Raw genomic sequence first — 60,948 nt, 5'->3', positions numbered from 1 at the left:
CTTTCTTCCATGGTACAAAAAGAACCATACCTTCCGTAGCAAAATCATCACCATCTCATGCTGCAAAGAATACCCCTGTGTCATTGGCTGCTATGGGCATAAAAGGAAAGAAACTCCTGGTATGGCCACCGTCCTCCCCTCACCTCAACTCTATTGAGAACTTTTGGAGTATCCTCAAGCAAAAGATCTATGAGGGTGAGAGGCAGTTCACAAAGCAGCAGCTCTGAGAGGCTATTCTGACATCCTGCAAAGAAATTCAAGCACAAATTCTCCAAAAACTCACAAGTTCAATGGATGCAAGAATTGTGAAGGCGATAACAAAGAAGTGGCCCTATGTTAACATGTAACTTTGCCTGTTAAGATGGGGTTTTTTTTAATTAAAATGGCTTTTTTTAAATTAAAATGGCTTAATGCTGCAAATTCAACAAATGACCATTTTCAGTTATTTATAACCTATAAAATGTTTTTGAAATTCTGTTGTGCATAATAATTTGGAACAGTGCATTTTGAGTCTTTATTTTTGAAAAAAATACTGTTATCATTGGGAGGTTTGTTCAATAAAATTATATTTATACTCTAACGGTTGATGACTTGAAAATTATAGGTACTGTCATTTGCATTGACCATTTAAGAAAATCAGAGAAAAATATAATTTGTATAATAATTATAATTTGGAATGCTGTGTGTGTGTGTGTGTGTGTGTGTGTGTGTGTGTGTGTGTATATTATATATATATTTATATAAAATACACACACCTGTATGTATGAGAGAGAGAAAGGTACACAAGGTTTCCAGATAAACAGGATGTTTCAGACAGAGAGAGGTCCTTCATCAGTTGTGCAATCAAAGTATCAAATCAAAAGAATTAGTTGGAGGAGGAACCAGAATCTCAAATCATTTATTGGCGAAGAACGTTTTGACATATATGGAATTTGACTTGGTGGAATTGATGCATGGCAATCAGAATAAAAACAGAATACAATAGGTAGAAAAATAGAAAACAGAACAGATATATAAAGGTATACAATGTATACATTAAAGGAATAGTGCAAGAAATATAATTTCTATATATATACACACACACACACACACACACATACATTATATATATATATATATATATATATATATATATATATATATATATATTATTTATTTATTTATTCCCCCCCCCAAGGAATTGTTTTTTACTAAACTCAAGCTAAGGGTAAGTAATATGCTAATATGAAAAGCCACGTCCCCACCGACGCCAGTGAATCCAGTTCCGAACTCCTGTCCGTGTTTATTACGTGGCTATTTGGAACGTTCCTAACTCCAATGGAATTTCCTGCCGTCTCTCGTGAGCCAGTGCGTGCAGGGGCAGCTGGATGTCTTAATGGACCGCTATCTCATTTCATTACGCGGCAGCTCCCTAGATTGTGAAAACGTAAGAAGAGTACAGCTTACTTGGTTTTCATGATCTCGTCTTTAAGTGATTTTGTTTATTCAACTCTGAGTTAGGCATTAAGGAAGAACGTCGTTGTCTGCGTTACTTTTTGGGGGAAACAACACATCACTATCTGTAGCTAGCTAGCCTCTCATGGGTTTAACCCTCCGGTAACGTTAGTTATGGTTAGAGACCCGCACCCAGCCACGTAATACGTCGTCTGTTGAAATAACACTTTTTGCATATCGTCTCATAAAAATCTCCTGTTGAGTCACCAGTTACTGATATAACCTAGCTACGATTGGCCGCCCCGGGTAGCTAGTTCCCTGTAGGATCACTAACGCTCACTAGCTAAGCTATCTTACACGAACCGACGCACAAAATTCACAAAAACGTGTGAAGTTCTGTCTGCCACGGCGTGATCTGGAGATGGAGTCGCTGGGATATAGCTGTCTCTAGCTAGCTTCCTCTCTGTTTGAAAGGGACCGAAGTAGCAACAGCAACACCGAACGAGAGAGAAGGTAATCTTTGGCCGTCGTGTCGTTTTAAAACGCTTAACCAGCTGACCTAGCTAACACGCTTCTCGGAGGGTAGGTCGGTTATAACGTAGCTAAACGGATACAATTCGTTTTAGTAGCGTTATGGATTACGGTTTGGGTGCATTTTCGGATACGGTTGTGCTGTTTCTTTGGTACTGACTGGTGCTTTTATCGTTTCTGTTGAACTGTTTGAGCTCATCTGAGTATAGAAGAATAGCTTGTTTTTTTAAACTTGTTAAATCTTAAATATAAGTTGGTCAGAAGGTCTAAAAATAATATCGTACTCTTCAGATACAGTTGTTAACCTAGATTGCTTAGAGTATAGCGGTCATGATTAGATCATTATTTGGACGTGTAGTTCAGTGTTAAATTGAGCCAGCAGCCACGTTGCTGATTCCTCGATTCTGCATTTTACTAGATGAAGGACTTGATCGGAAACGTATTGCAGTAGTGATTACATCTGTGTTTTGCAAGCAGATTGGATTATTTATGAGCGCCCGTTTATTACACGATGCATCCTCAGCACCTCTCCAAAAATAAAGCCATGATACCACAGTTTAACTGAGTAAGCTGCACATATCGATGGTTTTTTTTTTTTTTTTTTTGGGAATGTGAAATCAGTCATAACAGAACACGTATCGTATTTCTATGATTGTGTAGCTACAGTCTTTGTTGCACATCACCTCTGTCTGTAATGTACTGTGCAGTCTTCACCTTCTCGGTTAGGAAATCTACCATGCCCCAATGACCTCAGTCAAAGTCATTTGGCTGTGGAAAGTAGGGGCGGCAAAAATGCTCTCGGTTGACTCTGGTAGGTGCGCCGGCGTATGGAAATGTTGATCTTAGGTAAATTTTAATCCTGTGATCCATGGTAGTCATAGCAACGATGACCCATAGAGTTAGATGTGATATTTTTAAGTGACATTTAGGATGTTTCACATTCTTCTTTTGAAAGCCCTTCACCACTTTGAGCATAGTGGGTGGCTGAATTCAGGTTAATTATATTCGGTTCCTTTTTTATGAAACCCAATAATTGTAACAGTGTCTAATGGCCAAAGACTCTTGGAGCTAAATTTTTGGATCTCATAATCTGGGGTTCCTGGTACCTTTGTACTGTGAGTTTGAAGGAAGAGGAGGAAAATAAATAAATTTAAAAAAAAATAAAAAAAAATATTATATATATATATATATATATATATATATATATATATATATATATATATATATAGCTCGGGTTGATGAGTTTGATGTCACGATGTGACCTTGACTGGTGATGAAATGTTTGCCACCAAAATATCAAGCTCAGAGAACCCCATAACATCAATCTAATCATACTTATTAATTACTATACATTTGCATGGGTTGCTATAACCGTCTTTTGCACTGAAACTATGCAGGTCCTATGCATTAGGAATAGGGACATCTGAACTTGCTAGTTCAAGTCATCATTTTATATCAAGGTACAGAGTTAAATAGTGTTTACTGAGTCTTAAGGGGTGTGCTGCCACATCCTTTGCTAGAATAAGCCAGCTGTCATTTCTGAGTGCATCTCACCGCACATGAAATTGCTCATCCCTCACCTCATTAAACAAATCTGGACTAACGTGTTGCGTTAAGTCTACATTTGCCTTTCTAGTTTTAGACAGCATGTCTCCTGACCAGTCAGTGGTATTTTTGTGGAGTGTGCTGATTAGAAATTAATTAATTGCATCTGTTAATTGCAATTATTAATCAAGGTTGTAGTATTTGTCAAAAATACTTGTGCTTATTATTAATCCTCTTTTGCAGTTATCATGATGCCATATGTTGGCTGTAAATGTGGAGACTTCTCAGGGCATTTCTGCCTTTATTTTGAAACCTGGGAAAAATGAAAGTGTGTGGCCTGGTGTAGTAGATCTACTGCTAAACATAGGCAGCACTTTTTGTTTTGTGTTGCTTTTTTTTTTCTCAATTGTGTCCTAGTGTGCTATTGGATTAAAGCTAGTACATGGTTTCCTGAAGTATATCCACATGCTCTTCTCTTATTGGCGATCCTTTTGGACATTTATGAAGATTTACTATTCGTGGGCCCATTAGCATTGCTTCAAAGCAGAGCTAAAAGTGCTAAGCAGTGCTTTTGCTTCAGCATCCCACTTTTCATTGTTGCGTGATTTGTTTTGACTAAGAAGAAAAATAGATACACGTGAGTGCTTTTGAGCATATGTGTATACCTGCATGCATTTGTTCATTCACATACATATGTTCAAGAAAAACATCTTTCCCTGTTGATCATACACCGCTGAGAACATGCTGAAAACATACAGGCTATGTGTAGGTTCAATCATGAAAGGAAAATCAAATGGGGGCATGCAAGTGCCATGCTACTTTTTCCTATTGCCTTCAGAGTGTCTGAATCAAACTCAACGGGTGACAGTAGACTGCAGTTTAAAAGTCAAGGTTGTTGACTCTTAACGGTGGAGTAGTGTTCAGCCTTTGTGTGATTCTGATGATCTGATGCAGCAAGTCATTCTTCAGGGTGGACCACCTGAAGTTTCTCCTGATCTGGATGTAGGCCCGCAGCCTTGAGAGGCAGGAAACGCCCTGCCCTACTTTCCTGTCTCTCCTTCGAGGCTGCAGTGCAGACACAGGGCTCTCTGTGCTGCTGCGGTCACACGCGCCTGTATCACAAAGGAAACCCAGAACAGAAGAGGAGGAACTAATGCCCTTATCGCCTTAGTGAAGCCCTTGCGTTCAGTATTGAGAGCGTAAAGCCCAGTCCTAATTTTCAGTGAGGTTCGACTGAGTGGACAGTGAGCAGAGTAGAGGCGAGCTTGCTTTTTGTTCTTTGTTTGTTTGCGTTTTATTTCCCTTCAGTCTGATCCTGCTTTTGTTTGTTTTGCAAAACAAGCTAATACAATGCACCAGACTAGCATTTCACAATGTTCACAAAGATGTTCATAAAGTTGGAATGCACATGCATATCCTAGGTCAGGTTGGTCTAATAATACCACTACTAATAGTCATTTTCAGCATTTGGAGCAGCTACAGCATCCACACTTTTTTCCACATGCGGTTTTCCGCCATGACAAGTTTAAGGTGTAACTGGTATAAGCCTTAAGCACTCGCATGCTGTTTTATTGTGGCCAGTTAGGGTGTTGGTGGGTTTCCTCATAATGATGACACGTTGACATTCCATCCTGGAGTTAATGGTGTGCCCATCCATCATGAATGCCCTGCCAAAGGCAGCTTTGCCGTGCCTTTTTTCCTTCCTTGTGTGTGCTATGACCACTATAAACTGGGCACTTCGGGTGTCAAAAGATGGGTACCTCTTCTGAATCCCCCCCCCCCCCAATTACTTGAGCTCTTAAATTTTTGTTTGGATTCCAAAATGCAGCAGCAGTCCTCCAAATGCAGCTACAGTTGACATGTTTTTTTATAGATGGAGTTAGCAAATTTCATTGAATTATTGTGAGATTTTCAGTGAAGGATAGCCTTGAAAAAGGCTTTTCAGTTAGGAACGCTACTATGTCTGTTTCACTTGTAACCACCATTTAATGTTGGCTGACTAAGGTTTTATGTACATAGGCAGCAACTTTTTTTATAAAAATTTCCGCAGCCCCTTGTTTAGAATGCTCACGTAATGAAAATCGTATTGGTCAGATTTACTGTCATTTTGGCAGTGGACTTGCATTACATAACCCTTCAAAATATCACCCGAAGGCACACGGAGGCATGTACACAGAAGCAAGTCCCTACAACCATACCAATAAGCAGTGCTGATTTTGTGTGTGTGTGTATATTTATATTTATATATATATATATATATATATAAAAATATAAAATGCATATGAATGGGTTGTTTGTTTGTTTTTTTTTTAATTTTACTTTTTTACTTTTTCGTGTCCCCATCTCCTGTTGTGCTTCACTGAAGGGTTAGGCAGGCTGGACTGCACACTACTGTATTCCTGTTTGCTTCAAATAGCCAGTTTTTCTCCTCTGAAAGTACTTCGAGACTATATTTTGTGGACATTGTCATATATTGTTTGGGAGTCATGGTATGCAATATTTACAGTTTCATGTTTATAATTTCTACTGTGTTGTGTTCACACTATAGATTAAAGGATGTTACATGCCAAAAAGAAAATGGCAAAAATGTCTTAGATGCATGCAGTAAGATGTTGAATTTTGAAATTACTTTGTTGCGATCCTAAATTCTCACACGAAAAATGTACGCAAAATACAAAAAGCTTCCTTAGCTGGGTGATAATGTCAGAGGAGTTGGAATGGGTGGAATAAGCGTGTGGAGGCCTCCCACCTTGAAAGCAGGGCAGATGGAATTGACTTTAAAAGCCATTTCTGATGTTTGTGATGTAGAGCTGCCCTGAATCAGATATAGTTAAGTTGGCATTGATGAGGCTGCCGATACCCTGCTGAACCTACTGTCAACCAGTGCTCTGTAGCACACCTGGCAGAGCAGGTTGAGCAAGGTTACTGGTTCGATTTCTATGGTGCACACACACAGTGGCATACTGATTAAATATGGAAGTCGATCTGCATAATGGAGTTAGATTGTTTTGGTTTCAGCTATATGTGTATCGTTGCTATAGATGAGCATTAGTTCACCTCTACTCTGCCACATACTAAACAACATTCTCAGTGGGTTCCTGGGAGAATAGGAATTGGAGAGCTGTAATTAGTCCCTGTAGATGTGATGAGGTGCAAACACTCGGTGGTACCATTTAAAGGGGCCGAGGGTAGGCTAGTCTCCCAGTGTTTGTAAACAAATGGAACAATACAGTTCAGTAGTTTTCCATTATTCATTTGCCCCTTTTCATTTAAACCATTTCCTAACCTCTTCCCTGTCTCTCAGCGATTTGTCATGGATAAATTCATGTGAGGGGGTTGTTGGATTCTAACTTACTTGGATGTCTTCTTTTTATATGTGTGACTTGGTAATTTTTCAGTTTGATCAATTATAAAGAATTCTGTTTAATCAGTAATCAATAATAAAATAATATTTTCATAATCAAGCCCTGTTGTCTTTCAGGGAATATGATCTCAACACAAGGATGAGCACTGCAGTAGTAATATGATTATTTATAGTTCTGTTTGGTCTATCTCCTGGCCCTAACAGACTGTCTTTAGTAAGTGGCCCTTGATTAATGACAGCGTTCTCCCTGACCCAGCCACTTTCTGTTGATTTGCTGAGCCAATTTAAAACCGTCAACACGAGAGGAAAGATCCTTGACTTTCTTGCACTTCAGTGAAGTCTAGTAATCAAAGAGTCTGCTGGGAGCTGGACCTCAGAGTGGGCATTAACAGCAGGAATGCCCTCTTATGGCTGCCCACCCAACACTGCTCACATTGATCTCTTATTGGCCAATCCAGGGCTGTGTTAATTGGAAGGAGGTGCAGCTTCTTCCAGATTGTCGTTACCTTGACATCGAGCACACAGAGTATAAACAAATTAACAAAATCCTTTTGACCTTTTCAGGGGCACATGCCTCTAATGTTGGCAAGAAGTGCGTTTGTGCTCTTGCGTTTGTGCACGCGCTTACGTGAGTGTAGGCAGCAATAAAGACCTTGCCTTGGTGATATGTGGAGCTCAGGGAGGTTGGTGGTGCTTTGCAGCAGAAGCAAAGAGACTGTCTGCAAAAATCCAGCATTTTACCCCAGAGCTCTTGTGCCCTTTTCTCAGCTTTATCCTTGATTGTATTGTATAGTCTACCACTAAATATTAAACTTGTATTACATCTTGAGCGTACATTTTTTGTGCTCCTGTAGCTCACCTTAATTGATCTTGTGAATACTGCGATTGATCATGTTGCACTTGCTCATCTGGGGAGTCTATGACTGGTCCAGATAATGGCAGCAAAAAAAGTTGATAGGATATATGTTCAAGGGTTCGTTGTTGTTGCTTCCTTTTGCAGTATCAGTACATCAGGGAACTATATTGTTAAATACTGCGCAGCTTCATTCAAATGCATCTGTTTAAATCCTTCTTTTGTCATTTTGTGATTTATAATTTCAGACTTGTATAACAACATTTGACAAGCTGTATATCTGCTGCTGTCGAAGGCAAACAACTATTTGCTGACAACATATGTAGTTGTCAGTGAACATGACACCAAGCATGTCCTTGACCATCACTTAATCGTACCCGACTGGAGATTAGTCCCATAACCACCTTTTCTGCAGAAAGCCATACCACTGCCAACATTGTTCGTGTGCTATGTGATGGAAATATTTTGCTTGGTATATTTTTGGAAAGGACTGGGCTACATAATGGGGATTGAAGCAGGGTGGAGTGAATCCTTGAACAGGCGTGAGCTGATGAAAGACAAAGCAGTATCTCACTGTCACCGCAACACATGTTCTACACGCCATCAATGCTGCACTGAAACGTTGGTGCGTTTACTGATATTTTTTGTCTGGAGAAAATGACATGTTCATCTTATCTGTTTTCCCCATACTTAAGCCGTGCAGCGGAGCTCTTTTAGCTGCGTCGGATGGCCACATCTAACCAAAGCCATAAAAGATGGGACTCTTGGCAAGCTGGAGGTGAAACCTGAAACTAATGTGTGAAACCTGTTGTGCAATTGTACCTTTCTCAGCTCTGGATACCGTGTTGGATGTGGCATCACATCTGGTGATATTGGCAGTAGATGTCTCTTATAGGAAAAACAATGTAAGAAAATTGAATAATTTGCTGATTTGTCCACTCACTTTAAAGTATACACTGCCTGTGATTTATGCCCATGAACATCACATAATATCTATCTATTAAAGGACCACAGTACCATTTCAGGTAGCCATGCATACTTAATAGGTAGATGGTGGGCTACACAGCATATCGACAAGATATCCCCTACACTCCTCTTCCTAGCACCTAGCACTTTCTCTTTCTCTCTGCTAATCACCATGGCAATAACTGTCACTTCACTTCTTATTTAGGTTAGCTATAACCAAGCTGATGCGTTTGTGATGAGGAGTGGTGAGCTTTTAAAGACTTTGAAAGACACAGCCCAGTTCTGTTCTTACATCGTCTGAGTGGCACCAAATTCCCATCTGTCAAGAGTCTAAAGGAGTGGGCTGCCCAGAGGAGCTTGTTGGGCAGAGGTTCCTGTTACAGTCATTATGTGGGTTTAGTTTGAGCTTTTCCCCTTTCAGTTTCCCGATTTTTGTTTTCCCTCTTCTTTTTGCTTTGCTTCTCCAATGTTTCCAGTTAGGAAATGTCTTCACTAGACTTCATTGCTTATCATTTTTTCTACTGTCTCCTCTGCAAGCCTTCAATAAGAAATCATAAAATAAACAAAAAAGAAAAAGGCGTTGAGGTGTGTTTCCATCTAGTGGTACTTTGCCACTCCACTTTGGGGAATGGCTATCCAGGGTTTTGTTCTCACCAGAGTGTGGTTGTGTACATAATCTGCAGCTCTAAGGAGTGGCCCATTCAATTGCTAATCATTCACTATGCAAACATTTGCAGTCTCTTAAATTTTTTTTTTTTTTTTTTTTTTATTGCACATAGAGTAGTCTTCTTTGTAAGGATCTTGGCAAAGGGTCTAATGAGTTTATAATTGCTCCTGTTAAGTTTTTCTTTCCGTGAAATATGTGCATGTAGGTCATACAGAGAACAGGCTGTCAGATTTTTTAGGATCATATTAGCCCTCTGAGTTTTTTTGTTGTAGTGACTTTTAGGTTGGCTACATACGTTTTAACCTCCAAAGGTTTTATATTTTATGCCATTGTATGGATTCAACCAATAATTCATTTTCCACACAGAAAGACTGGTTTCATCTCAGTGCCTGCTCATGCGCTATACTATATAAACCTTTGCTCAAAAACAGTGTTGTCTGTAACGTAACCCATCAGTGATTTTTGAGTGTTTCACATGGTGATCTCTAGTCCGAATAAGAGTCTGAATCAGGTCACGTGAACGACAACAATTTATGACCATGTTGGTTGTATAAACCAACATGCATTCTCAATTGCAAAGAAAATTAACAGTGCCTGATGCACAATGTTACATTTATGCTGGAAAATGGCAGTAGGACAGTGGATGTGGCATGTGGAGAAACTAGAACCTTGTTACTGCTTAAAATGATCCAGAATTTAGTATAAAAAGTATTTATTAGCTATCAATCTAGCTGGCTATCCTAAATTTCTGTAAAAAAAAATTTTTAATTAATTATTTTTTTTGCCACCTATAGGCTAACGAGCTATTGCTTAGCTAGCGAGTGAGCATATTTGCTGTCCATACCAACAACCTTCCAGTATATGTTTTAAAATGTCTTGTAAAAGTTTCCATGGTTTGCCAGTGTCCTATATGTTGTTGCTGCACGTAGCACCTGACTATGTCTATGACCTTTGTCTTTATACCCGAAGGTGAAAATTAAGGGCTTGTTCTGTACCCATGCTAAATTTAACATCTGCGTGAGACCTGCAAGACGACCCCTTCCCCCGTTAATTCACGAAGCAAAATAAATACTGTGCATGACCTTCTTGACACTGGTAGCCCAGATGATTTGCTTACTCAGGTTGCCATCACTGGTTCATGCTTCACCTGAACCGAATGAAAACAATGTGGTGTCTTTCTGCTTATGGTTGGCTGCATAATCCGTATTGAATTTATTTTTATAAAATGTCCATCTTAATTTCTGCAGAAATCTGTGTGATGGCTTGACGCTGGAAGACTCTCACCCAGCTTAATGAGGTGATAGCTTTGAGAGTAGTGCCAGAGGAGAAAGCAGGATGACTGAATAGGTGTTGCAGGATGCTATGCTGACACTCCACAGTGGCCAGATCAGATCATGCAGGGCTCGTTAGGAACGAGAGGAGAAGGTTTATGTTTTCACTTGCTTTTCTGAGAGAGTCCCCCCCCCCCGCCTCCACACACACACACACACACACACACACACGCACGTGGTACAGAAGCAGAATAAGCATAATGTTACCTGTGATCTGAGATGGGGAAGTGGGAGTTTCGTTGGTTTGGTTTTTCCTTAAGCCAAGTTCAGTGTGGTAATTCGAGTCAAAAGCCAAAACCTTTCAATCAATGGCCCCCAGACGTGGGAAGACAAATATAGCCATTCAGTTGGGAAAGGTCAGTAAAGGTCAGTGTCACAAGGGACTGTGCTTTTTGTTTTGTTTAGTTTTTTCTCTCGTAGGCTCAGTCATGTTTAACATTTTTCTGCATGGACTCTTCCGGGTCGCATAAATCCAGGTTTTTCTTACATTCATTTCATAGCTCTTTCCATTTCTTTTGCTTTTCCCCCCCATGTAACATGCATTCCCATTTCTGAAGGGAGGGTTTATTTTTCACTGAAAAAAATAAATAAATTTGGCACTACTATCAAAACCAAATAAAGATGCAACATGCACGTTCATTTAATCTGCCCAAGGGAAAGAATAGCAGTTTAACTTGTCTTTGTTACATCTTAGCTTATTTGTTTATTACTTTGGCATTATGATTGTACGTCACCTGCTGCAGAGTTCTGTAGGGTCGAAATGCACGTTGCCTTGTCACAGTGTAAATGGGCTTTGGTTTTGATCTTCAGCGTCGGTGGTGCCCATCAGAGAATCCCCTTTTTCACTTTCAACTGTTCCTAAACACCCGCTATTTTCACAGCAGTCCTTCCTGTCCTGGCCAAGGCTCTGGCAACCTTTTTCACTTTGCATTTCTTCTACGTACACAGAAAAGACGTTTGCATATGAAGAAGGGCACTAGAATAAAGAACTTGGAGAGCCAATAGCTTAGGTGCGTCATTGAGATATCTACACAAAACAGGCTGCAGGTGATTCTCTGAATATCAAGTGGTACAGCTTTCAGCTGTAAGATACATTTGTGTCTTCTACTTCACGATGAATAATGGTCCAATGTTCAGACTAGAATGCCTGCAGGAGAAGCTCTCAGGACATGACCAGGCATTTTCTTGTTTCTGCCTTAGCTTTGTGTGGTATTATTCTTATGGACTTTGGTTTCTCTTTGAAGGCTCTATGTTCTTGTTTTTCACCCATTCTTTGTCAGAGGGGAGAAAATTCATTAAGGCCCATACAAGACAGATTTGTTTGCTTACCCTGCCAGAGCCTGTAGTTAATGTCTCAGTTACAGGAAAATGGCCTAAAGCAGCAGTAATCACAAAAGACTTGAACATCCTGATGAAATGTCACCAGTTTGGATTTTTTAAAACATAGTTGCCTCACCCAACCCCCTTGGGCAGCAGCTTGCTTTTGTATTTGTTTGGCTTGCCTATGAAATTTGAAGTAATAATTAATACAACTCGTAACTGTTAGTTGTTAGCGCTGATCATCTACTCTTATGCTTCTAGGTGTTCATTTTCAAACCGGTCTTTGTTTTGGGTTGATCTTTCAGAATTAGGCCGTGTTTACTTGGTAGTGGCTGTGCACGTCAAGTGTAAATATGGGTTAAGCAGGCGTTTAAAAGCACGCACACACACACACACACACACACACACACACACACACACCTACCCACCTATTCCCACTGAACCTTTCCAGAATTGCGGGTCAAAGAAGCAGATTGGCATAATTACCATTACCATCCCAGCAAGGTTACAACTATTTTCAAAATGTGTCTCATATAAGAATGTGGTGGGTAACCATAAGGTGGACTGTCATTGGTTGGGCAAAGAGTGTGTTGAACAGGAAGCTATGATACCTGACTTGCCCCGTGCAAGAGACTCTGAATTCCGTAGTGGTTTCTAGTGACGGCCATAAAACATACACACACACACAGAAGACATCATAAGACTCTCAATTAATTATGAAAGAAGAAATTGATTTGTATCATATGAATATTCATTGACATTCTTCAATTCCAGGTCTTGATTGGTTTGTGTCTTTTGAATAGCTTCTGAGAGCTCTGTGCTTGGGGTTTAGTGTAGTGCGCTTGTTTATAGTGTCATTTAAAGGTCACTCTTCATAACTCATTGATTCTTTAACTGACTCTTTAACTGACCTTGCACCTCTTGGGATTTTCCACTTGGTTTTGGTTCAAACTGGACTTGGCCCATATGCCTCCATAGGCTTTTTTTGTGTGTGTTGTAGAAAGAGCTAAAATGGGTTTAGTAGAAAGTAAGTTTTAGGTTTCAGTGATGGGCTGAAAGATGGCAGCTGGCAGGGTCTGAGGCAGGAGGACTCTGCCTGCTGTGTTGAGGACAGGTAGGGGCAGAGTCTGCTTGGGCCAGTGAAATGTCACCACTCTCGTTGTTTTTCATGTCAATAGCATCCCCCCGCCAAGTCCATTTACAAAGACTACTTGTGGTATCTGTGTAGTGGAATGGTGGGGTTGGAGACCCAATTTGGTTGCTAAGAATGCTGGTAGACCATGACTGCTAATATCCTAGACTCTGGGCAGGGCTGGTCCATTATGCCAGCAACCGTGTTAATCTATGACTGTGCCTACAGGAGCTTGTTAATAAGATCTGTACACATGGACTTTTGTGTACTTTGTCTGTGTATTACAATTTGAATAAAGTAACTTTGCCTAGGAAATAGGCACAGGCACTATTTTAGGAACATCAAATTTGGTGCCTTTTCATTTTGGTTTGCCACATTTGGGCAAACGGGCCTGAGAGTTTTAGCTAGGAGTGACGGAGCATAGCGTTCTTTTTCTTACTTTGCACATTATTTGGACTCTGCTGAAACAGGCACCTGCAATAAATAAGCTTATGAAACACACTCGGCTCTATTATCTAGGCCAGCTCTTGTCATGGACACACACAGAGCATGGGCAGAAAAACCTCTTTATGTAATACCACTTTTCTATATATTTTTGCATTCGCTTAATGCGTGATGTTTAGTCTGGTTTGAGTGGGGGGGGGGGGGGTTCCTGTTTTTTTTTTGACCCCCCCCCCTCCGCTGCCGCCCTGTGCAAAGCTATGTAATCTCCTTAACAGATGACCAGCCAGATGCTGAGCCAATCATATCTTTTGTAAACTGTTATTGGACCCGCCCTTGAGGTGTGTTGCCGAGCTGCGGTTGGTCTTGAGAGCTGCCGCTCGGCAGGCGTGCAACGAAAGCTAGCTGCAGTGCCGGAGAGGGAGGGAGAGAGAGGCGTTTTGTAACACTGCACCTGAATTACTTGGAGGCTCCCACACCCCACCTCAGAACCTCACTGCAGCAGCAGTGCTATTTTTAGCCCTCTTTCAAGAGCAGAAATTATGGTGGGAATAACCTGACTCATGCTCAGCTCTGTGTATCACATGAACTCATAAACACTTGCCTGCTATCGTAACGTGTGAAGGACACTACGGCCTCTGTCTTTGTTGGGCAAATGCAACACCCAGCAGAGTCACTGCTACATGTAGCAAAGACATGAGGATGCATCCAAAATGCATTTGCAGCTATTTTATTTGCAGACTCCACCCATCCATGCATGCTGTGGACACAAAGGGTTGGGAGAAATGGTGTGTTCTCTAATTAATGCCTCTTCATTCAAATCAGCCAAGCATACCTTGTAAGTGATTGAACAATTGTAGATCACGAAAAGCACACCTTTTGTCTTATGTTCGTTTGTAAAAATGCTAGGAAACGTTGTTGGGTCTACCCCCCCCCCCCCCCCATTAGGACCCAATGCGCATAGTGCAGATTTCAAAACATTTGAACTATCATAAAGAATGCCAGTTCTGTAACTGTTAGTAATAATCTGCCATTCAGTATTATAGTTATGAACAATTATTCTGACTTACTGTCATTTCTGCTCATTGTCCAGTGTGCAGTATATTAGCTTTTGGCATTGATGGAAGCACCAAACTGTATTGTGTGTAAGAACCACAAATCAGACTGTAAAAATCTAAATGATGCATTGCAGTTACTTTTGGTCTGCATTGTTTTTGTTTTTTGTTTTTAATATTATCCATTTGTGTTGCACAGTTGCCCTGTGGCCCAACTGACAGTAACAATTGTCCTCGCACACTTGCGTGGACATGTGCAGGAGAACACACACACCAGATATGGTGTCGGGCCACACCACACACTAGGACACTGTCTTACTGGACCACGTGAAGTGGCAGTTCTAGAAAGAGATTTGCCACATCTCTCTTTCTCTCTCTCTCTCTCTCTCCTTCCAGACTGGCCAGTGTGGGAATGAAGGAGGTGAATTTGTTCCATCGACGCTTCTCTCTCTGTCCCACGGCCACGTCCCCGCCCAAGATCGACCCGCGCACGCTCAGCCGTAACCTGTCCTACGGAGGGGACAATGAGCTGTACTCACTCAGTCCAGGTACCCATCACCGCTGGCCTCGTGCTCGCCGGCGGGCACGCCACACAGACATCCTGCCACCGCAGGGAAGCACCCCTTTCCCCCTTCCACACTGCCCCAGTCGGTCAGCCTGGTTGCGGAAGCGTTGCGGCTATTTCTCCTGACCGTTACAGCCGGCTCAGTAGAGCAGATCTCAGTAAATGTCACCCGTATAAATAATTCTCTTTACATAAACGTAGCCTCACCTTGTGATTCTGCGCCGCCCTGGTGGATACATGAAGCAGATGTGTTTGCGCGTGTGGGCGGATGCATGTGTGTACGTGCGTGCCCGTGTTCCACAGGGAATGAGTCGGAGAGTAACGGTGTTCCCGGGCAGACGGACGAGGTGAGCCCCGCCCAGTCTCCCAGCACCACCGTGAGTCACTGCCACACCTCAGCACAGCACAGGTTCTGCAGTACAAGCACTCTGGGTCTCGAGAACATGCCCTACTAGTCACTGCCTGCCTCGTTTACTTCCTTTTACTTCCTTGTGTGGTCATTTTGAAAGTATTTCTTTCATCAGTGTAGTCTTGACAGTTAGGCTTAATAGTAAGGCCAACGTTGGATTTCCTGTTGCAAACTAACTTTTTTTTTTTTTCTTTTTAATCAGAAATTATCTTCGGTTGGTCTGCTAAGCAAATATTCCCTTAAAAGGAATCCTAATGCCTAATACTGTATATACATTACATACAAATCCAAAATATAGTACGCTTATACATGTCATATGCAAACGTGCAGAGTGAAAATGGGTTACAGCATTAAGGTTGTTGTTCTGGACACAGCTCCCAGCGTCCTCTAGTTATGAAGCTGGTTTTGGGCTAATTTTGGGAGGCAGCCATCTTCCTTGTCTCACATTCTGACCAACGCAGCTCACGGAGCAGAACTACTGCTATTGTGGCCACTCTGAAAGGAACGTTCTGTAGGTGCAGGATGGCTTCAGTTACAGGGTAACATGGAAAATGAATAGGGTGGTGAGTCTAAACTTAGAGCTAAGTGGCAGTGGTGTAATGATGTTGGCCTGTAGAAGAATCCTTTTTTGGTGGGGTGCATTATTAAAGAGTAAAACTTGTGTGAACATTAGTGCTTTTTGGTTTTGCCTGAAGTGATCCTAGATTTGGCTTGCTTGTCATTGATTTAATTTTTTTTGCTATCTGCCTCTCTTTCTCTCTTTGTTTCTGTCCATCTTTCTCTGTGTCTGTGTACCTGCCTCTCATTCTGTGTGCTCTCTCTCTCTCTCGGTATGTATCTGACACTTTTCTCTCTCTTCCTCTTGTTTAGTCGGAGTCAAAGATGTTCATAGGCCTGGAGAAAGAGAGTTCCTCACCCACTGAAAAGCTGGCAAGAAAGGAATCTCTAAAGGTCGAATGAACCCTTCCTTTACACAACATTCTTAAATAAAGTTTGAGCATGCTTGTATGTAATTGAGTTCTAAAAAATGAGACTTCAGATGTGACCTCTTGGCCTGTGTGAATATTTCAGAGCACCATGCATACATCTCTGGCACCACCTTGTGGTTTGATAATGAATGAATGAATCCATAGACATCCATAGCTACAATAATTAATTTATTGATTGATTTGATTTATGTGTTTAATTCAAATCACTATGTACAATCCATTACCATAATGGCTTGAGTGATGTACAGTTTTCACTTTTGTCTTCAGGTACAGAAAATGAATTATCGTCAGGAAAAAAAGAGGGCGACCAAAGAGTTATTCAGCGCTCTTAAAGACCCCAGTGTGGTCATAATGTCTAACTGGTTAAAGGTACAATGTCACAGTTGTTAAAACACACACGTCATTTAAGTTCAAAATGTCAAAAATGAATCAAAACAATTATGCATCTGTCCTTCAGATCCGGGGAACTCTGAAGAGCTGGACCAAGCTGTGGTGTGCTCTGAAGCCCGGAGTCCTCCTGATCTATAAAAGCCAGAGCTTGGAGCACTGGGTGGGGACCGTGTTGCTCAACGCCTGCAAGTTGATTGAACGGCCATCAAAGAAAGATGGCTTCTGTTTCAAACTCTACCACCCCTTAGAAAAGTCCATCTGGGCCATGAAGGTTAGACATGGCTTTCTCTGTCTGTCCTTAATAATGTATATTACTAAACCATCGACCCCATCCGTTTGTTTCCATATTCATCGCACTGTTTCATGGTTGCCTTAATTTAGAGCAAGACTGCTCAGTGGTCCACCACAGTTAAATAAAATAAATGGTGTTTGCATGCCTCATTAAATTTGATAGTTTGTACTGGTGTGCTAATCAGAAGATTGGTTAATTAATTGGTTGATTAATTAATCCCAGGGCCCTAAAGGAGAGACAGTTGGCTCCATCACGCAACCTCTTCCTAGTAATTACCTGATCTTTAGAGCTGCATCTGAGACTGACGGTGAGTTCCTGTGTAGCAGTGTTTTACATCATCCTGTATATGTTTAGCTTTTTTTGCATCACTTATTGGAGGTATGTAGTTGCCATAGTCAAAAAAGACAGTAATCATGTTTGAGATGTGAATGCAGTATCAATTTGTTCTACTGGCCAATCAAATCTCTGGAAAGTTTGCATTAAAAAAAATTTCTCCAGAGAAAATGCTGCAGATTGGTGCAAGCGGTTCAGCATCCTTCTCTCTGAAGTCTAGGTGTCTTTACTGCAAGACATTAGTAGTACCCTGACATTCCCTAATTGTCATGGACCCATGTCCATGTGTCTGGAGCATGTTGACAGTGAATGTGCCCAGAACCAGCGCCTTCTATGCTGGCTTCCTCTAATTTCCAAAAAGACATAAATAACTAGCAAACAAACAAACAAAAATGTCACGGCAACGTTCACATTGAAGTGACCTCAAACCCACGAGGCACTCAGATAAAACATAGCCATATAGGAAAGCATGGCAGAATTGTAAATGACTTGGCCTGCCGGCTTGCGTGCGCAGGCCACTGCTGGATGGACGCGCTGGAGCTGGCCCTCAGCTGCTCCAGCTTCTATAAGCTCACGGCCAAGAGCAGCAGAGACGGAGACCTGAGCAGCTCCTCCGACTCCTCTAATATACTTCACCTCCTGCAGTCTACTGCCCTCACTGACCAGGAACTGCTCCAGTGAGTGTTCAACACGCGCGCGTGCGCACACACACACACACACACACACACACATGCAGGAGCAGCAGCATTTTAGTCTCGAGTAGACTAAATGATTCTCAATTTTTCAGAAGAGGATCAGGCTTGAACATGGCTCTGAATGAACTGTTCAGCACACTGATCTTTGTGTGGCTTGTGTTAGCACAGGGTCTCTTGCATTGCATTGTCAGAACTGTATCCTAATAAACTGTGACCAAAATATCTGTTCACATTTGCCTTACTTTCATCAGACTAATGAAATGTCTGGCTGGAAATGGTTCCAAATGGGCTTGATGTGAGGCATGCAACTTGTGTGAACAAAGGTTAAGTTAAACTGAACAAGATGTTCTACTGTTTTCTTTTTTTTTTTTTTTCCTGTGCTGATCCATTCTACTGTAAGCCTTTTAGAACTTTCGGCTCTTTTGTTTCTTCAGTAATAGGAGGAGAAGGTGAGGTTTTCTTGTGGCAGACATTGGTCATTCTGGATACGTGTGTGTGTGAGAACAAGGGAACAAAGCAAACGTTCATCATTGTTCAGTTTAGTCCTGGATTAGTCCCAGTTTTAGTCCCGGGCCTCTGTGTTTTCCTCCCTCACTCAGTGACGCATGCTGTCAGGTAATGCAGCCTATTATCCACTGCTTAGTTTGAACGTGCTGCACTGATGCAGAAAAGAACAACAGCAGATGAATGGTCACTTTTTAGAACGCTTTCCAAGCTAATCTGATGCGTGCTCTGAAGCGGGGTTCCAAAATCCCATCCTGGGCATTTACCATCCTGCAGTTTTTCTTCCAGCTTGCACACCTGATCTGGTTAGTTAAGTCCCTCAGTGGCATCTTTAATATTAGAGTCAGGGGTGGTAGAGTTGGAACTAGACTTTCGCAGGGTACATTTGAGCACCCATAGACTGAGAATTAGAAGTGGAACACTGTTATTAATCATTATAACTGTTTTAAGGATGAAGCACAAATATTTATTGCTGGTTTTGAATTCCAGTAATCTCTGGGTAACTAGGTAGAAGTTATTTTTATTCGACTTTTGTGTTGTTCGTACACAGCTGGATGGGTCTTGCCTGTTTGGCATGTAGCATTTGTGACCTAGTATGTGTTGTGCTGTTCGCTACTTCCCTGTCCTGAGAGTCCTTTGTTGCCTGAGCATAAAACAGTAAAAGAGTGGTGTCCTGGACCAGAAATCGTATATAATGTATTATTATTGTGTCTGTATGCATCATCGTGATTTGTCTTTGTGAATGTGTGCGCGCGCGCATGTTTACGTGTGGCCATGTGTGTGATTGCTGGTCACAGTCTGCCACAAACCACTCATCCTCCGGTTGGCAGCTCTCCTAGGCCACCTCTTCTCCACCCCTCCCCAAGTGTCCTGTGGTCACGCTGCACCTCATAGCCAATCTGTTTTGCCCTGTTGTGTCATGTGACAAGCAGAGGAACAGGAATAGACGAGGAGAATACAAACTCAATACCTCCCCGAGAGAGCCGTCATCAGACGAACACACACCAATCACGTGTGCAGACGCACATTTAACAGACAAGGCTGTAGAACAGGAAAAACCGCTTTCGGGAAGTGGCTGTCCTCACTTTTTGGAGCTATACATTATTAGAGATCTGAAAGTCTGTGGATAGTGAGCAGTCAGTAGTGCCTTGTAAAAAGTCTTTGACATCTAGTAGCTGCTTTTCCCTAAGGTAAGTAGTTCCATTTAGATCCAAAGCTGTTTTTGCCTCAAAAGTTTTGTTAAAGGGAGATATTCTAGTGGGCATTTGTCTAGCTTGTCACTGTTTTTGTGCTGCCTTGCGCGCTCTCTCTCTGTATCTGTGTGTTAGAGTAAGAGGCAATCTGTGAGTGTGGGTGTGAGAGTACACATGTGCACTTGTGAGTTGTAGTGCATAGCGTGTGAGAGAGTGTCATACTAATGGCCAGATGAGAGCTGTGCAGCTCACAGGAGTGGTGTAGTGTGTAGCAGTGGCTGTTGGGCTGATGGCAGTATCATGGTTATGTCTAGCCCGGCATGGGGGACACCTCCTAACTAGTGACGTCACCGTTGGCCATGACTTTTATGTTGCCCGTGGAGACGAAGAACGGCGTGGTTGCTTTAGCAACGAGGTTGACGAGACTTTCAGAGCAGTGTTATGAACACAGTAATAATAATAATGGCACCGAGGCCTGTTGGATAGCAGCTGTTTAAAACCTGGCTAAGAATTCTTTCAGGGAGGTAGTAGCAAAACCACCATAATACGAACAGGTGCCTTTAACTTTTGACATGAGACATGTGCTACAATGTCTGACTAAACCAACGAGCAAAAAATGTTGTGTTCACAGTAATTTAGTTTACGTAATTAAATGTAACTGTAATTAGCGAGTTTCATACTCAGGTCATAATGTTTTTGTGTGTATATATTTTTAGGTTGAACGACTCAATGCTGGAAAACAGTCACATGGAGAACGACGGCTACTCTGACAAATCTGAGCGAGAGGCCCATGAGGACTCAGACACCGCAGCCAATGACACCGGTGGACGGCTGACCGAGGAGAGTGATATGGACCAATCAGATGACCTTTCTCCTTTCCTCCAGGCAACTGCCTATGTAGAACAGGACGAGGAGGAGATGGGAGAGGTGAAAGCTGCAGATGAATTGCTTAATCAATTAATGTGCAGAACCACACACCCATTTTGGTTAGTAATGCAGAGTCAGCTCTGCTACCTCCTGCTGGGGGTGGCGGTGTTGGGGCAGCCTGTGTGGCCAGCGCAGTGACCGGCCCGGTGGCGTTCCTACAGGCCGGCGAGGCATCCCAGGTGGAGACCGTGTCCGAGGAGAACAAGGGCCTGATCTGGACGTTGCTGAAGCAGCTGCGGCCGGGCATGGACCTGTCCAAAGTGGTCCTGCCCACTTTCATCCTGGAGCCGCGATCCTTCCTGGACAAGCTCTCGGACTACTACTACCACGCCAACCTACTGTCCCAGTGAGCCAGCTCAGCCCTTATCTCACCCTTATCAACCCACCTCCCTGCCTTGCCAGTGTCTGCTGGGAGGCGTAGAACAGCACGGCACAATGCCTTTCACTTTACATGTGCTTGAAAATCTCCCATTTTTGTGGTTCTCTCTGTCTTTTAGTCTTTGTCTTTGGTCTTGAATGATTTTGCATTCTCTAGTCTGTCTTTAGTCGTTGTCCAGCCATGACTGTCCCATGAGGTAAAGTGGTCAGAATTGGCCTGATATTTTAAAGCATGTTTTTCTCGTAATCAGGGCAGTGACGGAGGAAAGTCCCTACTGCAGGATGAAGCAAGTCTTGCGCTGGTACCTGTCAGGCTTTTACAAGAAACCCAAGGTCAGTTCACAACCATGTGGTCCCTTTCTCACCCAGACCTTTCCCTCTTTGAGACTTTTGCTCTTTATCTAGTGTTTATTTTTTTATTTTATTTTTTTAATTAATAATTATTTTTACAATTATTATTAATTTTATTATTATGAATATAGTACACTTTACAGGCAGATATCAACTTTTACAATCCGTCTCACACCGATGAAAAGCAGAAGCTAATTTGTACACAGTGTACTCTCTATCAGAAACCACAGCCCCCTGGGGGACCTTACTGGGTGCAGGGGAAGGCGAGGAGGTTCAGACCAGGACAGAGCACCACCCATCACTGGACACACACACACACACACAGAGCACCACCCATCACTGGACACACACACACACACACAGAGCACCACCCATCACTGGACATACACACACACACACACACAGAGCACCACCCATCACTGGACATACACACACACACACACACACAGAGCACCACCCATCACTGGACATACACACACACAGAGCACCACCCATCACTGGACATACATACACACACACACAGAGCACCACCCATCACTGGACATACATACACACACACACAGAGCACCACCCATCACTGGACATACATACACACACACACAGAGCACCACCCATCACTGGACATACACACACACACACACAGAGCACCACCCATCACTGGACATACACACACACACACAGAGCACCACCCATCACTGGACATACACACACACACACACACAGAGCACCACCCATCACTGGACATACATACACACACACACACAGAGCACCACCCATCACTGGACATACATACACACACACACACAGAGCACCACCCATCACTGGACATACATACACACACACACACAGAGCACCACCCATCACTGGACATACACACACACACACACACAGAGCACCACCCATCACTGGACATACACACACACACACACACACACAGAGCACCACCCATCACTGGACATACACACACACACACACACACACAGAGCACCACCCATCACTGGACATACACACACACACACACACACACACAGAGCACCACCCATCACTGGACATACACACACACACACACACAGAGCACCACCCATCACTGGACATACACACACACACACACACAGAGCACCACCCATCACTGGACATACACACACACACACAGAGCACCACCCATCACTGGACATACACACACACACACACACACACACACAGAGCACCACCCATCACTGGACATACACACACACACACAGAGCACCACCCATCACTGGACATACACACACACACACACACACACACACAGAGCACCACCCATCACTGGACATACACACACACACACACACAGAGCACCACCCATCACTGGACACACACACACACACAGAGCACCACCCATCACTGGACACACACACACACACAGAGCACCACCCATCACTGGACATACACACACACACACACACAGAGCACCACCCATCACTGGACATACACACACACACACACACACAGAGCACCACCCATCACTGGACATACACACACACACACACACACACAGAGCACCACCCATCACTGGACATACACACACACACACACACACAGAGCACCACCCATCACTGGACATACACACACACACACACACACACAGAGCACCACCCATCACTGGACATACACACACACACACACACACAGAGCACCACCCATCACTGGACATACACACACACACACACACAGAGCACCACCCATCACTGGACATACACACACACACACAGAGCACCACCCATCACTGGACATACACACACACACACACACACAGAGCACCACCCATCACTGGACATACACACACACACACACACACAGAGCACCACCCATCACTGGACATACACACACACACACACACACACAGAGCACCACCCATCACTGGACATACACACACACACACACACAGAGCACCACCCATCACTGGACATACACACACACACACACACACAGAGCACCACCCATCACTGGACACACACACACACACAGAGCACCACCCATCACTGGACATACACACACACACACACACAGAGCACCACCCATCACTGGACATACACACACACACACACACAGAGCACCACCCATCACTGGACATACACACACACACACACACACACAGAGCACCACCCATCACTGGACATACACACACACACACACACAGAGCACCACCCATCACTGGACATACACACACACACACACACACACACAGAGCACCACCCATCACTGGACATACACACACACACACACAGAGCACCACCCATCACTGGACATACACACACACACACACACAGAGCACCACCCATCACTGGACATACACACACACACACACACACACAGAGCACCACCCATCACTGGACATACACACACACACACACACACACACACACAGAGCACCACCCATCACTGGACATACACACACACACACACACACAGAGCACCACCCATCACTGGACATACACACACACACACACAGAGCACCACCCATCACTGGACATACACACACACACACACACACACACACAGAGCACCACCCATCACTGGACATACACACACACACACACACAGAGCACCACCCATCACTGGACATACACACACACACACACACACACACAGAGCACCACCCATCACTGGACATACACACACACACACACACACACACACAGAGCACCACCCATCACTGGACATACACACACACACACACACACACACACAGAGCACCACCCATCACTGGACATACACACACACACACACACACAGAGCACCACCCATCACTGGACATACACACACACACACACACACAGAGCACCACCCATCACTGGACATACACACACACACACACACACACAGAGCACCACCCATCACTGGACATACACACACACACACACACAGAGCACCACCCATCACTGGACATACACACACACACACAGAGCACCACCCATCACTGGACATACACACACACACACACACACAGAGCACCACCCATCACTGGACATACACACACACACACACACACAGAGCACCACCCATCACTGGACATACACACACACACACACACACAGAGCACCACCCATCACTGGACATACACACACACACACACACACAGAGCACCACCCATCACTGGACATACACACACACACACACACACACAGAGCACCACCCATCACTGGACATACACACACACACACACACACACACACACACACACAGAGAGCACCACCCATCACTGGACATACACACACACACACACACACACACACACAGAGCACCACCCATCACTGGACATACACACACACACACACACACACACACACACACACAGAGCACCACCCATCACTGGACATACACACACACACACACACACACACACACACAGAGCACCACCCATCACTGGACATACACACACACACACAGAGCACCACCCATCACTGGACATACACACACACACACAGAGCACCACCCATCACTGGACATACACACACACACACACACACACACACACACACACAGAGCACCACCCATCACTGGACATACACACACACACACACACACACACACACAGAGCACCACCCATCACTGGACATACACACACACACACACACACACACAGAGCACCACCCATCACTGGACATACACACACACACACAGAGCACCACCCATCACTGGACATACACACACACACACACACACACACACAGAGCACCACCCATCACTGGACATACACACACACACACACACACACACACACACACAGAGCACCACCCATCACTGGACATACACACACACACACACACACACACACACACACACACACAGAGCACCACCCATCACTGGACATACACACACACACACACACACACACACACACACAGAGCACCACCCATCACTGGACATACACACACACACACAGAGCACCACCCATCACTGGACATACACACACACACACAGAGCACCACCCATCACTGGACATACACACACAGAGCACCACCCATCACTGGACATACACACACACACACAGAGCACCACCCATCACTGGACATACACACACACACACACACACACAGAGCACCACCCATCACTGGACATACACACACACACACACACACACAGAGCACCACCCATCACTGGACATACACACACACAGAGCACCACCCATCACTGGACATACACACACACACACACACACACACACACACAGAGCACCACCCATCACTGGACATACACACACACACACACACACACACACAGAGCACCACCCATCACTGGACATACACACACACACACACACACACACACACACAGAGCACCACCCATCACTGGACATACACACACACACACACACACAGAGCACCACCCATCACTGGACATACACACACACACACACACACAGAGCACCACCCATCACTGGACATACACACACACACACACACACAGAGCACCACCCATCACTGGACATACACACACACACACAGAGCACCACCCATCACTGGACATACACACACACACACACACACACACACACACACACACACACACACACACACACACACACACACACACACACACAGAGCACCACCCATCACTGGACATACACACACACACACACACACACACACACACACACACACACACACACACACACACACACACACACACACACACACAGAGCACCACCCATCACTGGACATACACACACACACACACACACACACACACACACACACACACACACACACACACACACACACACACACACACACACACAGAGCACCACCCATCACTGGACATACACACACACAGAGCACCACCCATCACTGGACATACACACACACACACACACACAGAGCACCACCCATCACTGGACATACACACACACACACACACACAGAGCACCACCCATCACTGGACATACACACACACAGAGCACCACCCATCACTGGACATACACACACACACACACACACACAGAGCACCACCCATCACTGGACACACACACACACACAGAGCACCACCCATCACTGGACATACACACACACACACACACAGAGCACCACCCATCACTGGACATACACACACACACACACACAGAGCACCACCCATCACTGGACATACACACACACACACACACACACAGAGCACCACCCATCACTGGACATACACACACACACACACACAGAGCACCACCCATCACTGGACATACACACACACACACACACACACAGAGCACCACCCATCACTGGACATACACACACACACACACACAGAGCACCACCCATCACTGGACATACACACACACACACACACACACACACACAGAGCACCACCCATCACTGGACATACACACACACACACACACACACACAGAGCACCACCCATCACTGGACATACACACACACACACAGAGCACCACCCATCACTGGACATACACACACACACACACACACACACACAGAGCACCACCCATCACTGGACATACACACACACACACACACACACACACACACACAGAGCACCACCCATCACTGGACATACACACACACACACACACACACACACACACACACACACAGAGCACCACCCATCACTGGACATACACACACACACACACACACACACACACAGAGCACCACCCATCACTGGACATACACACACACACACAGAGCACCACCCATCACTGGACATACACACACACACACAGAGCACCACCCATCACTGGACATACACACACACACACAGAGCACCACCCATCACTGGACATACACACACACACACAGAGCACCACCCATCACTGGACATACACACACACACACAGAGCACCACCCATCACTGGACATACACACACACACACACACACACAGAGCACCACCCATCACTGGACATACACACACACACACACACACACAGAGCACCACCCATCACTGGACATACACACACACAGAGCACCACCCATCACTGGACATACACACACACACACACACACACACACACACAGAGCACCACCCATCACTGGACATACACACACACACACACACACACACACAGAGCACCACCCATCACTGGACATACACACACACACACACACACACACACACACAGAGCACCACCCATCACTGGACATACACACACACACACACACACAGAGCACCACCCATCACTGGACATACACACACACACACACACACAGAGCACCACCCATCACTGGACATACACACACACACACAGAGCACCACCCATCACTGGACATACACACACACACACACACACACACACACACACACACACAGAGCACCACCCATCACTGGACATACACACACACACACACACACACACACACACACACACACACACACACACACACAGAGCACCACCCATCACTGGACATACACACACACAGAGCACCACCCATCACTGGACATACACACACACACACACACACACACAGAGCACCACCCATCACTGGACATACACACACACACACACACACACACACAGAGCACCACCCATCACTGGACACACACACACACACACACACACACACACAGAGCACCACCCATCACTGGACACACACACACACAGAGCACCACCCATCGCTGGACATACACACACACACACACACACACACACACACACACACACACACAGAGCACCACCCATCGCTGGACATACACACACACAGAGCACCACCCATCACTGGACATACACACACACACACACACACACAGAGCACCACCCATCACTGGACATACACACACACACACACACACACACACACAGAGCACCACCCATCACTGGACACACACACACACACACACACACACACAGAGCACCACCCATCACTGGACACACACACACACAGAGCACCACCCATCACTGGACACACACACACACACACAGAGCACCACCCATCACTGGACACACACACACACACACAGAGCACCACCCATCACTGGACACACACACACACACACACAGAGCACCACCCATCACTGGACATACAGAGCACCAACCGTCACTGGACATACACACACACACACACACACACAGAGCACCACCCATCACTGGACATACACACACACACACACAGAGCACCACCCATCACTGGACATACACACACACACACACACACACACAGAGCACCACCCATCACTGGACATACACACACACACACACACACAGAGCACCACCCATCACTGGACATACACACACACACACACAGAGCACCACCCATCACTGGACATACACACACACACACACACACAGAGCACCACCCATCACTGGACATACACACACACACACACACACACAGAGCACCACCCATCACTGGACACACACACACACACACACACACACACACACACACACACACACACAGAGCACCACCCATCACTGGACATACAGAGCACCAACCGTCACTGGACATACACACACACACACACACACACACACACACACACACACAGAGAGCACCAACCGTCACTGGACATACACACACACACACACACACACACACACACACACACACACACACAGAGAGCACCAACCGTCACTGGACATACACACACACACACACACACACACACACACACACACACACACACACACACACACACACACAGAGAGCACCAACCGTCACTGGACATACACACACACACACACACACACAGAGCACCAACCGTCACTGGACATACACACACACACACACACACACACACACACACACACACACACACACAGAGAGCACCAACCGTCACTGGACATACACACACACACACACACACACACACACACACACACACACACACACACACACACACACACACACACACGGAGCACCAACCGTCACTGGACATACATGCACACGCGGAGCACCAACCGTCACTGGACATACATGCACACGCGGAGCACCAACCGTCACTGGACATGCATGCACACGCGGAGCACCAACCGTCACTGGACATGCATGCACAAGCGGAGCACCAACCGTCACTGGACATACATGCACACGCGGCGCACCAACCGTCACTGGACAGACAGAGCACCAACCGTCACTGGACAGACACACAGAGCACCAACCGTCACTGGACACACACACAGAGCACCAACCGTCACTGGACACACACACAGAGCACCAACCGTCACTGGACACACACACACAGAGCACCAACCGTCACTGGACACACACACACAGAGCACCAACCGTCACTGGACACACACACAGAGCACCAACCGTCACTGGACACACACGCTCACATTCTCACATTCATACAGGACAATTTAGAATATCCAGTGAACCTAACCTCCATGTATTTGGACTGTGGGAGGAAACCAGAGGCCCCGGAGGACAGCCATGCAGACGCCCAGATAGGGACTCGACCCTAAACCCCTAGCGCTTAGAGGAAACGTGTCATGCCACCATGCTACCCATCTTAGCACCTTTGATGAAACGTTAATGTAAAAAATTTTTATTTAAATTTTTTTTTTAACCTTAAAGTGTTTTCATTTGTATGTAATATTATTATAAGGAAGTGCTATGGAAATGGGGCTTCTTCTCTGCGTGGTGGAACTAGTTCTTCTAGTTGCTCACCATTCACAGCATGCAGTCTATTTAAAAATAAGCAGGACACCGCAGTCTAGGCTGACATAAAAGGTAATAGATTGTGTGTGTGTGTGTGTGTGTGTGTGTGTGTGTGTGTGTGTCACAATTTCCAGGGGCTGAAGAAGCCGTACAACCCCATCCTTGGGGAGACGTTTCGTTGCTGCTGGCTGCACCCACAGACCGACAGCTGCACCTTTTACATAGCAGAGCAGGTAGGACTTCTCCTACCCCCAGTCTGCTAAACCCAGCCAGAAAAATGTGCAGCCTCTGAGTCACGGCTCGGCTAACGGGGCGCACACTGCTCTCGGAGTGTGAGCTGTAACCCCGACTGCCTCCTGCTCCTGTCACACACGCAGGTGTCCCACCATCCCCCGGTCTCGGCCTTCTACATCAGCAATAAGAAAGACGGCTTCTGCATTGGCGGTAGCATCCTGGCCAAGTCGAAGTTCTATGGTACATTTTTTCTATGGTACATTTTTCGGATTCTTTGCAGTTACTTCAGCATTGCTGAAGTGTCAAAAGAAAGCGGAAGCTAGCCACTGGGAATTGCTGCCAAGACTTTGATTTGGTAACACAGTTTAATTTGGTCCAGGCAACTCTTTGTCAGCAATACTGGACGGGAAGGCTAGACTGTTGTTTCTGACCCGTGATGAGGAGTATGTGATTACAATGCCATATGCTCACTGCAAAGGTACCAACATTCAACAGTACAAAGCCACATTTAGACATTTCAGCGAGGTGGAGTTTTCTGGGAATAAAATTACTTCTTTTTTTTTTTTAGGTATTCTGTATGGGACCATGACTTTAGAGCTGGGAGGCAATATCACCATAGAGTGTGAAAAAACCAAGTACTGTGCTGAGCTTGAATTTAAGCTGAAGGTACTGGACGTTTCTTAGCTTGTCCTACGTCTACAAGGTGAAGTGTTTTCAATTCAGTTAGAATTCAAGCATTAGACTGATCCTCTCGTTTCTCCGTCTCGCAGCCTTTCCTGGGCAGTTCGTGTAACGTTAACCGGGTTTCTGGAAAGATCCGGATGGGAGAGGACGTGCTGGCCACCGTGGACGGACACTGGGTATGAGGTCAAACTCTCATTGGACAGCGTAGACCAGACTACCCAGTCCCGTCCACTGTCTGACTTTGCCCTTGATTTTAATATGGTGCATTTGATTATGGTGCTTAATAGATTTTAAGATTAAATAGATTTTGTAAAGACAAGGTCAAGCATCACTTACTGTGTAGAATGTGTCCTCTATGGCAATATAATGATACCATTCCTGTAATATGAGTTTTTAGTAACATAAAATTATAGTATACCTTAAATACTTTAAAATCTGATTACATTAATATTAACCATAATATTCTGGGATTACCCTTCCCAGTCCTAGCTGGACCAGACATCCTTCACCAAATGTCTAAAGCATATGATTAACCTTTTGTGGAAGGATGGAGAGGTGCTTCTCCATGAGAAAAGGACTGGCCACCAGGGGGTGCTGTGGAGCCCCAACGCTGGGGTGCGCAAGCAGAGGCTGAGGAGACAGGTGGTCCAGCTCGAGCAGCAGGGGCCCTTTGAGTCAGAGAGGTATGCTCAGGCTTGCGTACTGTGTCCCAGGACTCATAGGGCAGTGGAAGCTCAGTGGTTAAGGCATTTGACTTGTAATCGGAAGGTTGCTGGATCAAGACCCTTAACCCTCATTTGCTCAAGTTGTACTCAGTCATAATTGTAAGTCGCTTTGCGTCAGCAAAATGCTGTAAATGTAAATAGTTTACACAGACTACTGCAAATACAAGCTCGATCCCAATTACAGTAGAACAGCTGCTGCTCGTCATTGTGTGATTTAAGTCCCTTTTTTCTCAACCGATATAATCCACATCCAAAGTGTTTGTGAAAGTCACCTATTAAGATATTTAATGGTTATCAGTACCTTGGTTCAAAAAGTCCTTGTGAGCTTGTGAAGGACAACAGGCTTGCTCCCCCCCCTCCAGGCTGTGGACACATGTGACCAGCGCCATTATCGCCAAGGACCAGAACAAAGCCACACAGGAGAAGTTTGTCCTGGAGGAGACGCAGAGGCAGGAGGCACGGGAGAGAGGAGAGAGGCCCTGGTGCCCGCGCCTCTTCACCCTGAACACCGACACCAGCGAGTGGCAGTACAAATACGCAGAGTACGGCTGCATGCACCCGTCCAGTAGGGAAACGTTACGGATGAAAGTGAACGTATCTGGCTGTTTGGCACTGATGTCCTGCATCTCTGTCGTCCTCGCAGCACTAAGCCGTGGGATTCTGACTCCTGCCTGGTTCAGTTTGAGAAAGACGGAATCATCCAGGCCAAAGTCAGGCCCCGCCGCCAACATGGCGCCTTCACCTACAGCCATACCTGGACCGGTCAGCAGAAGGTCAGCTCAGCATTTAGCCACTTGCTCAAAAAATAATTTCCTTGCTCATGTAAATACAAACTTTTTGTGTGTGTGTGTGTATTTAGGCCCAAGTGAATGGGAAGCACAGAAAATCAAGCAGCCAGCCTTCCAGCTGCAGTCAAAACACAGAAAGCAGCAGCAGCAGCACACCCGAGCCCACACACGAGTCCTCCGACAACGAAGGCAAGCTGAACACACACCAATACTCTAAAGACGCAGATGCGGTATTAGTGTAATGTAGGTCCTGTAGAAAGAGAGCCTAACTGTGGTGTGTCTTTAGGCTTTTTGAGCCAGTGTGCCAGATGTAATAAGGAGGTGAAGGACCTTGCTCTCATTGAAGCCTCCATTGCCTCTATACAAAAATCACAGCAAGACATTCAGAAGTGAGTATTACAGTTGCTTCTCAGTAATGCACTGTTCACTACATGTTAACTTTTTTTTATTATAAAACTCCTGGATGTAAAAGATTGGTCAAATTGTGTTCCAAATTGATCAGTATGTGTGTGTGTGTGTGTGTGTGTGTGTGTGTGTGTGTTCAGGAACCTGAGAGCGTTGAGTGGTCAGTTGGCACGGCGCACACAGCAGGGTGAGAGTCTGAGTGGCCACCACTGCTTCATCCTCTGCGTCCTACTGCTTTTCCAGCTCCTCATAAACTACGTCTTCACCTGAGAGGTCATCACCTAGTTGCTTAGAGACTGACACTAGCAACTGTTGCCTAGCAATAAACAAAACCAAACTACCACCACAACACGTCTCCTGAATGACCGTAGCTATATCACTAGGCACCAAGCACTTCGAAATCAGAAAGAGAAACAGACACTTAACAGCAATGAACGAAACGGATTGAAGTGTAAATGTCGCCCTGTCACTCTTGCTAATGGATTGTGTGTTTTATACTTCTTTGCAATACTGTTGATGTTTTTTTGTTTTTGTTTTTTTGGGACACATTCAGGCCCTATGGGCGGGTGTGTGTGTGTGTGTGTGTGTGTGTGTGTGTGTGTGTCTCCATGTCCATGTCCCCACTCCCTTCCACTTAAGATACTGGGCCTTAATGCTTACGCCAAATAGAAAGGACAATGGAAGAGTAATCCATGGAAAACCAGTCACCAGTGCAATGTTGTGTGCTTCTGTCTCCTGTGTCTGATCACCCAGAGCACAACTCCTCTTCAGTGGTTTTACCAAAACAGTATTCCTCCGTAGTTAGAAGTGCATCTGTTTACGTGCTTGTTTCTGTACCCTCCACACTAAAGAAAAGTAAATGCATTCTGTTACCAAATAAAGCAGATTGCATTGTTCTGGATGAAGGAATGTGACGCCAACACAGACCTCCAGTGGGCACGCTGCCATGGGCTACTGAAACCTTACAGGGGCCTGTGCCACCCTGAGGACCTAATTGGTTACATCTGAAGGTCTTGAATTATGAAGTGAAGTTTGTGAATATAAATATGATAAGGAAGGTTCTCTTATTGAATATGTATATATTTGGAATGCCATTTCAAATGAAATCGAGAATTGTATTTATTTGATTTATTTTATTTTTTTTTCCCTTGTTTTTAATCATACTGTTTTAAAATTGATGCATTAGACTCATTGTGGTTTTCTGGGAGCAATACAGTCGCGGCTCTTCTGCAAAGGCTGGAGAACAGAGGTACTGAGACATCCTGCTCGCACTCCTGCTACTACTGTAAATACATCAGCTACATGTTGGCGCCCTGCTGTTGGGAGTTGAGTTTGAGCACAGTGATGTTCTCTTATAGCTGATGTGAGATTAGTGTGCTTGGTTATCTTAAGTACATTTCAATACATGGGGTTCTAAAAACAGGACTGGATAAGTCTGCTGGGAGTGCTTTGCTTCGTTTGGTTTTGTTTGTTTGTTTTGTTTTACTGCACCCAGTAAAAAACATTCTAAATAGGAAATGAAACATATGGCTCACTGAAATGAAACAAATGACTCAATGTTGATATTTCTTGCATACTGCAGCACTACAGTAAACTTTTACATTTTGAGTCTTTGTGGTTTTAGCTTTTTGTGTGGTACAGTCGGTATGTTTCCTCCATCACCACTAGATGGCTGTATAGGGGTGAGTTCCAAAACTCAGCTGGCGATGGAAATTGCTCTTATTACCTCACTCTACATAATCACAAATGTAAAATTATTGACCATTAACCAGTAAATTATGTGTGCTTTTTTTATAGTAGTTAGGTAAAATGATTCTGAGGACCTGAGTGACCATGGTACAGAATTATTGAGTGAGTGAGTGAGTGAGTCCCTCACTCATCTGCACATGGCTGAGTAAAGATGTGGAGAAGCAGGCAGCACTGCATTGTGATAAGCCACCTGCAAACAATTCTGAAAAGTTCCCACCTGTTAGAAATTTGGGGAAAGTACTATAGTGATTTACTGATTCTTGATGTTAATTTGAGCATGTTGAATATCGTCATGTCTTGCATCAGCCAGGCTGACCACAGGAGAGGTCAGACTTCAGCAGAGGAAGAAAGAGGTGAAGGGAGATGAGCAGTGGGCGTGGTTGACACCTTAGAGGCCTCAATACGCGGAATATTATCACCTCTGACCTTGCCATGTTCTGCCATCTAGACACAGCGTACCATTCAGGGAGAGTTACAGATGCACTCAGCATAAACCCATCGCAAAGTAGTTGTAATGCATAGGTCAAACTTGAAGGTGGATGGTCAGAAATGAGCAGAAAAAGGACAAGCACACAGTCCAAGGCATGTGTATACCTTCACACCAGCTTGTTTGTTTGTGATGTGTGCGTGCGTCTGAGTTGCCTCCTATGTCTTACTACCTGTAGCCAAAGAGACGGGCCTTCGCGCAGGGGAACTGTAAGTGGCCTCTGTAATGGGGTGTGGTTGCTTTGCGAAAGAGCAGGTTGAGGCACCAGACATTCAGTTCTCCATTAGCCACAGGTGTGCCCACATTAGGCAATAGGATGAATACTTGTATGTAATTGCTTCCGGATTTTTTTTTTTTATTTTATTTATTTATTTATTTTTTTTATAACCATCAAGCCTGCAGTTATTTTTTTTAGTGACCTCCAAGTCAAGCTTAGGTTTTATTTGAATAGGACTATTTTTATGTTTAATCTGCTTAACATTTCATACATTACCTTTCATGATGGCACATACTGTCAAGTCATATTTCACTGAATGAAACAAAGGGATTTAGTTGAGTCGTCTTGATCTCCAGGAACGTCAGGGCGTTTTGACGTACTAGGCAATACTTTGGTTTTGGTGTCGGCTCCGATTTTCCCTGGAGCTGAATTGAAATGTGATCTAGCTTATGATGATTATGAGCCAATTTACGTTTTATAAAAACGGGACTGTCTTGGAATGCATTTTTTTCCTCTGCGAGCATTTTTCACTTGCTGGTTTTGCAGCGTTTGTGCAGCTCTTCATGGGCTTTGTTTGGATTCCTTAGCGTTGACACACGACCTTTCGCGTACCTACGCATTCATTCATGCCGCATGCGTCCCCATGTGCAGATCTCCAGTGCTCGCACAGCGCTCTCTGTTTGGTGTGTGAGGCCACGTGTTTCTCCCACCACCTCCAGCCCCTTCTCCACTGCTTCTCCTTCTTCTCGATGGCCCTGAGCCCAAGCCTTCAGAGCGCACATCTGAAAGTGGGCGCACACTGGACCTTTGTGCTGCGGCGCTTGCGGGGGAAGAAGCCGGAAGTGCTCCGGAACCGCACGACCAAATTAGGCCGCATGTGCACTGGACCTCACACAAAAGCATTCCTCCCACCCACAGGCCGCATATGCGCTTTTGGGACGCCCTTTTGAAAGTAAAGTACATTTGAAAGTAAACTATACGACACGTTGTGCAATGGTAGCAACGATGCAGACAGGCTGACCGAACAGAAGCTTGTGAGTAGGCGTTTGGATGATGTCAGACCCTCGGGGTGGGGTGGCGATCACAGGGTCACGGGTGAGCACTGTGCTCCACGGCTCTCGACAGCGTTGGTGTTCCGTGGAAACTCCGCCAGGCATGCTGTATTTCTCCAACCTCCAGGCCTGAGCGGGGCTTCTGTTCGCCTGTGTCCATGCTTCCTAGCACTGTCCAACATTTGTGGATCAGCTTTTGGGAATGTTGGGACTGTTTTGACTTTACTGTTGCTAAGGAGACTGCCATTAGATAGAAATTTGAAGGCCATTTTCACTTATTGTTTGAAAGGACATTACCACACGTATCTTAAGAAAGTACTGAAAAACTTCTGAAAAAGAATAATGGCAAGTGATGCACTACCTTTTAGCCAAACCCATGGGTTTTCATTTATTTTTTAGTTTATCTATCTTTTTCTGTTTCTTTTAGATAGTGTCATTTGAGTGGTATTAAATGCCTTTGTTTGCCTTCAGGCTGTTACATGATTAGTATTTTTTTAAAACTTGCTGTAAGCTTTCTTGTTCGCTGGCACCTCGCACTTTTGTGGCTTCAGGTTCGGAATAAGATTTTTGTCCGCACTCGGTGTTTGGTATTTGGAATGGTATTTAATGAGCACTTCTTAAAAGCAACAAAACTGAGTGCATCCGCCTGCTAGATTAGGCTCTTTGAATCCCTTGGGTGTCCGTCCGTCTGTCTTTGAAGGCAGTAAAGCCGCTGAGGGCAGTCTGAGGTGTGTCGGGGCTCTCCGGGTTGGGTGCCTCATGCGGATGTTTGGTCAGTAATTACTGCCATTCTGAAGCGTTTGTAGTATGCGCAGCTCTGACAGACATGAGAGAGACATGCCTAGTCATGTCTTCCTCCCTTCCTCTCTCTCTCTCATGCACAGGCTTTATTACAGCTCTGAAGAGGCACAGTTTCAGTCTCACGCATTACTTTTTCAGTGTCTATATACACAACATGCTTCACCCAGTCTATGTAATCATAGTCATCTGGATATGTATTCTGGCTGGTGGTAACCACATGATTATTTGCTTATCATATTCTTCATTATTATATTCATATTGTGAAATAAACAAACATTGTTCACATAGAATATTTAACATTTGCAGTTGCTCTTTGTTCCACTGGTTTTTAGGACTTGAAATAAATTATCAAAAGGCTTAAAGGGGCTCATATCAAGCTGTCTGTGCGGTCCATGAAATTATGCATCTGAAGAAATCCTTTGGCAGCCCACTGCCATATTATTTGAGTTTGATCGTGTCAGCTGACTGATGTGTTCTGGCTCTCCGTCCATCTGTCAGACGGCATGATGAAGTCGGTTCAGCAGGGTCCAGGCGGTGTCCTGTCCTCATCTCGGAGCAGGGGCCTGCGTCTCGCGCGTCTTCTGTGATGACTGAATCTGGCTCCAGGGCTCTAGGCCTGCGAGCTTTCCTCACTTCAAAGCACTTTTTTTTTCTGGGAGTGGGAGTCGGGGTCTGCACTACCCCCCAAGACAAGTGCACACGGCCTGGGGCCTGCCCTCTGGGAGCGTGCCACACTCTCTCATTTCCCTGGCAGCCCTGGCAGTCTGTGGGGTTGAGCGTGACCGGAGGTGTGGTGTGCTTGTCGGGTCTTGTTATGGGAACTCGCTATATAATGAGTGGCGAGACGAGGAGGCTGTAAAGGCCGTGAGGATACGCAGACAGACAGATGGAGAACACACCCAAGCTTGAACACAGCCATGACACATCTGGTCTTGTTTCTACCTGGAGACTATACCTTACACATATGTCTGTGTTTGCCCTGCTGAACTGCATTAGGTCTGCTGCTTTGATTAATGGGTGCTGTTATATACAGTACATAGAGAAGCTAGGCTGCCTGAGTGGTCTAGTCAGGTTAACTATTTACTGTATTAATATGTCGTCATGTGAGTGTGCTGGATTATGCCTTGTTGTCCAGGAGTGTCAGTCTAGCATTTCTATTTTGCATTAGAATAATTTCCTTCCTTCTTTTCCTTTCCTGTCCCTCTTCTCCTCCTGTTTTGTCTGTTAGCAGTTGCTGTCATGAGCAGCTGTTGGGGGCTTGATAAACAAGACCATGCAGCCTTTGGAATGGCAGCACAGCTGAGTGCTCTAGGGTAGACGTAGATGTGTATAAATATACAAGAGTGTGTGTGTGAGGGAGAGATGACGTGGGGGGGGGGGTAGTGAATGTCCATGTGCATCTGCCACTCTGGAACTGTGGATTGGATTGGGCATGGATGGGGGAGGTGTGAGGAATGGAAGGCTGACCCTGCTGCAACCAAGCCTGGGGAGAGTCTGAGTTCCTAGTCCCCAACTGCCTTCTGGAGCTCCTCTCGCTTCCCCAGGGCTTAGGCACATCATCGCATGGTGCATGGAGAGGATTTGATGTGTACACCGCGAGACAACATGTCAGGAAACGGATTGCCACTGTATGTTGGGTCAGTGGTTCCCAGGCCTGGGAACTCCAAAGCCTGGCATGGTCTGGGCTCTCCCCTGCCCCCCAGCACACCTGACTCATTTCAACTGCCCCTTGCTAAGCCCTTCGTGTGCTAAATTGGTGTATTTAATATACTGAAATGCTGAGGCTTAATTACTAAATACAGCAGAAGCCTGTAAGATTATCACGCAGAGCGGGAAGCAGCACCTCCAAATACATGAGCTAACGTGAACGCTCCTTTCAAACATGAGCTAACGTGAACGCTCATTTCTAGTATAACACTATCTGCAATTCTTTCTGCATTCTACATACCCCAAGTTGCCTAATGACTTTTGCATGCTAGCTACACAGAACTCATTGTTTCCTTGTTTAGGTGGGTTGAGGGGGAACGTTGACTGAGGAACACTGAGCCTGTATGTGGTGTGATGGTGTGTTTTCCAAGACATTCTTGATCACTCATCCAACTTTTTACAGAACAGTATGTAACATGCGTGTATATGCAATGCTAACATCTATCTGCATAAAAGAAACTTTTCCAAGCTTTTAATTTTTTTTTTTTTTTAACTCTCGCTATGTCTTAATTATTTTTATATTATTATTAGTCACATTTATATACCTGTTCTCAAACACAAAGACCTTTTACAGACAGAAATCAGCTTTTACACTTAAATCACTCACATGCCAATGAGAAACGGCAGCTAATTTGTGCACAGTGTGCTTAAATGCATATTTGTATTTTGTACATATTGGTATTTTCATGACAGTGAAAAAGTGGTTTTTAGTAGTTTCATATCTTTCTGAGGTGGGAGCATGGAAGAAACAGGACCTCCATGTAGCTACTTGGAAAAGTTCAATTTTCATAAAATCATAAGGCTTTGTGAACAGATGTTCGTGAACCACGTCTGTTGGCAAGGCAACTTCAGAAATCCAGCATAAGCTGGTAGCTTCACAATGTGTTGGCCATTAGACCTAAAGCAAAGGCATACTAGAAATGTGCATCAGTTAGATGGTCATGGTACACATATTTATGACCATAGCTGAATATGATTACTAAAAGGTACAATGCAGACTTTTATTATTATTATTTTTTTTAATAATAATAATAATAATAATGTTTAATTTATATAATGCTTCACAAACTCAAAGTTGCTTTACATTAATAGCAATGGTGAGAAAAAGAACTTAAATGAATTGACACACAACACGTTAACAACTATTAACAGAAAAAATGAAAAATGGTGAGAAAAGAGATATATGTTTTAAGTTGGGATTTGAAACAGGAATGTGAAGAGCAGAGGCAGGGAGAGTAAGGCAGAGTGTTCATAGATTTGAAGCCCCGACACACAAAGCTCGGCCTCCTACAGAGACCAGTCTGAACCAGGGGACCGAAGTGAACGGCTTGGGCACCATGAGTGCAGGGAGGTGCAAGACCGTTCACAACTTTTATGATATAACTCTACGGAATGATTATACTAGACATATATCTGTTGTGTCATAGCTAGCTCTGAATCATAACTATTTATTGTTATTTTTCAAATTTTATTGCACACTAAATTGCTGGGCGATATGTATGCTGTGGTTCGAGAGAGTAAAGGTGTACATTATTATGGTTCATATGTTCTCTGATTGGTGCTGCATCTTGCACACATGCACCTCTGGTCTCTGTTCAGCTCATCGTTTTTTTGCGTTTAACCATTGCGCTCATCACAACTGCATTAAAGATGTGAGACGAGTAGTGCATAATTAGCTAAGAAAATACCAATTAACCACATCCACCTATTTAAATGCTACGTCCCCAGCTTATGTATAGCACTTCTGGTATGTAGTAGCATTTTTCATAGGACATTGCGCTTTATGTCATGAAAATATGGTCCATTCTTTTTTTAGTCAATAAAGGATTCTCTATAGGGAAAACGGATTCCCTACACCATGTTGTGTTCATTGAAGGGTTGATTTGAACAGCCAGGGCGTCTCTTCCTCCATCACCCACTCAGGAACTTTCCCTATCTGTGTGTGTCTGGTGCCTGGCGACCCTCCCTAGCGCGGTCACCTCCGGGAGTCCACGGGCTCCAGTGACCCGAGCAGAATGTGACACACCTGTTTTCACATGCATGCTTATATGCATGGGGGGCATGGGGGACACCAGCCGGTGGGGGGGGGGGTTCTCCGGTCTGGTGAACAGTGATTTCCCTCCAAGCTCAGAAGAGGCTGAATCATCGACCCTGTCAAAGAGGCTTCTGTGTGTGTTAACTGGGTTAGGCTGGGTTAGTGGTGAAGGAAGCCACTTGTCTCCGTTTAGCCAGAGCTGAGGTATAAATGGCCTTTCGCAAAAGCTAAAGCTGAGGACCTTTCTATGGCTTTGCAGGAGAATGGCTCCTGCTGGTCCCATTGAAACACTTGTATTGTGTTACACTGTGCTCCTGCTATACAGAACACACCCACAAGGAGAGTTCCGGTCTCTACAATAACCTGCGATCTTATCTTCAAAGTTGAATACCCTGCGCTGAGCAGGCAGTCGCCGTCACAGCTGTGCTGACTTCACACAGATGGATGTTCATTTAGAAAAGAGATGTCTGGGCTTTTTATGACCTCGGATATCCATCATATAGCCATGTTTCTGATTAGACTTCCACTCATAATGACTCAGCTGTGGGGGGTGGGGGATGATCATCCATTATGCTAAGAACACAATGGACTACATCCTCAGTGACTGGACCTCTAATGCACCACCTACGCTTCCATCTGCATTAAGGGCAGAGTGGAGCCTCTGTTGAAAAGTGACCTTGTAAATCCTAGCTTCCTGGGAAAGACACAGAAACAGAGCACAGGTGCAGAGGTTTCACTGCCAAAGTCTAGAACAGAGAGTGGGAATGAGAGGAATGAGGAGCGGTATTTTATGCATACCTGTGTGTGTATGACTGAATGCAAGGAGGAGAGACAGCATGTGTATGTTTGTATGTTTGAGAGAGACGGCGAGAGAAATTCATTAACTGAGTCAAACAGTATTATTAAGGAGTCACCAGCAAGTTGCCAGTTTAACAGGATTGTCAGTCTGTAGTTTTATGTAATGCTGTAGTTCCTCTATGTCTCTTTCCTCTGAAGAACTAGTGGTTATCCAATAATTCCTGTACCATCTTTAATCTCTAGGTCATCATTTTTCTTCCAAAACTTGGTGAATTAACTAAAGTACTTTCTGCTCTCATTAGCTTTTGTAATAACATGCCAAACTACTGACGGGTGATTCCACACTGAAGAGACTCAGAGGTACGCAGATGAGTGTCTGCTAAATCGATTTATTTGGAGACAGATGCTGCCATGCGTTCTGGTCAAATAATTTGTGCTCAGTGGACAAGAGGATGTGTAGCTTGTAATGTGACTTGTGTTGGGGACTTTCCACTCTAATTGTTTTCTCATCCACAGACAGTCTGTGAAAGATATTAGCATGTGACCACACCACAGCTCTGTATATGCCTTAAATAAAACTATTATTCAAATGATTCTTAATAAAAATGTCATCAAATAAATTAATGGACATGTAATGATGAACAGAACTGATTCTGGTTCAGTTTTGTTCAGAGTGTTCTGGCTGCTTTTCAGTTGGCTGATGTGAAAGGGCTGTAGTCTGTATGCCAGAATGACCTGCAGTGAACAGTTGCTGCCCTTTGCCATGTGGGCTTAGCTTCTCTTGAGCTTCCACAGAGCCATTTAATAACCTCCTCTCCTCATCATTACATGCCCTGCTACAGATGGTGGTAATTAGAGTCGTTTATCTCAATCGTTTATCTGGGTGCATGATCATATGTAAATTATATAGCTAACATTTCCAGCTCAATTTTGGGTTTGGCATTATTATGGACTTACAGTTTTAATAGTGTATTAAAGTTAGCATCCTTTGAGAGTTTAATTTGTCGGTCCTCTCTGATCAGTCTTCTTGTGGTGAAGGCATACATTTCCAAGGCAGATAAACTAAGATATCATTGCTTCATTTCAGTTGTGGGTGATGTTTAATTAAATTCTAATATGGCCAAAGAGATAAACTGTACATTTTGGGACAATTGAACTAGCGTAGTTTCTCTCTTTCTCTCTCTCTCTCTCTCTCTCTCTCTCTCTCTCTCTCTCTCTCACTTCCTCTTTGAAGAGAAGATATAAATAGAAACGGCTAACACTGACCCTCACAACTAAAAAGAAAACTTGCTCTCTCTCTCTCTCTCCTCTCTCTCCCATTTCTGTGTCTCTCTCTCTTTCCTGTTATATATTGCAGACTTCTTCTCACAGCTGCTTTGAAGGATTCATTTTTCTCACTGCATGGCACAGACCTTTATCTATTGGATCACAACAGTTTTAGCTCTACTCCAGGTCATTGAACAGTAGCTGAGAGATGCCACATTCACTGAATTCCATGTCAAATTTCAGCTAAAATGGGAACAGCGTTAGACGAGATGTTCTGCTTCTCTGAATTATATCCAGAAGTGTGTGTGTGTGAGAGAGATTGAGTATGTGTGAGAAAGGGTGAGTGTGTGTGTGTGTGTGTGTGCGTGCGTGTGTGCGTGTGCCTGCATGCAAGAGAGAGAGAGTGTGTGAGTGTGTGTGTGTGTGTGTGTGTGTGTGTGTGTATGTGTGTGTGTGTGAGAGAAAAAGGGAGAGTGTGTGCGTGTGTGCGTGTGCGTGTGCGTGTGCGCGTGCGCGTGTGCGTGTGTGTGTGTGTGTGTGTGCGTGCATGCGTGCGCGTGTGTGTCTCACTTACAAAGAGAGTGAGAGTGAGAGTGAGTGTGCATCTATCTGCCTCTGTCCATGTCCATGTCCAGAAATACAGACTGACCCTCAGAAAACAAGACTTCAGTTTAGAGAAACAATGTGTAATTAAAACACAATAAAACAAATGAAAAAAACCCACAGCGATGAATTCCACAAAACAATCTAAGAAAATAATCATTTTCTAGTTAGCTAAACTAAGAGGGTTTAATGCAAATGAAGTATGCTGTTTAGATGATGGCCTCAAAAAATATCTGCAGTCTAATAAATGTCCACAGTTGATGCAATGCAGACTCACAGGTGTGCACATGTATATAAAATGAATATAAAATAGAAGTGCATACCAAGCTCCTTGTAAACAAGCCCCAAGAAGAAATGCACTTATTCTATCACACAACAGTGACATTGAAAAATCACTAGCCACATGTCCTTAGGTGTGACTCTGGTATGAGCTCACTCAACAGTGTAATTAGGTGCCATTTTGATGTCCCTACAAATACAGAGATGTTTACCTGAATAAACTAGAGCATCATTTTTCACAAAGCAGCAGCAATAACAAAAACAACAACAATACATTTTATTTATAAGCATCTTTCAGGATACTCAAGAACACTTACAATAGCAAATGAATACATGACAAGAATTATAAGAAATAATAATGGTAAAACAAAAATAATAAAATAACATTAGATAAATGACAATAAAATGAGAGATTAAGACATGGTAAAAGTTACAGTAACGAGTGACAGAACAAAAACACAACGATGATAGAATAAAGCAGTGAGGCAACAGAAATAAACAGGATTCCCAGATCAGGAAAGGCAGCGATCGGCAAAGACTGAGGAGCAAGGGGACGGAGTTCTATCAGCTATGGACCTGCAGCGCTAAAAGCTCCATCGCCATACGCGCGTAGTTTGGCAGGAGGAACAGAGAGCAAATGAGCAGCAGTTTAATAAATAATCATTGTGAGATGATATTGTCCTTCTGACTGGAATCCTACATCAGAAACCTCCAGACTGCACTCATACTTGACAGAAAGAGAAGCATTTATGACAGTCAGGTAAAGCCAGCCTGGGCTGCTCCTGTCCCCCGCGCAAATCATCAGCAATGCACATTGCTATCAAAATAGGTTTCAGTCACACATGGGCCGGATAATCATATACAGCGGAAATGTTTATCAGGGTGAATGACCGTGACACATTTTGCCTGTTGAACATTCAGAAACCTTATTTATTTCTCGTAGCTCCGCCCCTTGCGGGAATGCTAATAGTTTAGTGATGGGTGTTCTCGTTTGGGAAGTAGGCCTGTTGCAAGATGGTTCTCTGGGTTGGGGGGTTTTTGTCAGTGACTTATGCCTAGAAATGTGGCAGTCTGTCTTACTGGAGTCCAAAAGGCCCCCATGATTCATACGTTTCTAGTGAGGAAAACATGTCCAGCTATTCTTTACCATATATATGAATATGTCACTTTTGCCTAAAGTTACCTGTACTTTTTTTGCACTGTTTGATAAGAACAAAAGCTGTAAAGCCATATTAAGCCCAGTCATTTACTACAAAGAACTATGTGGGAAAAATTCTTCATGACTCCAAAAACAATATAATAGTAATTAGATGTGCCCTAACTGATGAGCCCTTAATTCATCATCTAAAACAATAATTTAATTGATTATAATTTAAAATTTTATATAATTTTTAAAAGTTATTATTATTATTATTATTATTATTATTATTATTATTGCTTATTACCATTGGCTTGATTCTTCTTTTTTAGTCTACATTTGGACATTTTAATAGACCCTTGAACATTAACTACAAAGCTAAATATAATGTCAAATATATCACTCAGTCGAGTGGTGATTCATAAGAGCATGTATATTTTTTATGACTCCCAGGATGTGAAAGTAGCCTTGTGGGAGAGTCTTATCTATTAGATATGGACCAATGGAGACATTTCCGCTTAAGGCCCAACCTTTAACACACACACTCATGAACACCCTCCTGTTAGTCACATGAGTGCCCTTGGAATTATATATTCTGAAGCAAGTTCTTGAAATACTTAGCTCTAAAGGATTAAAAAAGTAAACATGAAAGCCATGCAATATCATGTATCATATATTTCCGTCTGTGTGATTTCCGTCTGTGTGGTTTCATTGACAGTTTCTCTTTTGTGTGTGACAGTTTCTCTTTGTGTGGTCCCTTTCTGCAAATATTAACTTCAAACTATACCTAACCATCTTATTTTTGAATAACTGATGTACAAATAAGCCTCAGAAAAAAAGACTGTAAATTATTGTTGATATTGTAGAGGCTCATATATATTTTGCCACACATGAAATGTCAGAGAAGAGCTGCAATGCTGCTGTTAAGAGTAAAGTCATGGCCATTCGTTTTTGTGTGAGCTGTCAGGCTGGCCTGACCTTGTGGCTGGAGGACAGACTGCTGGACTAGACGTTCTGAGAAGGGCAAATTAGTGAGACATATTTAGGGACAGGATCAGGCCGTGGTATCACTTCTCAGATCAGTCTTTTGATCTGTACTGTAGTCTGATCCAGCATCAAAGGCTAGCAGCAATCTAACCCCCAAGAGTTACAGCCACTATGAAGCCTGACCTCATATATATATACTGCCCCCCCCCCCCCCCCCCCCCCCCCCCCCCCCCCCCCGCCATCACTAACTGTACAAGTCCTCTGAATTTAACAGGATCAAATAATAAACCCTATCAGAATTCCACAATCAAAATAAAGGAGACCATTTCCAATTTGTACTTTGCTATTATTTAAGCAGACATGAAAGTACTGCAAGGTAGAAAATTTGAGGTATTTTCTGTCTTCTAACATATGTACACTCAACTTTAAGCAGCTTTATCTTTATCAGACCCTGTTCAAAAACATCAGAATTAAAAATGGAATTAAAATCTGAACCACAAAAGCACATGGGCAAAAGCTATTCGTTTGTCCTGGGTCATATGACACACACACACACACACACACACACACACACACACACACACACACACACACTCTATTAGTGCAGTACTCTTGTTTCTTCTATGCTGGTTAATTATTCAGCTCTAATCAGCCCTTTTAAATTATACTTGAGGCCTTTGGACTAGAGAGTGATTGGTGCCTCTATATGCTGGCCTTCAGTAAGTGTGAAATTACACCTTTTCCTTTCCAGTGGCTTGTATTGAACTTTGGGTGGGTCAAACATTGTATGACTGCTTAATATACACTTGGTCATGTTTATTGGCAAAAGCTTATGAATCATCGTAAAAGTTTGTTAAATATTCTTTACGTTTACAGCAACATACTCTTCCTCTCACCCAGCCTCACCTGTGCACAGAGCATAGCATTCTTTTTATTCATCAGGCATCCTCACAACACAGCAATGTGGTAGTGCAACAGAACAGGTCCATGGAGGCTCTTATCTCATTCTGCGACACATTTTTGTGAATGAACAAGGGCAACGTGAAGGGACTTTCCAAAGCCTTTTATGTAGCACATTCCATGAGTCAAGGTTAACTGGGCGTTGTTGGCAGTTCATAGATAAAGTGAAATCAACTTATTTCAAGCTGGACTTTTAATTTATTTTGTATATTACTCTGACGTGTATCCAAACACTAAATTGGATTTCTTTTTTTTTTACCATTCATATATTTCAGGTACATTATAAAAATTTCCAGAATAACATGCAGTCGAATAAAATGTGTATTTCTCCTTTTTGAAAATTTATTTAAATAAATACATAGCAAAATAGCACATGTAAATAACTTAGGACAAACAACTTTGCATATAATGCAATATTCCTTGTAACAAATAAATAGTCAAATTTACACTGAAAAGTGTCCCTCATATCAAAGCACTTTGAAAGTTCAAGGGTTCAGTCTTGAGTGTCTGTTTTGCCTGCTAAAATTATTTCTGTGTTTCCAAAACAGCTCCAGGGAACAGCGTGAGGATTTCGCCTCCCTCCAGTCGCCCCTCTGACACAGGCTGAAACGTCCCCTCTTTTGGTCCAAGCTTTCTTCTGGGTCCATTTCTCTACATATATCTACAAAAGAAGAGAAAACTAAAACGCATGCCCGCAACAATATTCTAGGACATATTATTGAACAATTCCCTGCATTCGGCATATTCTACGAAACAGCTCGAACATGATATCCATGCTCAACGATGGAGATGGAGCGTGTGAATTGCCGGCGAGCTTAACGGAAGGGTCGGCGTTTTCCATCATGCGACTCACCGTGCTATGCTGCCGAGCTCAAGTCCTCAAGGCGCTCTGGCCATGCGCATATCTTGCTGTCCCAGGGTCGTGTCCTCCGTGTCTTGCCGCGTCTTAAAGTCCTGAATGGCTTTCCTGTTCTGGAAGTCGATCAGAGCCATTGTAATGACGGCGTTCCAACAGTGGTCCTCGCTCGAGCAGCGGAAGTCGATCTCCTTATTGTCCGTGGTGACGATCGTGAAGTAGACGAATTTGCCGGTGCGCTCCACACAGTCCACCTTCTTAATAGACTGGAGTTTAAGCTCCTTGCTTTTGGTCTTTTTCTGGTTGTCGGCGTAGATGTTCAAGCTGTCCGTCGTGAGCACGCACGTCTTTCTCTTCCAGAACTGGAGGAGATTGTCGCTTCTCTTCTCCAGCTCCCCCTCCTTCAGAATATTCGAAATCTCGGGCGGAGACATTTTCATGATTTTAGTAATGGCGACTGCGTTGCTTCCAAAAACTCCTAAATGGGATCGTCCAGAGGCTTCCCGTAGAGTCTTCCGAAGTCCCCGGCAACGGAGCTTCCTCGTGTACGCGCAGGACTCCAGCACGGCAATGGGAATGAATGAGCCGGGCCGCGTTTTATAGCGCGTTTGCCCGCCCGCCCTACTGCACGTCATGGACTCTCGATGGGCTTTAACAGTTGCTCGAGTGAGTCGCTGGCGAGCTGTGGGCGGAAGTCTGGCACAGAGTACAGCAGTGTATCTTTAGGCCTTTGATCCTTAAAACTGGCATTGTAAGCACCAACAGGGCGACTTTCTGTTAATGTCCCACTAAACGGTGGTCTTTTATACAAACGGAATAAACGAATTCTAAACAGGTAGTGATGTTGACCATAAATAAGTTATACACCTTCTGTGCTGCCTTCTGAATGTTGACTGATAAGGTTCCACTAAGGCTAAACCCTAACTAGACTAATTAAAGCTGTACTCTAGGCTGTGTGCTGGGTGTCAGTAGTAAAGGGTCTCCCATATCTAACTGTGAGTAAGGACCTGAATCATTTCAGGACCATCATCCCTTCAGTGTTGCAAGTCCTTGATGTTCTAAAAGTTTTTTCAGCTGTTTGTTTCTTTGTTTTTACAAAACTTTGTACAATTTCTTGGTTATTGTCTGAAGTCTGACTGTATCGATAGATAGATAGATAGATAGATAGATAGATAGATAGATAGATAGATAGATAGATAGATAGATAGTCTAATTGATTGATTGACTTTGTAATCCTTAATTTCCTTAGACTCTTCAAATTATTAAATTAATTGGTGGTTAATTCATTTAAATAATATAATTAAATAATTTTTTAAGTTCTAGTTAGTGATTAAAAACACGTCATACACAGGTATGGGTGGGACAATATTTGTCTTTGCCCCAGTGAAGAGGGGGTGTGGGAGCATAATAATTACTGTAGTTATGTCTTTAGTCACTAGTCCATTTTGTCCCACACTTAAACAAGAGGTAGTGAGACTAGATCTGGTTACACATAGGAGATGAGAGACAGCCAAACACACGTGTGCATTATTGGAAAAAGGTCATTACAGCTGAATCGTGATGATTTTACAATGATTTAACAAAGACATTGCTCCAAGACTTTGCTTCAAGTGCTATCGGATAGTTAAGGTTTTCTTTCAAGTTATGTTATAAGCAAAACTGGGATTTTTTTTTTTTTTTTTGATGACTAATTATGCAATCAAGGCCAATATCCACCTACACAGGGCATGTTAAGGTTTTTTTCTTTTCTTTTCTTATGAGATGTAATTTAGAGACCTTTGCTCTTTTTCTGTTGTATTAGTGAGTTGTATTGTGGTTACCAGGGTGGTGTGAGGGGGTGTTATCTGGGGGAAAAACAGAGGCAGAGAATCATGTCTGTGCTGTGAGTCAGCCTAACCCAAGGCGTCCCTGCCCTGCTGGGAGGAGCCCTGCCAAGTGCAACTACTTGTTCCTGATCCTGGTAGATAGTGCTTGACTGTGCCGTTACAGGTCCAGTCTTCTCAGCCCTACAAATCATAAGAGGTGGGACAAATGTTTTTATCAAGCACTAAATGCAGAATCAAAATCAGCATAATTTTTGGCACTTTTTTGGGGGTCTTTTATGAGTTCATTTCTCTCTGAATCCTGTGAATCAGTGGGTGTATTTTGAGAACAGTAAATTCCTAATGGTGGCCTCATTGTATGAGAACAGTCATAACAAGGTTTTGTGAAGGAAACTCAGGAGACTAAGCACTGCTTTGAGTTAATCAGAAAAAGTATGTTGACATGGTTTCTGGTTTAGTTGAGAAGATGTATGCACTGTTTAATTGCTAAATAAACACTGTTTTGGCAGTAGAGGGAAATACTTCTGTAGTCTTCAAAATGAAGAATGAAACATTAATGACTCTAAATAAAAGTCAGTGTGACTTCATAAAATGCACCAGGGGCCTTGCCCCATCTGGCTGCAGCATTGATTTCGGTTGTCATGCCTGGACATGTCTCCTAAGCTCAGATTTAGCTTGTGTGGCGGTGCAGTCACTCCTCTGTGATCCAGCCCCAGACACTACAAGGAGCTTCATTGGTTTGGAAAAGTTTGAAGACATTATGACATTACAGGGTGAAACAGCCATGCTGTGGGCTCGTAAGGCTTGTGGAGGGGAAAATATAATTCCTCTTTTACAAAAATGGACTTAAAGTGCTGTGCAAAAGTCACAGTCCACCCTTCCAGCTGGTTTTATTTTCTCATGCAACTGGGTTGTCTATTTTATATCTAATCACATCAGAAATATCTGCATTTGGCCATTTATATGCACATGAAAAAGACATTTGCAGGTCAGTTAACGTTTGGGGAATGTTTGGGTATTTGCTTGTGAGCATGTAAGGACCCCTCTGAAGGGTAACAATCAGTGACACCCTTAAGAACATCCGTCTGAACTACACTTTGTAACTGAAATAGGCTTTAGAACTGGAATGAAGATTTAAAGTGGCAGTAGGATACAACAAAGTAAAGATTAATTAAATACTGATAGATTTCATCACTAACAATTAGTGTTAGAGGCTGTGTAATTCTGTGAAATACAAATTTCCTGTTTTTATTATATTATATATTATATAATTATATAATTTATTAATCTGTACCACTTTTAAATAAAATAAAATAAAGGATTGTTTCAGACTTTTGCACAGTTAAAACGTGGAGGGTCCACTACACATCAGAAACCTGCCATACAGCAATACTGGCTTCCTATACCAGTGGAATGCTAGTAATGTTAATGATTCATTTGTTGGGCTACACACTTATGCACAGCAATGAGTAAACTTTATGTAATAGTAATACAAACAACAATACACTTAATACACTTCAGCATTCACATGATATGAGCTGGCATGATATAACCATGTCACATGCCAAGATTCATTGTCAGTAGAATCCTGCAAAGCACCCTGGAAGGCAGCAGATGTAGAGGAGCGTAAAGGAAGACCTGGATGGACAACATACACAAGTGGTCCACCTTGGAAGTCCAGAAATCACTAGACCAAGCTACTCAGGCTTTGGGTGAAAATCCCTCATGTCCTTTCATAGCCTAATGAGGCATTCCTAAATATGCTGTAGAAATCTTATATTACATATCTTGAAGGAGTTCACATACAGCCTACCTCACATGTCTTTTATACATAAATTAACATAACATAAATTAAGTATGAAAATGTTGGGCTTCATACTTCATAGAAGAATCAGTTCTGCTTCACTAAGTACCCAAGCACCATAAGAGGATTTCTAAATCCTCTGAGTTAGTATATATATATATATAATATATACACACACACACACACACACACACACACACAGAGAGAGTTTATTACATTCCCACAGTCTGCTACACAGCAATGAATAGGAAGAATCAGTGGTGCCATGTAAATGACAATAATGCAAACAGCACATGGGTGTGAGATAGTTATCATAATGATGAGCGGAGAGGCAAGTGAAAGCAGAGGCGTCTGACAATGCCACGTCAAGCCTCACAGCTGTTATCTGATAACTCTCTGCCAGGCCTCCACGCATGTCAGCAGCCTATCTCTGGCAAGTCCTCTACTCTCCAATTGTTTTGGTTGCCTATATATAGCTCCTTAAGACTCACTGTGTCTTACGTTTGTCCTCGCGCTCATAAACGTGTGTGTTGTCCTGTGGCCCTGGGAATGCAGAGCTGATGAGCCCATGCCGCTGTTTGAAGCATTGTTCAGATAAGCCTGCTGTGCAGAGTCTGGGCCAAATGCTGCTGCACCGTGGGAAAAAGAACAAATGGTGCTAATGTCATGCACAAGCTGGCGCAATCATTGGCAAACAATGTAGTGGGAATGAGGAGCACTGACACTCTGAAAGGTCAAGAGGGCCACCACCATGGCCAGGGGCTCAGCCCTGTCAGTGAGAGTTAGCCCCTGGACCCAACGTCAACAGAGGCATAGGGAGAGAAGTGTATTCAAAGAATCTGCTCAACTGTGATTTAACTAATGAGTAGAAACTTGATTTAGACCTTTTAGTAAGTCGCAAGCTTGAATAAGCCTGCGGTAGCTGCCAAATGCAGCTCTAGTGGGGCTGTGAAGGTAATCAGTTGGTCTTATTCATTCATGTCAGTCATAGCCAATAAATCATAACATGGTGCCCTTTTGCTGTGACAGGAAATGTCAGTATTTATTGACTTTATGCAGAACAGTTGAAGGCCTCATCTTCCTATTCTTAGAAAGCTCAGAGAATACTCTATTGGTAATACTATTTTGGTCTGTTTTTAAGATTTGATATTTCAGTAGTATTACATTATGCTATTTAATAATGGAACTGTACATCAGTTAAAATTCTTAACTTTGCTCCAAAATTGCAGTGAATTTCCCAATGATTAAAACATGTTTCTAAAGATGTACTACATATAATGTATAAATACAATCTAATATTTTATCGGTCATATATTTACTCTAAATGAAACAAGGCAATAATTAAATGCTTCAGTTTTCTATTCAGCATGAGTCTCAGTAACGGTTGTTTTACCTGTAAACAATTGCTTTAATTGTAATATATGACACGCGTTGTGCTTTGTTCCTATGAAAGTACACAGTACACAGTATGTCACCTGTTGAAATCATTCGTATCACTGGAGATGATCCCGAACAAAGAAACATAAGAAACACTAGAATGAGGAAACGCTATCCTAGATCCGTTGCCTCATTGAGCCAAAACATAGTTTAAATACAAGTTGAACCATTAAGCCATATCAATTTAACTGGGTAACAATGCATTAAATCCAACAGAAAAGATATCTCCTTGCCATACCTATTTTGTGGAAATGCTGTCAACATTGTTGCTAACAGGAAAAATCAGAGACCCAATATGCAGCAGCTATAATAGGAAGGATTTTAGCACTCTTTTCGAATCCAGGCTATTCTTGAAACCATGCTGGTCAGAACCAGTAATGAAACTAAAAATAAAGATGCTAAAATTAACACTAAACATTAATTAGAGAAGTTAACCTAATAAGATTGAACAATAATATCACTCTGCAAATATTACATTTGAACTGCTTTCCTCTGATTTAAACTGACTCTCCAGTTAGAATAAACTAACCTTGCCTCACACTGCTAACAGCAGTCACCAAGATCTCAGGCTGCATGCTGCTTCTGTGGGGAAGACTACATGCTGTAAAAGGATTAAAAATACTATCTCAAGGCATGATGTCTCCAAGACATCAACTGGCTGATAGTTACCCCCAAATTGACCAACCTTCTGGGTTCTGGACATTTGAAATATTTTAATTTCAACAAACTATGCATTCATTATTGTATTTTCTATTCTGTGTAACTCAGTAGGTCAAAATATATTCACTTGTCCTCTATGATAGAAAATAATAAATGTACTGGAAATTGCTTAAGTTCAGATGTGAGATCTTCCTCCTTTATTAATAACAGCCAAACATCTACCTCATAATCTACAGCTCATTATGTACCTATGGATTATTAGAGAAACTGTAGTTCTCTAAAGCGTCTCAAGGCATTACGTCTAGCATATGACAGTTATCATTTTAACACATCTAATTCAGAGACAAGCAGAATACTGACTTCAGAGGCACAAAGCTCGTTTAGTTCCCTGAAATGGCCGTTTCCGCTGCAGGACATTAAAGGACGAGCCCCACACAAGAGCCGCAGGGCTCTAGAGGGAGACTGCCAGGGGTGCTGGGCCACTGCAGAACAGAGGAGCAGCTTTCTGCAGGGCCAGCTGGCACAGGCAGTGAGGCCTCTAGGAATGGGACACAGGATGTATCGGGTGGAAGGGCGGCTGCTCAGTCACGCCTCTGGACTGGAGGGCTCCATCTGACATTTTGCTCGCCATTTAATTTTTAAATCGGGGATATCTGAAACTTTACATTATTCAGATGGAATTTTTAAGCCACTTGTGCGAGCGACAGACTTGGCAAGGTCTCGTGTTGTTAGTCGAACAAATATTAATCCATAGCTCTGTAAAAAGACACACATTATGTCTTGTTCAAGAGCTTCTTTCATATCTGTATATTTGTCTAGCAGAGAAAGCTCCCATTACTGTAGTTTTTTGCTCTATCCTAACATGAAGCTATTTGCTGGACTGTAACACTGAGCTAAGAAAAGCAGAATTAATAATTAATGCTACAGGGTAGCAGGGCTTTTTTCTTGTCTTTTTTTAAAGCTCTTCAGAATTTCAAACTCCTGAAGAGCTTGCTTGTTAAAGCACTGCTTCAGTAGCATCCTCCGTAAGGCACTTTTCAAGCCCTGGTTTAGAGCCCTCTATGGTATCTCCTATGAAGCCTCTCTTTTTGGATGTTATCTCTGCTCAAGGACTACAAGGCATCATAATGCCATTCCAGTCGGATCTTGAAAATATACAGGGACAGGTAGCTATGGGGAGTATTCACCTGCCTGCAGGCTCTGAAATGCCAGACTAAAGCAGCATCAGTCCTGCTGCCAGAGCCCACAGCCAACGAGGTGTTAGGCTGAGAGAGCTGACAAAAACAGAAAGGGTCTCACTGCTGACGGAATCTGGGCTGCTAGATTAGCCCTTGAGACAGGGCCCTAAGAACGCAGAGCACATTCCATTCGCGGCAGCCTCAAGAGCTCGGAGCAGCTTGCGTAGTCACTGTATCAGAGCCATCAGCGCTGGGATTCCTCACATTCTTCATGGCAGGAACCTCTTCTCAAGTAAAAGCTTCGTTCATTGAAGGTCACGGTCCTGTTACGACATTCTGCAGAGGGCGTGGAAATACCTATCATTTTTTTCCCCCTTCTTTTTCTTCCTAGCACCATACAAATTATGATAGGGTGGAGTAATTACTGCTACATCAGAGTTGTTATATTGCATACACTCACACACGTACACACATACTCAAACTAATCACAGCAGAGTACACATCCAATGCTGTATCACATAACACAATGTTTAATAGAATACTATTTTGTACAAATTGAGAACAATATTGCATTAAATCCCACGAGAATCCCATTAAGGCCATTTCTAGCATACAGCTAATACTGGGGCAGTGGGTGTAAGTGGGTGCCCTGTTTCAAGCAGGATCTACTTTTTAAAAAAGGGATTTGTGCACATCATGATGATCACAAAATTAAAACGGACATGAAAGATCACAATGCCTCCTTGATCAGCACTTTCTACTTTCACCATTTAACAAGGACAAACAGCAACTTTGAAGTGAGGTCTATGATGGTATGATGTGCAAAAGAAGCCCATGAACCTAACATTCACCTAGCTAACATTCACCTAGCTACTCTTCTCTACCCCTAACTTCCTGATAATCCAAAATATAGAACATTTAACTGAAATTCCACCAGTTTTTCTCATGAAATCCAAATGCATTGGTAACCTAATTTTACGATCAGTGCGCATGCAGATAATAACTACTGTTCTGAAAATAACTTGGAAAAAACTCATCTCAAATAGAAAACAAACACAAACAAACTAATTGGCTGCTCAAACACTGACAATGATCCAAACTGAAGGGCAGATGTGTTACCAAGTAGCCACACGTGCTGCACTGTAATGAACTGATCCTGAACTGGTCTCAGACCTGTTGGTAAATCATAGCTGCTTTAATACAGGACTCCATTTCTCTTGGTTACTTGTCACTTGATGTGAAGATGTCATCTCAAAATAAACACCATGTTTACTAAGTTGTAACAGAGAGATATTTTTTAATGATAATGTAACTAGACAGCTATTATTTCAGTAAATATTTTGCAGACATAAAACAACCCTGAGTGACTTACAGCATGATAAACAACAGGGACGTATTCACGGGTCTGTAACGTCACAAAACATGGCTACAGTTACAGCAAGGGAAAGCTGACAAAAGACATTTAGTCTAAAGACATACTGAAAAGCTGAAAAAAACCACAGGATTATATCCTCTTTGCACAGAACCTCCAGTAAAACACAGACAAGTGTACAAAAAAGGCCTCAGTTAAAAAGAAAAAATGGGGCTGAACTACAGAATTGTTGCATTTAGCCACTTATTTTGGACAGTGAGGTCACCTCCATACAGCGTAAGCACAAATAATCATGCACTTCCTACATTGCATTTGGATTCGTATTGCGTCGACTGGAGGTTCACCAGGGGCCGGATTACTTAGTTTCACTGCCAGCCAAAGTGGCTGCCTCTGTTCTTACTGTTGCTTACACTCAGCGGGCTGAGGTTCTTTCTATGGAGAGACAGAGAAAGGGACCGGGGGGGGGGGGGGGACAGAGGTATTTGTTATGAGTACTTAACTGATCACATGGAAAGAAAGATGATGGAATGATGTTATGAAGGTAGGAAAGACATGGAACAAGTAAACAGAAAAATGGAAGGATAGTGGAACAAACATTTAGCTGCTGTAAAATAGAGTGGGAGTCACAAAGAATGGAATTCACATAAACACTGTCACAAAAGGTTTGTCCAAAGCCCAGTTCAGACAAATTCCTGTTGTGCAAATCCATGCAACCAAGAGGTTCACCCCAACACAATGAGCTAAAAACTAAGATGGGGTTTATATAAAATGTTTAAATTGATATACTGCGAGAAATTATTGTATAGGCACTGCCTTGTTTGAAACAGAAATGGAAAAGCGGAGATAAACTGGAATTTTCGGGTTTTAATGACATTCGGCCAACAACTTCATGGACTAGCACTACCTGAACCAGATTTCCATTTACAGATTACCTTATATGATGCAACAGTACTCCTCATCTAATAAGAAAAACAAAAACAAACAAACAGAAAACGTATATAGAGAGAGTATGATGATGAGACATGGCGACAGGGTGGTTGATCACCAACCCATCAACCCACTGCAACGTCTCTCTGCAACATCCTTCAGTAGTTTTGTCTCACCTGAAATCCTCGGTCTGAACTGGGCTTGAGGAAGGACTTTCAGAAGAAGGAGAGAGGAGAAGGGAGAGGATGGTGTGGAGCGCAAAGCATGCAAAAGACAAGATGGAACTGGCGTCCCTTACCTAGGAATGCATGGAAGTGGAAATGAATCATGCCTGCAATGAGGACAAAGGGTATGGGGACAAGCATCAGTTTACACTGCGCACATGCAGTTATCTTAACTGTGAGCCAATAATCAAGGTCATCCAAACGGAACCATTAACCAGTCCAAAGCCACTGGACTCAAGTGCAGATATTCAACCTGAGCCACAGATGCTAGCATTAGCTGCTACCAAGACAGACTATGAAATATTTAATTTATTACCTTGTCCTGAGGCTGTGTGGTTAAATACATTTGCCAGAAAGGTGGGAAGAACAAGGGGCTGTCCAGCAATTAAGAGACATGTGCCAACAGTAGTAAGGGAGTGTCTGTCTGTGAGGGTGCATACATTGAGAGGGGTTGGCTAATACCAAAGTTAAGCTCTAGATGGTAATTTCACCTCTTAATTTGCATTTTTCTGTGTTTTTGGAAGCATCTGTCTTTCTCTGTTGAATGTCCCAGGTTTACAGTGGTCAGTGTGTATAGTTTGCTGGGGTGAGTCGCATCATTCAAAAAGCCTGTTTGTAAGTGTAGAAAATGCATTTGTAAACATGTGCCAAAGAAAACCAATTCTCTGTACACAGATCTAGACACTAACTGTGGGGTCAAAGTCACCATCATCCTCTTCACCCTCCTCATCAAGGTCCTGAAATACACAAAGGTTACCTTTCAAAACATGGTCACCTATGCATGTCAATTATAAGTCTAAATAGTCCAATACTGAACATGTAGCTGTATATCTGCCTTCTGCATAACTAACCTCCTCTTCACCTTCTTCAACATCCTCCTCTTCAAACTGCCTCCACAAAAACAAAAACACAGGATGAGTTAAAGGTCAGTAAGGTTGCAAAAGCAATTCTACATCAAAAAAAACGCAAATCCCATGCTTTTATGACAACCTACAAACAGGCTAAACTGATTGCAATACTGAAATCAGTTTTGGAGTGAAAGATTACCTAATGCCACCAACCTACACTTGATGGCATTAGGTATTTTACGAAGAGTAACATACGCTCTCATCATCTTCCAGTGCTTCTCCTGTAAAGTACAGCACAGCTCTGGGGATGATCCTCTCTCTGAAAAAATGACCTATCTCAAAATCTGCGGTAAGCGTGAAGTCTAGGTCCTCATCCTGAAACACACAATCACCAGTTACACACATTACAGTATGGCACCTACGTCCATACTATCCTGAATAAATTAATACAAAATAAATAATGGTAATATGTACAATTGAAGAAGAGAAAAACAACAAGAGAACTTTGCCTTGGATCTCATAGATGAAGGAAGTCTAACCATTAAGTCTAACTCAGCGTTGGCTATGGTGGTCTAGTTCACCACAGCAGGCATTACAGGAAAACTGTCCTGACGCACATGCTGTTGTAGACAGAACGTAGAAGACAAATGTATGCAAACTGTCTGACATCTGACTCAAGACGTGGGACGAAAAGACGCAATTAATGTGTCTCTGATGTAAAGGCTGCAAGATGCCTAGATGGCCTGCTGAGCAGATGATCAAAATGTTTACAAACAGTTGAGGAAGAAGATGGAAGACTCTGCTCCACTCACCATTCCATCTGGAGTTGCTGGAAGAGAGGGAGAGGGAGACAATATCAACATTCATGCTATTTTTTTTTTCAATTATCAAGCATGGAGAGAAAAAAAAATCCAAAGAAAGAATAACTAAGACAAAACACAAAACACAAAAATGTAAAAAATGAGGAAAAATAGGAAATTATAAACAAAGGAGGAAAAAGAATGAAAGAACAGCAAAGTCTGGGGAAGACATGTCTCTTCATTGTCCAAGATCCTCTGTCTCCTCTTACTAAAATAAAAGATTACATCATTCAGGCTCTTAGTTACAGCTATGGTGACGCATCGACTCTCTACCTTTGCCTAAAGGTATGTGCCACACCTTTGTGAAGAATTCTCAGGAAATCAGTCCACCACACACACCTAAAGACTGGTCCCACACATGTCAAAACCAAGCTTTCCCACAGTCTCTGTGCAAGCATGGCTGCATTCTTTAACTGTTTGACAGTGACAGTGCAAAAAGAAGCGCGTTGAATGCTCGAAGGCCTATGAGACAATACCAAAACTTTGTCTAATGGCAGAGCTGAATGGTATAAAAGATATGAATGGAAATGCCATTAGTTTGGCTGAGATGTTGGAGGAAATGTTGAAAGGTCTTGGAAGTCTTAACAGTAAACAATAATTAAGCAAACGTGACAGAGAATGAAAATGCTTCCACACCAACATCACTTACACTGGTAAGTGTGGAGGGGTATGGAAGAATATTAGCTGGGGAGATGCGCAGATAATGATTGAGAATACTAACGGGAGGGCTGGCAACCCCAGACTATCACTAATCTGATAACCTGACTACACCATCACTCAATGTAACCTCAGCACATGGTGAATTAGTCATTTTTTCTACTTTGCAAAAGCAAATCCTGTCATTTTTCTTAGTCTCACCTCACTATTCCAGGGCACTTCAAGCTTTTCAGTTACATATCAGTGCTACATTAGCTGTATGTTTATTACAAGTCTCCAGTCTAGCGGACCACTGTACCTAATTAACAGCAATCTTCATCACTAACGAAGAATAAGAAACCATGTAGAACATTTTATGCTCCCTTGTGACCAAAAGTGGGGAAAAAAAAGTCACAAGTAGCAATGTCACCTTGCTAGAAGCAATATAGCCTGTACAAAGTCTCTCTCACACACACACACACACACACACACACACACACACCAGAAACAAGCAACAAACTATTCACATCCCTTGTTTTATAAGCAACCACTTTGAACTGGTGTATTGACTAAGAGACTAACATTTTCCTTGTGGTGATAGTGAATGTATCAAAGAGGCATTTTGGTTTGTCCATTTGCAGATAAAAAAGAAACACCAACATGCCAGAACACATTCCCATTTAGGGTTTCCATCATCTATTAATCTGTAATGCTGACTTAGTAGAAGGAAGTTCATTTTAAAACTCAATCAAACCTGTGGTGCCATCTGCTGGACAATTTCACTCAGACCGAGTCCACTGTACAAGGGCATATCTAATCGCCTGAATCACAATAGGGTACAAAGATTTTCTGTCTTACCTTTGACTGGGTTAAAGAAATTAAAGAAGGAATCCTGGGGAACCTCCTTGGTGATCGTCCTCACTGTCCCTCTACCTTTGTGCTTTTGTTTTTTCTTAATGGTTTTCACCGTTACGTCCTTGCCTTTGACCCAGTCAATCTTACAGCTACATAAAGACAGATCAAAACATAGAAAACACTTTAGCTTCACTTTCCTATATTGTTCTTACACTTTTTCAGTTAGGTTCAAAAGTACTAAAAGCACATCTAGTGACAGAGGCCAGTTTCTCTTTACTGCACATTTAAATTGCTGAGA

At 43.3% G+C, this 60,948-nt stretch overlaps 3 protein-coding genes across 11 annotated transcripts in view; 1 reads left to right on the top strand and 2 right to left on the bottom strand.

Annotated features, from left to right (window-relative positions):
• Positions 1 to 1,322: 1,322 nt before the first annotated feature.
• Positions 1,323 to 34,699, top strand: osbpl5 (oxysterol binding protein-like 5). 3 transcript variants are annotated; one of them, XM_035523582.1, is made up of 22 exons: positions 1,323 to 1,426; positions 15,036 to 15,187; positions 15,508 to 15,581; positions 16,484 to 16,564; positions 16,870 to 16,971; positions 17,060 to 17,263; positions 17,507 to 17,591; positions 18,132 to 18,294; positions 20,726 to 20,936; positions 21,098 to 21,282; positions 21,566 to 21,647; positions 30,390 to 30,488; positions 30,633 to 30,729; positions 30,869 to 30,967; positions 31,058 to 31,155; positions 31,260 to 31,349; positions 31,720 to 31,856; positions 32,261 to 32,440; positions 32,542 to 32,671; positions 32,758 to 32,875; positions 32,973 to 33,075; positions 33,232 to 34,699. In XM_035523582.1, exons 2-22 carry the CDS (start codon positions 15,052 to 15,054, stop codon positions 33,359 to 33,361), a joined length of 2,604 nt encoding a protein of 867 aa, XP_035379475.1. In that variant the 5' UTR covers positions 1,323 to 1,426; positions 15,036 to 15,051; the 3' UTR covers positions 33,362 to 34,699. The 3 variants fall into 3 exon arrangements, with proteins under 3 accessions (XP_035379475.1, XP_035379476.1, XP_026871017.2); XM_035523583.1 differs by having other exon boundaries at positions 1,334 to 1,947; positions 15,508 to 15,551; XM_027015216.2 differs by having other exon boundaries at positions 1,334 to 1,947.
• Positions 34,700 to 47,490: 12,791 nt separating this feature from the next.
• On the bottom strand, positions 47,491 to 48,676 carry phlda2 (pleckstrin homology-like domain, family A, member 2). The gene is made up of 2 exons (XM_027015212.2): positions 48,024 to 48,676; positions 47,491 to 47,831 (listed from the first exon to the last, which is right to left on the bottom strand). Exon 1 carries the CDS (start codon positions 48,659 to 48,661, stop codon positions 48,050 to 48,052), a length of 612 nt encoding a protein of 203 aa, XP_026871013.1. The 5' UTR covers positions 48,662 to 48,676; the 3' UTR covers positions 47,491 to 47,831; positions 48,024 to 48,049.
• A 6,759-nt stretch (positions 48,677 to 55,435) lies between these two features.
• nap1l4a (nucleosome assembly protein 1-like 4a) overlaps positions 55,436 to 60,948 on the bottom strand; it is a 12,021-nt gene continuing 6,508 nt past the window's right edge. For 3 of the 7 annotated variants that reach the window (XM_027015203.2, XM_035523500.1, XM_035523501.1), the window contains 7 exons: positions 60,654 to 60,799; positions 59,112 to 59,128; positions 58,555 to 58,674; positions 58,303 to 58,338; positions 58,141 to 58,188; positions 57,404 to 57,525; positions 55,436 to 56,732 (listed from right to left, as the gene is read on the bottom strand). In XM_027015203.2, coding sequence (XP_026871004.2) covers positions 56,666 to 56,732; positions 57,404 to 57,525; positions 58,141 to 58,188; positions 58,303 to 58,338; positions 58,555 to 58,674; positions 59,112 to 59,128; positions 60,654 to 60,799 — 556 coding nt within the window. In that variant the 3' untranslated portion in view covers positions 55,436 to 56,665. Of the gene's footprint in view, positions 56,733 to 56,790; positions 57,260 to 57,403; positions 57,559 to 57,942; positions 58,061 to 58,140; positions 58,189 to 58,302; positions 58,339 to 58,554; positions 58,675 to 59,111; positions 59,129 to 60,653; positions 60,800 to 60,948 lie in introns of those variants that run through there. The other 4 variants (XR_003410975.1, XM_027015206.2, XM_027015207.2 and 1 more) reach the window with 4 other exon arrangements.

This window comes from Electrophorus electricus, chromosome 2 (genome assembly GCF_013358815.1).
Source record: "Electrophorus electricus isolate fEleEle1 chromosome 2, fEleEle1.pri, whole genome shotgun sequence".
NCBI classification, from domain to species: Eukaryota; Metazoa; Chordata; class Actinopteri; order Gymnotiformes; family Gymnotidae; genus Electrophorus; species Electrophorus electricus.
Note: the sequence above shows the minus strand (reverse complement) of the source record. Positions and strands in the feature narration are given on the sequence as shown.

What these genes read in the sequence shown, in the direction of transcription:
- osbpl5 (XM_035523582.1), top strand. Translation starts at nt 15,052, where the DNA reads ATGAAGGAGGTGAATTTGTTCCATCGACGCTTCTCTCTCTGTCCCACG. An exon ending in GCTGTACTCACTCAGTCCAG is followed by an intron (nt 15,188 to 15,507) that starts GTACCCATCACC and finishes CGTGTTCCACAG; the next exon opens with GGAATGAGTCGGAGAGTAAC. An exon ending in CACGCCAACCTACTGTCCCA is followed by an intron (nt 21,283 to 21,565) that starts GTGAGCCAGCTC and finishes TCTCGTAATCAG; the next exon opens with GGCAGTGACGGAGGAAAGTC.
- phlda2 (XM_027015212.2), bottom strand. Translation starts at nt 48,661, where the DNA reads ATGACGTGCAGTAGGGCGGGCGGGCAAACGCGCTATAAAACGCGGCCC.